Source organism: Botryllus schlosseri, chromosome 6, assembly GCF_051294905.1.
Source record: "Botryllus schlosseri isolate E-star chromosome 6, Bs_hap1, whole genome shotgun sequence".
Taxonomy (NCBI): domain Eukaryota; kingdom Metazoa; phylum Chordata; class Ascidiacea; order Stolidobranchia; family Styelidae; genus Botryllus; species Botryllus schlosseri.
The window spans coordinates 7718006-7784929 of NC_137241.1; the positions used below are offsets into that span (position 1 = coordinate 7718006).

A 66924-nucleotide genomic window follows, 5' to 3' on the forward strand; every position below is an offset into this window, starting at 1 on the left:
GACGACGTGGACGCGTGTGTGTTTCACTTGTGCGCTTTTGATTCCGAGGTAAAGAAGTCATTGAAATATTCGGGGCAATGACCGCAGTGAAACTGATACATAAACTTGGCGATTTCTAGTTTCTGGTTCATATTGCCAAATTTATTCCACTCTAAGCTTTTTCGACTGACTCTCATCAGGAGTGAATATCGGTAAATGAGGTGAACCAAATTCGAAATATAGAAATAATCTTGTCGTTTTACCGTAGTAATGACAATGTAGGCCTACACAGAGTCGCGAGCGGCAATACCAAACGTACCGTTACGATAAAAATGGACGACTTCGGCGGATAAAATAGCCGAGCAACGACACAACCATGAAATATTCCTTGTGCTTTGTGGAGATGATCTTTCTGGCAGCAGAGCACGGACTGTTGCACCCACCTCTTGTCGTTACACTAACACTGTTGCCCTACCTCGCCCAGACATTGCTTCATTGATCATTTGCTACCATCGTTTAATTTTTCTTCTATTTTTTTAATGCCGTAACATTTTTACAGCCAGACTGTTCAGAGTCAAGTGTACCTGTTTGATGCTGGTGTGATCAGACTATGACCTTCACGGTCTTATCGATCATTCCTATCTAATACCGAATACTGTGCATGCATATTTTCTGTACCGCCATCACTACCACCATTACTGCCTCAAATCAACACTGATTTGCCTGCCACTTATTGGATATGGTACTGCACACAGTCGACTTGGAAACGACCAAATCAACCACAGAAGATCGATCATTGTGCTACTGAAAATAATTTATATAAATAATGCGTACGTGGAAGTGATAAGTCGGGTGCGGTAGCGATCAAAATTCATTCCCTTCGCGACCAATAATTCAAGAATCAATGCGTAACGGATGCCGTTGCCAACTGCAGAATAACGGTTGGTGGTATTCCTTGCTTGAAACGTTAAATATTAATAAATTGAATGTTTGACACGCAAGCTGGTAAAAATGTGACATTTTGGACATTTTCGCTCGCTGCATACAAAAGGTTGTCGCGGCCCCTGGTATAGATAATAACTAACGTCCGTGGTGTCCGTTCCATAGTCACATTCTATGATAGAAGGCACGTTATTTTAGGGTTCCCATACGTCCTCTTTTAAGCGGTTCTCATCTTTTTTGCTTTTTTGAAAGTGTCCTCGGAGGACGCCCTTGTCCTCTTTTTTGAGATTTGTCCTCTTTTTTGAGATTTTGTCCTCTTTTTTGAGAATTTTGGTCATATTTATAGCAAAATTCGACAGAGATGCCGTAAATTACCACCGAAGTGACGCTCCGGCGGGTATTTCGGGAGCCGAGTGGAGAGTTGACCTTTTTTAGTCAACCGACCACAGAGTTGGAAAAATTTACCATTTTTTGAGAATTCTACTCTGGTTTTGCAAGTCTGAAAATTCTGAAAATGTGTCCTCTTTTTAAATTTCCAAAATATGGTACCCTGCGTTATTTAATCACTGCGCTTGTAATTCAATTTCGTAATAATTATAGTAGGATCATATATTTTCATCCGCTCAATACGCACACAATGTAAAATGCGATAATTTGATGTAATGAGCAGATAGCAAGATGCCGGTAGACCAGTATCTCAATCTGGTATAACCTACAGTAGGAGCGGATAACCTGTTCGGCCAAAGGGCCATACGAGATTTACAAACCGCTGCGCGGGCCACTTGAATGTTGATGACCATTTATAGTCTTCTGATAGGAGCGAACCGGACTAGGTAACGGCGACAACAATAGGCCTACTTAGAATAATACGCATAAAAATATACAGGCCCAACAATTATGACATGAAGACTCAGTGTTCATTAGGGCTGTTCAAAAATAACTTTTATCCCGGATTCCAGCCATTCACCGATTAAGTTGTCAGGTTACCCTGAAAAACGTTGCATTTGGTTTAAGTATAACAAGTATAAGACTCCGCAGATCCAATTAAAATTTTTGATTCATTCGGGAAAATTAATAAAAAATTCAAATTCTTCTGTCAACCCCATGAAATTGTTGCGCTGTCTTCAAAGACGATGCAAAACAGATTTGACTCAATTCCAACTATAGTAGAAGCGGAGTTATTTGAGTTTTTCGTTGATAATTCTCGGATTATCCATCTATCAGTATTCCATGAATGAATAAATTCGGCCAATTTTAATGTTATACTTGCATATATCTCGGGTCGCCTCTGCAGATACCGCTGGGCTCATTTGACAAGGACATGATTATTCGGCGTTTGGACTCATAAACAATGTTCCCTCTAAGCTGCGCACGTGCGCAAATGCGCAGTGCTGAAACGGTCTCTGCGCACAGAAAATCTAAGCTGCGCACAAAAAATCCGAAGTGATGTTTTATTTTAGTCGTTGCGAACTATTGTCCAATGGACCACGCAGGCGCGTAGACTCGTGAAAAATTAGATGGAACATTGCCAGGGCCAAATAGTGTGTTATCACTGAAGTCTGAAACCGGGGTACATATGTGCGGCCCGCAAAGGTAAATATTGCGCTCCGCGAAGGAATAAGAATTGACAATCACGTGCGCCTCACGGAAGAGATTTTTTTAGTATGGTCTCGTACGCGTGAGCGATATAGATATCATTTCAATAGCGCATTATTTTCTGGGAATGGCGAAATAACATGGTTTAACAAAGTTATAAATAACAATGGGCTAGCTCGAAGTTAATCTGCGATAAACTAACGAATAGTCTTCTCCGCGTGGCATGAATATTGCGTAATATTTACTCGGGACCGTAACTGCCGCACCCCAAACCCGCCAATTGGAGGGCCGAACTCGAAGGGGGCCCAAAATTAGTTCGTTAAATAACGTAAATCATGGTGGAATTTTTTTGGAATTTTTTTCGCGCTATGCGCGATTTAATATTGTAAGATATCTTGATTATTGGGTACCCTTCCCGAACAAAAATGCGCTTTACCGCGCCATGACGCTCCAAGACATATGAAGTTAAAGGCAATGTTACATGTGACTCCGAGAAGTGCGCCAGAACGATCATCAGCGAGAAAACCTTGGCCGAAAAAGACTACATGCCCTTGTGCCGACCGAAAACTTCGAAATATATATACATATATGTTTAATTGTCCATTTCCATAGGCGCCTAAATGGCTGGCGCCGAATGTTCCTGTCCTGGCGATACGAGTTCCACAACAGGACAAATGCCATATCGAGGGAACATTATTTTCCAGTAGAGAAATACCAATTGGAAATCGTGTACATCTTTTAGTTTACCACGTTTGGACGATTTCAATATCTTTTGACATAGCAGATAGGAGGTCACGAAATAGCATATAACGAAGTCATTATACCAACGGGTACGCCCGAAGATGTTTTATTATTATTTAGAGGGCCTATCTATTCTACCACACCTCTCTCGATCAGCCCTACCGGTAAATCTGATTATGTGAGCAGGCAGAGGTTAAAAATTATGCAATCCCCGATCATATTGACCTATGAAATCATGGATTATATAATTTTTTCGGGCTTCGCGCGTTCATGCAACAACAACCACTAAACGAGCACCCAATGTAGATGACAAGTATCGGGACAAATCCTACATCGCGAGGTGGGTCTGGGGGGCGAAGCCCCCCAGAAGTTACTTTATCACCCTATATGGGAGGTTGGTTGCGCACAGTTGTCCAAGGGCCTGCGCAGTGAGTTGGCGTGTTTGCGCAGAGTCGTGAAAAATTAGAGGGAACATTGCTCATAAATATCGAAGATTTCGGATATTCTACGAAATATTGTACTTTATGGTTATAAACGATGAAATACGAAAATGTGGCAGACCCGTGGCTACGCCTATATACGTCGGAACTGATATTTTAATCAAGAAAGTCCCAAATTTCACGGTTAAGCCAATCAAAATTTGATAATTTGGTTTTGCTAATTTATTTTTTGAAAATATAACGAAGTTCAGGGATTACTCCACGGGCCACTCAAAACCTTCTCGCGGCCACGGGTTGGCCGCCCCTGCACGACAGCATATAATGTGGGATGTAGCAATAGGTTCGATCTTGTCACGTCTGCCATTTTTAGACAGCTTTTCCGTAATTGTTTTCGCTCGATTCGGCCCTACCTCGCCCAGACATTGCTTCATTGATCATTTGCTACCATCGTTTAATTTTTCTTCTATTTTATTTTTTTAACTTATGTAACCTTTTTTACAGCCAGACTGCTTAGAGTCAAGTGTAGCCTACCTGATTGATGCTGGTGTGATCAGACTAGATGACCTTCACGGTCTTATCGATCATTCCTATCTAATACCGAATACTGTGCAAGCATATTTTCTGTACCACTCTCACTGCCGTGTGTTATGTATTTTGGTTGGATGAAAATAAAGACTCTCTCTCTCTCTCTCTCTCTCCGGTCCATCAATTGGTCTCTCTCTCTCTGCGCTTTTTGACGACGTAGGACCAGTATATAGCTCAGTGCGTAGGACCAGTTAATCCTCTGGGAATTAAACCCAGGCCGCTAGTGTTGTAGGTGGCGGAACTCACCACTACGATAGTGCCGTTGTTTAGATATTAGTACAGATGGGTAACCAGCGACGCCATTATGTTCCGGTAATATAGTGATTCGTCCGATCTGGTCGTGACATATCACGTGTAGCTGGCGAGTGGCGATCTCTAATTTGTGCATTGTTTGTTCAGAAGCTGCAAAACTATAGTAAAAAGGGCTGGCTCACCTTTTTGGCCAAAGGATTGCATGTAGTTTTCCAAACCATTGCGCGGGGAGTGTTTATGCTAACGGTCGACTCAGGACTTCTCACTATGCTCACATTTATGTCATGAAGAAACAATGTGCAATGTCTACTGCCACTGGTACGGTGTTCTATATCCGCGCGAGAATATTTCGAAGTTGACGAATCAATTCGGTCAACACTATCGGTACTTGCATGTATTGCGGGTCACATTCCATATTTTGATAAAAGAGACAGAGAGAGAGAGAGAGAATTTTATTCGGTTCCACGAACATTGAAAATACATAGATATACATGACAAAGCAAAGTCTGTATAATTCAATTCAGAACCAGGCTGTAGCGAAGCCTGAAAGGATGGTTGTACCATGAAACTTGAAACAAAATATAACACGTTCACAGAGCAAATAAATCAAGAGCCGTAAATCAAGTAAATAGGCTGATTTGGGGGACTGAGATTTTCATTACGTCACCCTACTCAATAATAATGGTGCATAAATATTGATTTAATCCAGCTGGTGACCCTAGTGGGGGACTAAATCGTTATGATTATCGGTGTGTCTTAAGCCCAACAGCAACCACTTCTTACAAGTGCATAGGCCTACCAACCAAAAAGTTTAGAAGTAACTGTCATTAATATCCTATGAAGTTTATTTGAATTCTTCCATGTCAGCTAAGGGGAAAAATATGTACAACTTTTATTCGCATATGTAGGTCATGAACTGATTATTTCTAATATTTTCATAGCGGTATTTGGAGAACTTCATCTTTATTTGCGGCATCTAATATTCAAAATCTTTGGTCAATTGATGGTCATTTTTCCTGTTTGCACACTCCTCGCATAGCAGCAACGTTCAAACTGCTTTTACCTGGTGAGCATAACCAAACATCAATCTCGCTATATAATTGCGACAATGTCGACATTCTTGATTCTTGAATATTTTGAATTCAAGCAGAGGGCTAAGTGTCTTTCTACGAAGTGGCAATATCTAATCTATTGATGACCAAACATTCGACATGGTAGAGGAGTTCACAATTAACCGACATTGAGAAATTTTACATTCAGTGACTTGATGCAATTGCTGTGCAACGTACCACTTGTTCACCTTGTGTCATATAAGATAAAGGAGTAGGATAGTCGTCCTTTGCAAAGAAATCGATCAGATATGTGAACTAATTGATCAATATTACTTTCATTGATTTTGGAATGTTGTTGGTTGCGATAACTTGAAAATACTGTAATCAATGATGATCACAAATCGTGGTAACCCCTTGTACGTCCGACATGTTAATTTAGGAGTCATTTATTTTTACAGCGTGCACACCCCGTAATTGAGATTACTGCCAGATATGAGCGATTCCATGTACGGAGCACAGCGGAAAAAACGCAGGCCTAGAGAGCGGCCGTTTTTTCGCGACAAAGATTTTCGAGAACCGTACGGCGCCAGAAACGAATCCTACTATCAAGACTCGAAGGAGAAATCATCCGCGTCAGTTGTGACTTCACCCGTCATGAAAGCGCCTGTGATATTGGCCAAGCCAGATTCCATACCAAAAGCGCGGGTGCAATCCCCAAGCCCGGTAGAGGAAGTCGCCCCTACCGAAAGGCCCCAATACAGTCATACTCGCCACGAAAGGCCGCAGACTTACGAAGCAAAACACTATTACCCAAAAGGAAGCGGATTCAAAAGTTATTCCGGCAAAAGCACACATAATGCCAAACCTGGCTTTGGCACGCCATCGAATCAAGACCATTCCTCGAGCAAGTCATCTAAAGACACATCGGGCGAACACAAGCCTGTAAAATTAGTGGACGCTAATCTCCGCTGGACAGATAGCGGCGTAGAGCAGCTGGACGAGAGCCAGACGCATTTTCTCGTCGTCGGAATACTGGGTGAGCAAGGTGTCGGAAAATCGGCCTTAATGTCCTATCTCGCTGGAGGCGAGTTTATAGCGAAAGACACAATATTCCCGTGTCAAAGCCGCGACAATGTGGAACGCGCTAGCAATAAAACTGTCGGAATTGACATGTATATTACGGAGGAACGAACTATATTTTTGGATTCCCAACCTATTTTGAGCCCGTCGCTGTTAGAGCAGTGTATATACAACGATCGTAAATTGTCAGGAGATTTTAACGGCCCTGCTGCAGGGATAGAAATGCAGTCATTACAAATAGTGTCGTTTCTGTTCTCGGTGTGTCACGTCGTTATTGTGATGCAGGATTGGTTCGGAGATACAAAACTGTACGACTTCATACAATGCGCCGAGATGTTACGTCTCACGTCAGACTCGTCACATTCCGATAATGATTCCGATGACTTCTACCCTCATTTGGTGTTTGCGTTTAACAAGACAGACCCGGAACTTTTTGATCCGGCTAATATCAAATCGATATCGGCGACCATTTCAAGCGTATTCGCGCATTCGAAACTTCTGTACAGGTCATCGATATCGTTGCAAAAATCTTCGTTGTTTCCGGAGTTATCCTTATCACTGCCGCCGGCTGAGGAAGTCAACCTCTTTCTGATCCCCACGATTGAAAACGCTGACGCTGACAGGTCTGATGAATTCGACTCGGGATTATCTGACGATGCATACTTCGAAACGCTTCCAAACTACGGAGAGCTCCCCGAAAACGCAGACATAATGAATGCGCTGAAAAAAATGATACTGTCGATTCGCAACGTGCCGTTGACCCGCAAGCAGTTGACGGAAAAGAGCTGGTATTATTACGCAGCCAAGATGTGGGAAGGCATCAAGAAGTCGCAGATGATGGCGGAATTCAATAGGCTCTTGGGGTGACACGACAGTGTCTTATCAGTGAAGGTGGTCAATGGCGATGACAGACCTCAGAGGAGAAGATATGGGCAATCGATGGTTTTACTTCTTGTCCAAATGTGATGCGTTTTCTTGCATGTCCACGTCTCTAGTCCTATCCTGAGGTGAATCGGTGCTACCTTTTGACGAGCAAGTTGAATGGGAATAATGCGGTGAAATGGTGGGCATCGCATTGGCTTTTTAGCCGCCACAAGACCCACGATTGCGTTGTGAATGGGTAATAGTGATGGGGAGACTAACCAATAAAGTGTGATGTTGTGCTACTTATAGTAAGCACTAGGGCTGGGCAAAATCGAGTACCTGGATGATTCGATTCTGAATCACGTAATATGCTTCGAGTCGAGTCGAGTAATCGAGTATCACTCAGTATGACGTCATAACAGAATGTAATACTTGAAGTTCAAATATTTACCATTTATGCCACCACAAAGAATATATTTTCTGTTATCCATCTCTTGAAAGATACTTTGGTATTTTTTCGACCATATCGATTTCATTGCACTTGGTGACAATGTTGTGGGATAATCATGACTTCGTAAATGTGCTACGTCCAGTAACCTTCGTAGCTTTGTATTATATGTTACGTATGCTACGATACCACCCATCAAGGTTTCTGGGCTTCTACAGTATCGAAACTATAATTCTCGTTGATAAATTAACTTTCAGTGGCGAGGAGCGTATTATTTCAGTACTCGAAAAAAATCGCCTTTTACTACTCGACTCGAATCATTAAAATTAATACTCGATTCAGATTCGAGTACTCGAATCATTGTGCCCGGCCCTAGTAAGCACTTATAGACAACAGAAAATCATTTGAAGAGCTGAAAAAATTCAGGTTTTCAAATAAATTTTGTCAAATATATCGATATGCAATATCATTTCATGTGTGTCTCGGTGTGTTATAATTAACCCAATTGAGCTGGACTCGCAGCGAATGGACTGAGGCAGATTAAAGAATTCCTTTTTGAGCCGCAGACCATTACAAGTTGGCACCTCCTTGCTAACTGCAAAATTTGTCTTGATGGTCCGAATGCCACATCACAGTTATCATGACTCGAGTCGTAATTTTGGGTGACTCAAGTCATTTTCTTCAAAATGGAATATGAGTAGTAGTTGTGTAAACACTAAACAGTCATACCGTAATGCGTTCGTATGCCCTGTCATAAGCTTGAAACTGAGTTGCCATACCATGTTATAAGGCCAGTGGTTCAGAGACGAACAACCATACGGAAAAGTTGTATCGGGTACGGTGTTAACCATTATAGCTCGATCAGTATATGGCGGATTGTAAAAATGGCACATACTTCACTTTTATTTCCGGAAATGGGTATTCTCCAGACAGAAGAAATTAATTAGAAGACGCAAAAGTAATGATACAGCGGAATGCAAATACTACTTCTAAAAAGCGGAAAATATAGTTGGATGTGTTTGTCCAGAAAGTTTCGACGATTATCTTCAGGTCTAACGGCAAAAAAAGTAGGAGACCACTTTTCCGGATTAGGACACGCCATGTGCTGCTATCAGTGTTGGGATGACTCGAGTCAGACTCGAATCACTTTTTTCGTATGACTCGAGGCACTTTGCTAAAATGACTCGACTTGACTCGGCACTTCAGAAATGTGGATTGACTAGTGACTTGAAGCAAAATTCACGAGTCAATCTCAAGTCATCAAGTATAATCAGTGTCGATAAACATCACTTGTCTTTTTTTCTTTCTCTCACAAATCAATCGACCACAAACGAAGTGATCCAAGCTTACAGCGTACGTTGTCGAAAACTAGTAGTAAAGCAGGGCCGGCCAACCCGTGGCGCGCGAGAAGGTTTTGAGTGGCCCGCGAGGTAATTTCCGAAATTAGTAATATTATCAAAAATGAGTTGCGTGAATCGTGGAAGGCCAACCAAAAATTTGATTAGTCTGGCCGCAACACTTGAGATGTGATGATCAAAATATCAGTTCCGATGCATTGGCAGATCCGTGAGCCACTCAAATTTTGGTAGGTCCTCGTACACTACAATAAAGCAGAATAATTTGCGATAGATTAATCAAAAGTAAAAATTTTCTACACGCTTCGCGCAACATGTTGTCACTTGATTTCTTGCTTTAAATATTGTTACCCCTTTGTGAAAATGAATGAACTCCTAATGTATCAGATTGAGTCTAGCTATATTCGCGATTACTAGACAAAGCGTCGTTCAGCATATGCGATCTTGCGTTTACGCTTGCAGAAAGACCGCCGACTATGAAACCTCGGCACAAAATGAGTGACGTATATTCGTCGAAGCTTTCGATATCGATATGTTCAGACGCCGAATAATCCATACCTTGCAAACTGAGCCCAGCGATATACAGCAGGCCCGCAATATAGTCAAATGAAAAGGATATTGACCTATAAACTTCGAAAAATTTTCGCGCTTCGCGCGGCTAGTGGCCCGCGCCACAGTTCGTCATGCGAATATGGCCCTTTGGCTGAAAAGGTCGGCCACCCCTGTAGTAAGGTAATAAAATAGCAAAATGTCTATTTCTGTTCTCTGTTCTTACCTTAACCAAACCTCTTGTCTTATGGAAATTGAGTTCGAATATGGTTTATATAGTCTCAACCATTGACGCAGGCTCGAATTGTATCATATCAATTTGCATCTTATCAATTCGTTTCTCTATTCTTTATTTAGGCTCGTAACTATAAACTGAGGCTATGCAATTACTTACGTAGTTTAACAGTTCCACGTATATGTGAGCGATACAGCATCTTCATGCGTGTTTATATAACTCTATATTCGTTAATCAGTTCGGAATCAATGACCACTCAATCTGCATCTGAGACAGCTGGCAAAATGCAATGACGCAATCATGCCTCATACTTGCAAAAGGCAACTTGACTTGAATTGTGACTTGACTCGACTCACCTCCAAAAATCGACTGACTTGACTTGACTCGAGTCACTTTCGAAAATCGATTGACATGACTTGACTCGAGTCAAAATGTGCAATGACTCGTGACTCGAAGGTAGTGACTTGATCCCAACACTGGCTGTTGTATCACGATACGACATGAGATACTAGATTGCGAAACGGTAGTTCGAAACGTTTTGCTTGGTTATATTTACTGTTATGAAACATGTCATATGGGCGACAATGCGGTGTGATTGGAACCACGTAACTCTTGCCTATACTTAACATGTATGAAAATTAAATTTTTGATGCGACTCCATGAAAACAGCCCCGAAATTCCAGTCTCTCTCTCTAACTATTGGAGGAATAGACTAGTTCTACTTGACAAACTTCAAATAGCGAAAAGTAAGTAAGTAAAATTACAAAATATCACGAAGTAGAAGTATCGGAAAATTAGAATTACTTGAGTATAAGTACTGCAAGTAGTGGAAAACTACTTGAGCACTTCGAAAGAGTAGAACTACTTCCTTACGGACTGCCTCTGCAAGAATGGACAGTTGGACGGGCACTACCGAGCAAATAATAAACACATTCAGCGGCATTTAAAACAATGGAGTTTAGATCACTCGTGAGACGCGGCGCACGGTCGGTGCTGTCAGGTATTGTTTTCCCCACGTCATTGTTGAGCTATTATGAATATGATAGAGGATCATAATTCATTTGCCCGAATATTAGAGGGGGACGATCGAAGCGTCGGCCTGGCGTTACTCTTCCAAGCGAACTGAATAATCTCCAAATTTATCACGATATAACAGATTCCGCTTTGGATATATGATTATATCCGGGAAATATATAGCCCTAGTCAGGAATCTAGGAGATTCAACTAAACGGTGACGTTGGAATTTGGTTTATAAGTTTCCAATCACCATTCGCATTTCGCTGAATCCCGGAGATCTTTTGCGTCAGAACTAGGCTAATACAGCGGTATCTTAGTCGCGACGCTAGCTGAGCACTCACTTTCGCCGCGCTGCCACTCATTTGCTCCTGAGCTATACGCTCACGTTTCGCCAGACAGCATTGTTGCGTTACGATGTCACTCTCCATAACAATGAAAAATTCGAGACTGATTGTGGGGGTTCCAGGGCCATGAGGGAAATTAAATTTATATTTTCCTAATCAATACAGCGGCAGCTTTCGATTGCATGATGACCGTTTCACAAATTTGATGCTCGGCAAGCTGGCCAAAAACCACCGTCAAATTGCCTTTGCCAAATGGAAAGTGTGACGTAGACCAATTTCACTGAGCCGTGAGTTTTGCTTGTGCCCGCACCCACACCATATAGCATATAGGACACTATGATTTGACATTTCACAGCTTGTAGCTTACTTTATAGGCCTACCGTTGTAGACGGCTCATTGTCTGACGTCGTGAAGGAGCGCTGTTACGAATGTTACGATCCCATGTAGATTTTGTCTTCGAAAAGACGAACTCTCATTTGTGACGTCACTGATGAATGGCATTAGACAGGATCTGAGGTTATATCCGAAAAAAGAGGTGGTACATCGAGACCCCACTTTTCAATTTGCGCGGTCGTCGGCGGATTGCACCTTATTGTCACACAGTTAATTACTACAGTCAATTATTGTTACAGTTAATTACTACTTGTTGACGTTATAGGGAAGGTTAGTTAGGGTTACCATACGTCCTCTTTTAAGAGGATTTGTCCTCTTTTTTGACTTTTTTGAAAGTGTCATCGGAGGACGCCCTTTTGTCCTCTTTTTTGAGATTTTGTCCTCTTTTTTGAAAATTTTGGTCAGATTTAGAGCAAATTGCGAGTGATATGTCGTAAATTAGCACAGAAGTGACGCTCCGGCGGGATACGGTGATTTTAGCTCTGAGCGGAAAGATGACCTTTTTTTCATCCACCCAGCAATGCGGAGAGAAAAACGGTATTTTGAGCTCTGAGCGGACAGATGAGCTTTTTTTTTGTTTAGTCAACCGATCACAAAGTGGAAAAAATTCACCGGTATTTGATAATTCTTCTCCGGTTTTGCAAGTCTCAGATTTCTGAAAAAGTGTCCTCTTTTTAGATTTCCAAAATATGGTAAGCCTAAGGTTAGTAGCGTGGAGTAGGCCTATATGGGTTACGGAGACATTATTGGAATATGGCAATCAGATTAGGTGTGAACGAGTATAGTAGAAACCCAATCTCCTGATGATTATTCAATCGACTATTCAGAGTTTGCTGCTCCTGTCGAAGGCTGAATGATGCATGCGTTGTATATATTCAATCAAATCATCGATTCTTAACGGCAATTCGTGTCGATAGCTGCCTCGATGATGATTGCGGTATGAAAATGTGGTCCTGCACCCCTTCTTTCAGCTCATTTTTCATGCTGGGATGAGCTTCTTTCGGCTTAAAATATTCCTTTCTTTCACGATCAATTTTTAACATTTTCTAGCTCATGTTAATTACAATGTCTTCTTTTCTAAATTAAATTGTATTTGCATTGGAGCCCATTAGCGTCGCATTCCCGTGTTGAAAATAATTCGCGAGCGTGATATTGGACAGCAGACATGGGGTAATCGTGATTAGTAATCGTAATCGATTACGACGATTACAGCATTTCCAAGTAATCGTAATCGCAATCGATTACATTCGAAAAAAATCCGAAGTAATCGTAATCGTAATCGACTACTTCACATATCTAATCGATTTCTTAGTGAAAGAACGATTACTTTTCATTTGTGCAATGCCCATGACATAAACCGAACAATGAACATTCATGAGCAACGAAGAGTGCGATTTAAAACATGTTTTGGATAGCAGAAATGTCGGGTTTTCAAACGCCTCTATACTCATTATTGCGTCACAAGTATAAGCATGGTTCTTGATTGCGTAACGAATTATCCGCACGTAGTAAATAGATATTCGATGTAAATAATGTAGTACTGTGATTGTAATAACACCCGCTGTGGATTATGTCACTGCACTGATTATTACACCGCACACGCCACTACCTCGCAGCAGGATAATAATCACCACTCGGCCTAGTTTCGAACAGTAACGTATATGTACAAATTGTGCATTGTACAATGTATTGATGTTTTGTTATGCTTAGGTAAACGCAATCTGACCGTAGCTGATTGGCTAGCGGTAGGCCTGTATACAATGGACAACGATTTGAAATTTTGTACCCGTCAAATTAAACACGACAATTTCTACATCGAAGCATTGAAAACCAGGCTGCTGATAAAAAAATCATAACCGAGCCGTTATTTTCCGTTACTCGTATAACGGCAGATCGAAATATCTGTATTAAGAGGATTGCAGTCAGAAGTTGATGTTTACCTTATCATATTCTCATACGGCCCTACTTAAAACGGGCAACAATTGTTCTTTCGCAATTTTATGCTCATCATTCGGATATGCCACTAGCCATCCGCTTACACACCATGCTAGCGTGGATTTCAGCTAGAATCAGTACTGAATCAGCACTTCGCCACCGCCATTCTCACAAATGGTGATCTTGGGCTCCCCATAAGGCGATCAATGAAACTTGTGGCAGGCGAAGTCCCCAGACCCCCCTTAAGAAGAAGAACTGGAAAACACGATTTGATGCGATGGATCCGCTGTGCATTTGCTGTCAAGTCGCGCCAAGCGCGAATATTTAGGCACATAATTTACGACTAAAACTTTGTTGTATGCTGTTAACTCGTGACCTCCTGTCTGCCATATAGTCAACAGATATTGGAGTCGCCCAAAAGTAGCAGACGAAAAGAAAACTAAACGAAAAACTTTTGTGAGACGCACCCAAAAATTGTCATTTATGCACGTGACTCATCATTTTCCTCAGTGAGTGCCTCCGGTGACATTTGTATTGTGGGGCTGATAGTGAGAAGACTATTCTTCGCGACCATCCAGCGCGGCTATGGACAATGGACAAATACACAATGTTTCGGCCAATGTAGCATGTCTTGGGCCCTTGGGGTGTTGCGGCACGGTATTGGCTGGCACCGAAATGCCTATTTCTGTGTGAATCATGCAATGGCATATTATGTCATACACTGGAAATGACGTCATTATGTCTCATTTAAAATAAAGACCTTCTCTCATGAGGTCTTTTCATCGCATTGTTGTCTTCCAAAGATAAATTCTCAGAAGCAAAATGAATGTAATCGTGAGTAATCGTGATTACTTTTCCAAAGTAATCGTAATCGTAATCGACTACACGCGGATTTTGCTGTAATCGTAATCGTAATCGTAATCGCGTGATTCATGAGTAATCGTAATCGCAATCGATTACATTCTTGAAGTAATCACCCCATGTCTGTTGGACAGTGTGTTATTTTGTATGCCTGCGAATTGCAATTTATTCCTGCGCATAATAATTACTCAACACTCAACAGGACTTCGATAAACGTTAATCGCGAAATGCTGGAATCCGGATGCTATAATCAGAAAACAATTGCAGCGATGCGAGGTACAAAGGTACAATGCAATGGCAGAACCGTATGGTGTTGGATGTAAGTTTCGAATTCAGTGGATGAGCGCTTTCGCGTTTATAATCATCTGTACCGGCTATTAATTATTGTTATTTTTACTGGATGCACTCCGGTATTCCCGAATTGTCGCTCGACAGTGCGTAATTCAATTCGTTTTACACACGATACGTTGTGCAGCGAACCGCGATGAAATACATCGTCAAATGTTGATGCAACACCGGATTCTCAGTGGCACAAGTTCTGATTTTCTTCGATTAGTTTAAACAGGCACCGTCTATATCAGTGGTTCTCAACCTGGGGGGCGCGGGAGGCACTCAGGGGGAACGCGAGAAATTGATAAAGTCTGTATGAATTCAGACTAAACATGTGTTTCACCACCATTCTGTGAAGACGATTGTTGAAGATGAAACTTATTTCGTTTTCAAGAAAGCTCGCTAAATTCAAACTCCAGCAGTCGCGCTCAATGGAGGATAGGCTGATTTCAACTTTATTTGAGCAAATTTATGATATTCTTCGAAGATTTAAAGCAATTTCCACGTGTAAGTCATTCATTAATTCATAGCTTTGGCAGTAGCCTAAAGCTCGGTGCGCTGGATAACTGTTGTTAATAGCTGGCGAACTGCACTGCCTAAGACAGACTTGGATGCAATACAACAGGTTGCCCAGTTTCGCCCTCAATTAGGCTACCCAAAACCAACACAATTTAATTCAATTCTAAAACTGATCAAACTTAGCATGGCAGTACAGAACGACGCCGTGCTCTCTATATAGTCACTACCAGCATTAGGATTAGTCTCAGTGCAACCTATACCTTGAAATAAATCTTGTTCAATGTTTTTTGCTATTTTCAAACAAGTTTGGGGAAATTTGTCAGAAATGTTAAAGACTCAACAACTGGAATGCGGATTTAAACTTGGCGTAAGACATACCACATGCATACTATTAGATCAGGGTTGGGCAACCTGCGGCCGTAGAAGGGAATTTGTGCGGCCGTCGACACCTAATTCAATTAGTACGTGTCGGCGGCCGTTGACATGCAAATGGGAATTACGATTTCACTCTCAAATTTTTCAAGAGATTTTAACTAAACTTGAAATTTATTTTGCGCTCCGCGCAATTCAACTTCATTTTTCGATTTTAATACAGTAGCACCCTTCTCAATCTGAGCCGGAATCGGAATCGTGTGCTCCTCGCGAAAGAAATTTGTTGATGGTACATTTGATCGATTTCAATACGTTTCCACTATTTCCACTACCGATAAAGTCGACAATCCTGATGCTGGGTCAAGAAATAACGGCATGCAACAAAGTGACTATATTATTATCAATTGGCCCACCCGAAGATGCATTATCATTTATAACTTGCCCTAAATTTTCGAATGCACTCCTCCCTCCATGAACCCAACCGGTGAATCTCACATGGGGGCAGAAAGGATAGATATTTCATAGTAGTATGTGATACTGCTACTATTAATTACGGAATTAATTTGTGAATCTGAAAAATTTTCGCGCTCTGCGCGACAATATGCAATCTCAGCGACGATTCATAATACTGCCACTCGCGATTGCGGTGCGTACAATAGGCCGTTGTGCAAAGTAAAATAGTCCGGAGTTCACCGGGAATGGATATGGACAGATTAACATAGGTATTTCGCGTTCAGTCAGTTCATTACGACTATGCCCTGGAATGCGGCCTTAGGCTACATAAGTAATCGCAGTGCGGCCGTGACTAGCAAAAAGGCTGCCTACCTCTGTATTAGATAATGTGCTCTTTAATAGACATGACGATAAGTGTTGGGGGGAGGGGTTGGGGCCGCAATTCTTTTGACAATCGCCAAGGGGGGCGCATGTCCAAAAAGGTTCAGAACCGCTGCTCTATATTCTACTAAAGCTGATCATCGTTCGACAGGCTGGTAACAAAGCGCATCAACATCGAATTTCAACTGGTTGTACATTCGCAAATATTTGGCGAATTTCTACTGATAAGGTCATACCATAGTGTCCTAGATGGTGTAGACACAACGAGATTGAACGGCTCACAGCATTTGGGTTACGTCATACTTTCCATTAGGCCAAAGGCAATTCAAACGGTCAATTTCGATCGGCTTGCCGAGTGGTAAATTTGATATAATGGGTACCAATGGAAAGCTACTGCTGTAGGGATTACGAAAATATAATTTTAATTTTCCCCCTGCCCCTGGTACCCCCTCCCAAAATCAGCCTCAGATTTTACATTGTGATGGAGTTTGGCATTTTCACGCAACAGTGCTGTCTGGGAAAACGAGACTGCAGCTCAGGAGCAAGAGAGAGACAGCCTTGTTGTGCTACAATGCCAAACTCCGACACGCCGAAGTCTATCACAATGCAAAATGCGACGCTGATTTTTAGGGGTTCCAGGGCTATGGGCAAAACAAAAATTTATATTTTCGTAATCACTATAGCAGTAGCTTTCCATTGGTACCCGTTTTATACAATTTACCAGGATTGTAATGACTCGAGTCACGATTTTCTGATGACTCGACTTGACTCCAGTCATTTTCTCAAAATACGGAAATGACTTGACTCGACTCGAGTCAAGCTGTGTAATGACTCGACTTGTACTCGAGTCATTGCGCATGACTCGACGAGACTCAGACGGCAAAGACCGACATTTCATTGAAATTTCGAAGAATAGTAAAGTAATTACCTTATTGGGATTTCGTCTATTGGTACTGATACTTCAAAATGAGACCAGAAACTGCTAAATGTGAGAAAAACTAGTGTATTATAAATGCGAAGCATTCGATATCACCAAACAGAGCTATAAAAGTGGGTTTAATTGACCTTAACTGGAAACTGACCAGTCAACATAATGACTTGGACTCGTACTCGAGTCATAATACCATGACTCGGAGTCGAACCTCTGCTCGATGACTTGGACTCGGACTTGACTCGGTGGTGAATTGAAAATGACTCGACTTGACTCGAGTCAAAACTATCAAAGTGAGATTGACTTGCGACTCGGAGCCTTGTGACTTGATTACAACCCTGCAATTTACCGTAAAATTGCCTTTGGCCAAATGAAAAGTATGACGTAAACCATATGCAGTGAGCCGTTCAATCTTACTGTGTCTACCTATAGATAACTAACCTACGGAAGTTAGTTATCTATAGTCTACCACACCATATAGTGAAGACGTACGTATCTTGGTTTTTCGGGATCCGGATCCAATCCTGTTCGATAAAATGGAATCCTGATCCAATACGGATCCTGTTTCCGTCTCAAATGTTAAAATCTGGATCCAAAAATATCCTGCACAAGGTTGAGCAATGAGCATCTATTTGCCCCTGTCATCGACATTTTCACCTCGGCAATGCATTGAAGTTTATTTCCAGGGATTATTCCAAATAGTGGTGCAATGCTGAAGCCTGCTAAGTACAAGTTCATACAGAACATCAAGCTAAACAAACACAAAGTCACTTTCATCCACTAGAAACTTAGGATCCCGTACAGATCCGGATCCGGCAGTCGGGCAAAAATGCGAATCCGGGATATGATCCTGTTTGAGAAAAATTTTCCGGATTCCTGTCAGGTTAGAATCCAAAATCCTAATCCTGTACATCTCTACCATATAGCAGAGATGAGCATGGTATAGGATTAGGATTTGGGAAAACCGGATTTGGGAAATTTTGGCGGATTAGGATTGGATAAGGATTTTAGATTTTATTATGAATGGATTAGAATTATGATTGGATTTACTGATTTCTGATCGATTAGGATTAGGATTAGGATTAGAATATACGAACTTTCTGGATTCGGTTTAGGATTAGGATTTGGAGCTTTCGATTTGGATAGGATTAGGACATAGAAATTTCAAATCCGCTCATCTCTGCCATATGGGACACTATGGTAGGGTTAACATATTTTGGAAATCTGAAAGGAGGACACTTTTTCAGATTTTCAGACTTGAAAAACCAGAGGATATTACTGAAAAAATGACTTCGTGGTCGGTTGACTAAGAAAAAGGTCAACTGCCCATAACACAGTTTTTCTTATACATTATCAGGTGGTTGACTAAAAAAAGGTCACCTTTCCGGCTCATCTCCCGAAATACCCACCGGAGCGTTACTTCAGAGCTGATTTACGTCATCTCGGTCGGATTTGGCCGTAAATTTGACCAATATTTTCAAAATCGAGGATAAAATCTCAGTAAAGAGGACAAAAGGGCGTCCTCCGAGGTCACTTTCAAAAAAGTCAAAAAAGAGGACAACTTCTCTTAAAAGAGTACGTATTGTAACCCTAACTATGGTCATACACTCAAATTGCTCTTGCTTCAGTTATACACTTGAATAATCGTATCATAAATCGGCTGTATGTCTTGATAGTTAATGAGCGCAGGCACTGCAGGGCCGGTCAGGGATATCTAAAAATTTCGCTGCTGGTTTTAAGAAGCAAATGGCTACAACCATTTGAGGTCACATCATTGGAGTGCCCCTCGCTTATAAACTGATTATTAGGTGTCATGGAATAAAAAGAAGTGTAAAAATGCTGTAATGCGGTAATGGATGGATGCATGCATGTCTGGTGTTGCTCACAGTTGTCCAAGGGTCCGCACATATTAATAATATCGTGTTTATTGAAAATTCAAGTGGTGCTTATCGCCATTTATGGCCTTGTGCGCCACGGCCTTCAGGTAATTCAAGTCAAGCGGTAATTAAATGAACCTATTACAACTATTGAACTCAGCAACGGCGGTCGACAATTTGGATAACGTATGTAGATTGCGTACGGTGTAAGAAATTACGACAAGTCATTGCAAAAAATTATTAAAAGCGATCTATGAGAAGTGGTCGGCGGTTTCGGTGACGCACAACGGAGAGTCAGAGCAACCGATTCGAAATAAATGGGATGCCATTCCACAGTGACCTGACCGTAATCGGAAAATAAGGCGTTCGATATGGCGACTGCAGTTTGTATCTGGTCCTATTGTAATTGCGCTCATGCGCTGTGAAATCCAGAATACTCGCATAGCCATATCTCTTGGATGGTTAGTGTGTGTGCGCAGACTAAAGTGAAAAAATAGAGAGAACATTGATCGTGTCACCAGGAAATATCCCTTTACCAAAGATAGGTGTATACCGATGGTTTCCAAACTTTCCAAGGAAATATACGAAATGATCCCTTTGCAATTTTTATAAATGACTGATGGTTCCTAACCAAATCGACAAAAAACAACGTTAGATTTTATGGTGTCATGTATCGTGTGTAGCTGATTTTATTTTGACCAGCTCGGCTATGTTTGGTTGTGTTTTGACAACGCAACTCTACTATGTGAATCATATTCAACCGGTTCAAATTCCTATTGAACGGAAAACCCTCGAAAACTCGGGTCTTGGCCTTTATACTGGGATCAATTTAACTTCTAACCGACGAAGTCCTTAGACTAGGTTTGCATTTAAAACAAACGGTGTTTTAAAAGACTTTGTTTAAAACATGTTTTAAACAGTGCTTTAAAAAAAGCCATTTTCAAAAAATATTGCTTTTTTATACTTGTAAAATTATGCCATGATTGTGTAAATACTTTCCGAAAAACATGTTATGTGAGCCTACGGACAATTACCACCCGATATAGCCAACGTATATTGATATGGGATGGTTGGAACCCTCAAAATAGTCGGTTCAACAGGAATAGTACAGATATTTCGTCAAAGGAGCTATATTTACCCTATATTTTCAATGCTCAATGTCAATCCAATATGACATCACAATTGAGTATTTGTGAAGCCATGGCTTTAAAGAAAATAAAAAAAAACAATAAGAAACATGTCTGAAACAATGGCCTTGTTTTGAATATGTTTGTTCTAAATTAATTTTTGTTCGAAATGCAACCCTATACTTGAGACCGCTCTCACATTTCATCGCTACCATTGATACATCCGAGTCATAAATGGTGTTTCGCGATTCACCACCAATATAGTTACCAAGCAGTGTTTTGAAAAATCACTGTGCAAATATTTTGTAGTCGTTGTATAAAAAAAAAGAAATGTACTGATAGTAGATGAGGCGAAGCGCCACTAAAATTTAAATAACTCTACACCAAAATAATCTATACTTCACACTATCCAGAAGGTGCTTTGCGGTTCTAATACAGATTTGCTTCGCGACCCTGAAACAGGGTTGCATTTAAAACAAATCGCTGTTTAAAACATTTTGTTTAAAGCATGTTTTGAGCAGTGTTTTAAACAAAGGCCTTTTTAAAAGCAAAATTGTTTCTTTTTAAGTTGTACAATTATGCCATCATTGTTAAAATACTTTTCCAAAACATGTTGTATGAGCCAACGGACGACGATTACCACCCGATATAGTCGACTTATACGATATGCGATGGTTGGAACCCTCGAGGTTCAACAGCTATAGTACGTTGATATAGATCAGTGGTTCTTAACCTTGCCCACAGCGCCCCCAGGGGGCGCTGGCGATTTTGAAGGGGGCGGAAACGCTCAGGGGGCGATATGGGGGGCGCTGTGCTCAGGGGGGCGGTATGGGGGGCGCTGGAGAAAAATGGCTTCGCAGTAGATGATGTGGTGATAGGACATATCCTTAATGAGTATTCAGAGCAAATTAACACCGAAAACTCCGTTATATATAGCCTTCAAAATACATATAGGTTTAAGTGTCCAAATGTCCATGGGCGTCTAAATGACTGGCCCCGAAGGTTCATGTCTTGGCAATCTGAACCCCAGTAGACGAATTCCATCTGGCAGGGAAAAAATATATGCCAGTGAAGAAATACCAATTTGAAATCGTGTGCGTCTTTTAGTTTAGTACGATTGGGCGACAGGGATATTCCTGTTGTGCGATATCCCTGTTGGGCGATTCTATATTTTTTGATATTGCAGACAGGAGGTCACGAAATAACATCATGCAACGAAGTCATTCCAACGGGTTCGCTCGCCAGAATATGTTTAATTATTAGTTACGGGCCCTACAGTTTCCAAGACACCTCACAATGTTCGCTTTAAGTTTTGATGAGTCTGCGCACACTCAACAACTCACTGCGCTCACCCTTGGACAACAGTGCGTAACGACTAAAAAAAGGTCATAACTTCGGATTTGTTGTGCGCAACATAGATTTTCTGTGCGCAGAGACCGTGTCAGCACTGCGCACGTGCGCAGCTTAGAGGGAACATTGCACCTCACTCAGCTCTACCGGTAAATCTGGTAACGTGAGCAGAGAGGACAAGAAATTGATAGCACTAAATATGCAATCCCCGATCTTACTGACTGATTTTACCATGAATTATCGAAAGTTTTCGCGTTTCGCACTGGCTCGCTAAACAGTGCAGCTGATTCCGTGGCAAAAGCGAACAACGTGATGGGGGCGGACGAGTTATCACCCTATGGGAGCCCAAGACCAAAGTTTTTTTCGGGGACCTGACGAAGTGACGTTTCGTTCCTGCCAACGGGTATACGCCCGAACATGTATAATTATTATTGGGGGGTCCTACCTTTTCAATTACACATCACTCAGCTTTACCGGTAAATCTGTTTACGTGAGCAGAGAGAAGATACAAATTGAACTCAATTTACATGCAATTCCCGATCATATTGACCAATTCAATCATTAATTAGTGTAATTTTTCGCGCTTCGCGCGTCTAGGCGAGAGTAGCTGCCTCAGTAAATGGACACTCAATGTAGATACCTAGTATCAGCAAATAGCGGACAGCCGAATGGGGGTCTGGGGTTAAAGTCCCACGGAAGTTTGGTTTATCACTCGATGGGGGCACAGGACCAACGTTTTTTGTTTGGGGGGGGGCTGACGAAGTGCTGTTACGGCCCTGGTAACGAATAATTGTACCTATGGACACGCCCGAATATGTTTAATTATTAATTACGTGCCCTTTATTTTCCTATACAACAGCTCACTCGATCAGCGCTACTGGTAAATCGGATTACGGGGGCTGAGAGGATAAAAAGTTTATAGCGACTTATTCACCTATTCATTCATGCATTATAGAAAGTTTTGGTACCTAGGGTGACCAGGCCACACAAACTTTGCTGACCATCGAAATCACGCTATGGGGTTCGTGGGGCGAAGTCCTCAGAAGTTTGGTTTATCACGCTATGGGTGCGCAAGGCAATCGTTTTTAGGGAGGTTGATGAAGTGCTGTTACGGCCCGCCCTCTTACTCATTGTCTTTATTACATTCCTAACAATATGAAGTTGGGGGGCGCTGGAGCAGGATAATTTTTGAAAGGGGGCGCTGGAGGAAAAAAGGTTAAGAACCACTGATATAGATCATTGGTACGCAACGAATGTTCTGATGATGATGACCGCCGACCGTAAAAATGCTGCAAGACGGTGTAGTCCTGGTTAAAGATATTTTTGGTCCATATGGGACAAGGGTTGGAAGCCTATTTCGTCAAAGGAGCTATATTTACCCTATACTTGCAATTGTGAATATCAATCCACTATGCCGTCACAATTGAATATGCGTGAGGTCATGGCTTTGTAAAAAACACGTTTTAAACATGTTTGTTTCAAATTAATTTTGTTTTAACACACAACCCTATACCCTGAAATGACCGCAGACCCCAAAATAGGAAACACTGATATACAATGGCGCGGCGAACGACGAATTCCCCCGTGAAAATTATTAGTTGGACATTTTACGAAATAAATTCACTGCGTCACCTTGCACTAGTACTTCTGTTGTCACAACATCATTTAAAGATTTCCGCCCTCCTTCGTCCTGACCACGCTAATTTACGCAGTCACCCGACTATTAGGAGGTATTCAGAATCAGAAGGATCAGAATCAGAAGGAAGAAAATTAAAAAGAGGGCGGAAGCCTAAAAAAAGAAAGATAAATATCGAATCACTGCTACATCGGGAATTAGGCTGAGGGGGATGTTCGACTGTAAGGTTTCAATATCCTCTTTGACAAGAACAGTAGCCAGTTCCCGCACACTCTTTATCATTTCATGACGAATGTGCAGTCTATACATATCGACGTTACATATAGCTCAGTGGTTCCCTTAACCTTTTTTCCTCCAGCGCCCCCCAACCTCATATTGTAAGAAATGTAATAAAGACAATGAGTAAGAGGGAGGGCCGTAACAGCACTTCGTCAACCCCCTAAAAACGGTTGCCTTGCGCACCCATAGCGTGATAAACCAAACTTCTGAGGCCTTCGCCCACAAGAGCCCCGTAGCGTGATTTCGATGGTCAGCAAAGTTTATGTGGCCTGGTCGCCCTAGGTACCAAAATTTTCTCTAATGCATGAATGAATAGGTGGTCGTTAAATATATAAGCCGCTATAAATTATTTATCCTCTCAGCCCACGAAATCAGATTTACCAGTAGCGCTGAGTGAGCTGTTGTATTGGAAAATAAAGGGCACGTAATTAATGATTAAACATATTCGGGCGTGCCCGTAGGTACAATTAATTCGTTACCAGGGACGTAACAGCACTTCGTCAGCCCCCCAAAAAACGTTGGTCTTGGACCCCCACCGGGTGATAAACCAAACTTCCGGGGGGCTTCGCCCCCAGACCCCCATTCTGCTATCCACTATTAGTCATCTACATTGGCTGTCCACTAGGGTTTTGACTAAAAAAAAAATTCACCTGTAGCAGGAATTGATGAGCAATTTGGTATAAATTAGAAAAATTATAATCATTTTGTTCAAATTGAAAAATAATGTCCCGCACAAACCAACTTCAAATTTCGACACTGGTCCAAATATAGAAAAAATTTACAATTTAAAGGTATTCTTTGCTACAAATTTAATCTTCATCTATATGTCCTTTTGTACTTCTGGTAAAGTTCATCCATCAATTTGACTTCTCATTCTGTTATTATGTTAGTGCCAGGGCGATCTACAACGGAAATATCCGACTTCTAATGGGATTTTTAAGGCACTTTATTGCTGCAGGACATTCGAGCGCAAAAATAGCAGCAAATAATCTTTGGTATACTCTAGAGCCCGATCGATATTGGATTTTTGGGTCGATACCGATAAAACCGATATCTCACTCCTTGACCAAGAACCCCAATACATTCAGCCGATATTCGAAAGAAGTTGGATATACATAAGCACATTTCCAAAGCTTCATAGCATTTATTTGAACATCTTTACAGCCATTGTTATATTTGAACATGAAATAAACTAGAAAGGCTACATCTGGCTGGACACCTGTTAAGCGTAAGCTTGTGACATATATCAATATTCCCAATGTAGCGGTCAAAGATTATAGTTTTCTGACTTCCTACCGCCATGTTGTGACGTCACGAGAAAACTTTTCAGCTTCAATGGCTGATACCGATAGTTCTGTCGAAGTGTGATATCGTCCCGATATTATCGGCGAACCGATAAACGGTCGGGCTCCAGTATATTCCATCTATAGACATCTGGTTAGAATACCAGGCTTCCTGACAAGCATTTGCGAGGAATAAGCATGATATCTCAAGAGATACTCTCCATCTGGGGACTTGGAAGTACGGAATTATACCCTTGAGCTCCCATCTCGCATTGCGTAGAGATGGAAGTTTATGCCATTTGCTTAGTGGTAATCTACTATTTTCTCTGAAAGAGCGGCATGCTCTGCACAGCACATAGATAAACTTATAATCATCCCTCCATCCTCGGTTTTCTAATATTTTCATTTGAAATCCTGGCGTGATGGATTGTACCAAGTTTTCGTAGTATTTTACCATATCATCTCCAAATCTGTAGCTGAGAGTTGGATTTGTTGAGGATGTTAGATTGAGGAACTCTGATATATGCTTTAAGAATCGATAATATTATGTTGGCAACCAATGTATTGTGGTTTATTAAAACCCTTGATCATCACTGCAATTTGCAGTTTCACAGCAACGCCATTACGCCGCTCAGTATCAACAGATGCTGAGTCACATATGATATGACATTTTCAAATTTTCATCATATTCCTCTAATCGGTTTTCTAGACCGCTGAAAATATGTTGAGTTGTTCTACTTTCACCTTTTCGAACACCCAGTTCGATTTGTGTCAGACAAGTTGAAATTATACGATCTATACGGTCTACATCTAAAATCGAAATTAATAATTATTCATTAATTAATTAATTTTGACTGTAAGCAAGAAAACGATAGAAATAATTCAATACGAGCGATCAAAATTTACCAAAATACTATTTTAAATCTTCGCAATTGGAATTGTGTCAGTTAAATTCAAATCAGTCGGTATATATATTATATAGTCTGTATCTACAAAAAAAGCCTACATACCGTGAAAACTGGAAAATTTTTGTGCGGGAGGTTTTTGTTTAATCAGTCTTAACTTTTGGTAATTTTGCAATCAGGACACAAAAGTTCATCGTTTGTGACTACAGGACACACAAAATTTTGATTTTTTTTTCCAGTCATAACCCTACTGTCCACTGTCCATTTACTGAGCCAGCTATGCTCATCTAGACGCGCGAAGCGCGAAAAGTTTCAATAATTTATGATTGAATTGGTCAATATAATCGGGAATTGCATGTATATTGATATCAATTTTATGCTCTCTCTTCTCACGTAAACATATTTACCGGTAGAGCTGAGTGATGTGTGATTGAAAAGGTAGGACTACTCAATAATAATTATACATCTTCGGGCGTATACCCGTTGGCAGGAACGAAACGGCACTTCGTCAGGCCCGCCGAAAAAAACTTGGGTCTTTAGCTGCCATAGGGTGATAAACCGCCTGCCCCCTATCACGTTGTTCGCTTTTGCCACGAAATCAGCTGTAGGCCTACTGTTTAGCGAGCCAGTGCGAAGCGCGAAAACTTTCGATAATTCATGATAAAATCGGTCAGTAAGATCGGGAATTGCATATATATTGCTATCAATTCCTTGTCCTCTCTGCTCACGTTACCAGATTTACAGGGTAGAGCTGAGTGAGGTGCAATGTTCCCTCTAAGCTCCGCACGTGTCACGGTCTCTGCGCAAAACAATTCCGAAGTTATGACCTTGTTTTAGTCGTTACGTACTGTTGTCCAAGGGTCTGCGCAGTGAGATGTTGAGTGTGCGCAGACTCATCAAAACGTAGAGCGAACATTGTAAGGTGTCTTCGAAACTGTAGGGCCCGTAACTAATAATTAAACATATTCGGGCGGGCGAACCCGTTGGTATGACTTCGTTGCATGATGTTATTTCGTGACCTCCTGTCTGCTATATCAAAAAATATAAAATCGCCCAACAGGGATATCACCCAACAGGAATATCTAGTTTTAGATATCCCTGTCGCCCAACCGTACTAAACTAAAAGACGCACACGAATTTAAATTGGTATTTCTTCACTGGCATATAATTTTTCCCCGCCAGATGGAATTCCTCTTCTGGGGTTCAGATTGCCAAGACAGGAACATTCGGTGCCAGTCATTTCGGCGCCCATGCACAATTAAGCCTATATGTCTTTTGTAGGCTATAACGAAGTTTTCGGTGTTAATTTGCTCTGAATACTCATTAAGGATATGTCCTACCACTAGGGATGGTGTGAACGTGAGGTTCACGTTCGCGTTCTGTTTGTGAACCTCACAAATTTAGAGGTTCGCGTTCACAAAGGAACCTTGGTAGGTTCTGCACTGTGAACCTTTTTCTCATATTGCAATTTTCACGTCATTATAACATCTTTGGTTGAAATTTATTGCATTTCAACTGCGGGCCACTCCATGCATGGCGTTGGCAGCACAGAAAATCAATACTTAACGAGCATGCTCCTTGACAATCTCAAGACTTTCACTTGCTTTGTTACAAAAGTTTGCTCGAAATATCCTGCTTTCCGTTTATGAATATTTAGTGACTCTCTGCTGTGAGCTTGACCCGCAATCACACAACATCAAGAGCGAAATACGCTACATGTTGGTAGTCAGCGAATGATGCTTATTCAAGCAATCAATGACATTCATATCGTTGTCTGATGTAAAAAATCTAGCAATCGTACGGGGTCAATCTCGATTTCATATGTTTGATGTGTCACAAAAAACAAATCCGTGCGAGTGGGGTGTTAGCTACTGCTGTGTAACTTATTAATGGGGTAATAGCTGCATAACTTATTAATGGGGTAGTATCGGTAGCAAGTATAAAAACCCGCACTCTGCTCAATATCAACGCAGTCTGGCCTAGACCGTTAACGCGTAAGCTTATATTCCCTTGCAAGTTCTCGTCGAAATTGTTGGCAAAGCGACGGAAGATATTGATTTTATGGGATTATTATATCATTTGATTGCCTCAGTTGATACATTTGGCGACATTTAAAAGTCAGAATGTACTTCAGCATTGTGGCATTCTGTGTGACCCGAGTCGTCGCTATTGGTATCGTGTACAGTACACTACACATTAAGATAGGCTATAACTTAACTGAAATGTAGGGTTGAAATTAGCAATATGACGTCACGTGACGTCATGAGGTTCACGTTCGCGTTCACACAGAACCTTTCACTAAGGTTCGCGTTCACACGAACCTGAACCTTTCAGAGGTTCGCACCATCCCTACCTACCACCACATCATCTACTGCGAAGCCAGCGCCCCCCCATAGCGCCCCCCTGAGCGCAGCGCCCCCCATTTTGCCCCCTGAGTGTTTCCGCCCCCTTCAAAATCGCCAGCGCCCCTTGGGGGGCGCTGGAGGCAAGGTTAAGAACCACTGATATAGCTTGTCGTTTGACCTGCGGCGAAGAGTATGTTTTCAGTGAACAATCTTACAAATATGTTTGCTACAATGGGGCCGGCGGTATGGGCGATGATGGTAAATCACCATCGTATAGCGCGTCATCACAGATAGCCTATCATCTCTTTCATAGGACCGGTCGGCTGATATTTTCTCTGCCAGTGTGGCTGAAGCAGGACTGGAGTAGTATTTTAAATATTTGTTACTATATACAGCATGGTATATATCGCTGTTTCTCTTGGTAAGAGTTGGAATGGCGTTTTCAAAGGTGTGGCCATTTTCGGATCGGAGTTACACTCCATTTCGGAAAAGTCATAGTTTATCCGGCGTCAAAAATTCTTCGTGCTGCTCCGTACTACACCATATGAAACCCTTCGAAGCGGAACAGGGCCTATACGCGGAACCTCTGAATGGTGAACCACTGCCTAGCGTCAGAGGCGCATGTTGCCGTCGTAATTGCGCCATCCTAATTTAACATTACTTCCAACGAGGTCATCGTTCTGCCAAGTTCTAAATACACAGCAAACACGGCCTCGTCAATGTTTGTTTTGCGTAATATATTAACTATGACATAACGCACTACAATGCGATTAGGTGATGACAAAGCAAGTTTTGGAGTATGTTACGTTGCGGATTCTATGACAAGTCATGCTTTTCACATTCATGAAGTGATCAGTAGCAGTTGCAGTCAAAGGTTGGGGTAGAAGATCACGGGATTAAATATTTCGGAAGCAATTTCGCTTTCTAGAGCCACGGAATGGCTACTGAAGATGTACCGGGATGGCTGATAAGTTACTGCAATTCAAGCTTTTGGGTAAATCGAATTTTTATGAATTTATGATACAAGCAATATTTATTGACCAAGGTAAAATCATGGTTTTCACTCATACTCATAGCAATTTGAAACTTACTCATCAAAACGAGGTTATTTTTAATAGGTAAGTCCTCGATAAAACCCCCGTGTGAAATAAGCATCTGGTGTTGAGTCCCCTAGGTCCGATACCTAAATTGGTCGAGGAGTGGTATAAATAATGATACAAATGGGATATCAAATTGTTTACAACGTAATCACACTGGGTTATGCCTATTGATTACAAGTTCACCCGAGGTGCATTCAGAATTATGTTCGTAAATGCTTCGATCGTCAAGAGTCATGTTATAGGGTGCGATTATCCCTAACACATACCTGTACCCGAAGTGACAGTCATATGTTGATCTTTAACTTAGAATTAAGTATCTGACAACCAAGTTAAACACATTTGGACACAAAACACATAACAGATGATTCATACTCCCGAACATAGTAACCGTAAATGCTGCCTCACTTTTTAGTAAAGGAGCCAACCCGGACAAAACGTAACGTCACTGATGCTATGCGCATCTGAACTGTGACCATGTCCCGTGATATATTACATAATGCCGGAAAATGACCGTTCAGGTCTTGCTGACGAGTTTTTGAATTCACTATATCATAGATAGTCTTTGACCAAATTATTATTATTATTATCATTCACATCAGTGGTGCTTATAGCCTGTTTTTCAAGGATTTGTGCTCCACGGCATTACAAGTTATATACAGTACAATGAATATGCATTTCTTCGTCTCTTGAATGTTTGTCCTTGCACTCTCTCAGGCACTCTCTTCAGTCAGTCTCTGTTACGCGCGCTTTATCATCGTCTCGTTTTTGCTGCCGACTTATAGCTCGGCCCACTCGGACTGGGCTTTTCAAGGCACTGCGACGGCAGTGAGGTCGGCGATGAGGAGCCCATAGAACCTCCGACACATAGTAATTAGTCCGAACCGGGATTCGAACCACTACCATTGGTGACGTGACGCTGGCGCTTAACCAACTGCGCCACTCGCTTCCCCGTCTTTGACCAAATGATCCAAAAGAAGCGATACCTTGGTTCTTGTCCATCGTTTAGGATTATTAAGTCAAATATATTATGCATCCTCACCTGTATTTTTTTTCAAATCTTCGACAAAATATATCGTTGCGCTGACGATAATGAGAAAAACTAGAGACTGACACCATGTGATGATAATAATCATATGGTATCGGGATATTTGTTCTTCGCAAATATCGTAACTAAGTGCCTGAATCTTGCGCATGATGCGGTCTGTTGATCTACGTTTATTTACATGCTGAAGCCAAATAGTATCAGCATGCATAGTAAGCAGACTAATATATCACGGTTGATGGAGTTTCCCATTCTGAATTCTATTCTCAATATCGCAGTACATTTCAATCTCAAACTGTCCTGATCGCTTCTTATCGCCACACAGTAAATAGTTCGATGTCAATTTTCATAACATGCGGGAAAAAATACTATAACCTAATAACTTTTAATGTTTATAATGCGCATTCCAGGACGATCAACTGATTTACAGTCCAAGACCGGAGTTTACTAGCTGCTTTCGCGAGACCACTCTTGTTTGGGGACCATGCTTCCTCGTGTGGATTTTCGGTCTACTTCAGCTTTTTTTCTTGATCAAGAACAAGAAACCATCACTGGAGATGTCAACTCTTCATGTCCTTAAATTAGTAAGCGACATTTTGATTCGTCTCTTATTTTAAGTCAAGATATTCAGAAAGTAATTCATACGACTAACTTGCAGTATTCAAGTACCGGGTGACATTGTACATATTGTATAACAATGCAGCATATATGGTGGCAGTACTCAGCAAATTCTAATCGAGGGGTTCTCAAACCTTTTCGATTCATCGTCCTCTTATCAAGCTCAACATATATTTATCGCCACCGTAACATTAGATATAATCCGTAACCTCATCCTTACACTTTTTCATATAGTAGGCCTAGTGAAGATTGTATCCAGTTATTCAAGCAGTTTCGCATGAATAGGCTACTACTTCTACTTCAACAGTGTTAACGCTCACGTCTGTCTCAAAATCCCCCACCCTGTGAAGCATTGCTCTCTATCGAGTCTAACCTAATGTGACGTCTTGTACTTCATGCATCGTTTCGGCCATAGCGGAGAATGTATAAATTCATTGGCAATGGAATCCCATGGTGAAAGCACACGAGGACTACGTTTGATATGGTAGTCGTCAACGCATCCATTACCCAAATTCAAGATTGTAGTCCATGATTTAGATAGGAGGATCTCTTATAAGAAACCAACAGTCTCTCCTCTGTTCTGCCATTGGCTATAAAGACAGCGGGGCTCTCTATGAGTGCGGTATTTCAAGCGGATAATATGAAGTGCACGTGTGATCTGCTTAGTATGGGTGCACTGCATATATCTTTACTGGCTGGAACCCTGGTTAAGTGCAACTATCAAGCAAGCAAAAATTATAATAGGACGAGATTTGTTGATATAGAATCAGGTGTAACGTATAAGCATGCTGTTTTCGAATTCTTCGTTACATATTGGTATCGTCATGTCCTTGATTCTATTACACTGTTGACAGTTCGAGTTTCAAACTACTGTGCATGATGCGCAATGCGCAAAGGTAGTGTTGGGTAGTACACGACTCCTGTTTCAAAGATATTGGATATGGCACCCGGAAAATAGCTACCGGTACAATGATAACCCGAAATCATGCTGCGTGGTTCTGTATACGTCTGGCTGTTGGATAATTTCGCCATTTGGCCTGAGTCAATGTAACCGTTGGTATGCTTCAGTGTCAGGTCATAATATAATGTCCATTGAGTAACGCCATCGGAAGCACGAGAGGAATTTGTGCGATGCCATTACGTATGTCGATTGAACTGCTGCGATCATTTAACATATTTTGCCAAATTCATCCATGTACTCTGACTGGCATTCCCTATTTTGCAAGGTATTGATTGCCGAACAATCATAAATGATGTTTACGTAAATGGCAAATATGCCCACAATTGTCATTTTCAAATTTTCTTCCTCGCTTAAAATGCAAATGCAGCAATTCGTAGATGTGCAATCGCTGGGGTGTCACAAAATAAATATGTACCATATACAATACATACATAATTACGTATGTATTGTAGAATGTAGACTGCTATAGCGGTCATAACTCATGAGCCTGCTCGGTGTCGCTAAGTAATCCCGATTGTTACGTCATTGTGAATACGATTGGTATACTATCAGGGATATCTAGAACTTCTAGATGTCCCTGTATACTATAAACGCGTTTTAATTCATCGTTTCATTGGTCAATTTATTGTACTGAATTGGTAGCCTACTCCTTGTGGCAGGGATGTCAAACTCAACTTGCGTTGCGGGCCGGATTCAAACCTTCAGATCGCTCGCGGGCCAGACCAGTCATATGATTCCAAATTGTTACCACTAAATCCATGTCTCTGTTTTTCTCATGAGTACTTTATTTTTAAGACTATATACATTATAGATAATAGTATATTACGTACATTATTACATCACCGATCTAAATCGTTTACCTAGCTTATTCGCAAACAACGGAAGTGGCAAAAATAAGGTGGTTGGTAGGTTGAATACAGTTATAAACCACTAAAAAAGTGACTCTAATAAATAAAAGTTGGCATGTTCATCGTTCATATGCTCACTTTTTAATCGTTAACTGCCGTTAGCCCTGCGTATACAGAAATACAAGATTAAACTGTCAACGAGTACGTTGGAATTTGGTTCATATTATTATTGAATTGCGATTCGGGTTTCTCTGGAGCCCTGGAGACATGACCTGATAAAGCAGTGCAACCACAGACATCTGACTTATATATATATATATTTTAAACTATTACATTTTCGATGCAACCTTTATATAACGGTTTCATATTGGCGTTATCCCTTTTGTGAACAGCTATTTCGTGCTCAATTTTTTCATCGTATTCGGGATACGGTGTGCACTTTTTTCCTTAACGTAATTATGGGTGTCAATGTCAGCGAGTTGTTCGTAATGATGACCAGAGTGAAACCACAACACCGCTGTCGGTTGGTTATAAGGTGGCCTATGAACAATTTGAACATGCTCGGCGTTTGCTATTTGATGGATTATTATTAAATGAAAGTATTTTTTTTTAGAAAGATGCTTCATAATACAAGCATTTTATGTCATAGATTTCACTCTATCATCGAATGCAGTCATATAATGCATGAACAGTTATCGCGACAATGGCGAACAAAACCATTCAGTTAAAATCGCCAATCAAATCATACTCAACAACAACAACAGCAACAACAACAACAAGCAATTTTTAATATATTCAGAACTACGTCGCGGGCCGCATGAAATCGCCCGGCGTCGTCACAACGGTATAACGGGCAATCTTGCTCCTATACAACATTTGAAATAACAAATATCAATATTTCTTCTTCATCATCGTCATCATCATCATTTTAATAAAATTTCTACCAATTCAATAAACCACAGGATTGCGATATAATTTTCGAAAATAGTTTCGACGATATATTACACCATCTCAACCAAAGTTCTATCATGGTTACTTTTTTATGAATGAGTGGCTTGCAAAGCACCTGTAATATCAATTTCCGTCGAATTCAGATTTCTACTATTTCGATATTCGTGACGATGATAGTGCAGATGAGCTACAACTTATCAAGACGCTCAGAGTTGGGTGATCAGTTTTTGCAAGCGGAGGTCGCAACCCCAGCAATTTTCGCGACTACCATGGTAAGGTGGTTGAAATATAGGTACTTATCGTGTGGGGCATCCTTCGTTATCGTTAGGTACTGGTAGTGATACTGCAACACACGTACCGCGTCACGGGGCGCGTGACATCCGGCTTACTGTTCTTATTCTGGTTTACCTTGATGGTCTGTCAATGTCTCACGCTGATCTCTATCGATTCAAAAGTAGCCGACGAGGTAACCTGACTACCGTTCGCAGTATGATAGTGGTTACATTCATTCCTATTGCAACTTTTCCTCAGGGAACCGGTGATCTTCTCAATTTTGTGACATTCCACGTATTTTACTTCTTCGTCGTTTTGTCTTTCTTATTGTCTTGCTTCGGCGAGCCCAAGAAGAAAGCTCATGTGAGTATAAGAATATTGGCAAAAAGTAGCTGGGTACATTGTCAGAGTAAAATATCTATCAATTTATCTTCGCGCTTTGTGCGGTTCTGATCGCAAATGAATCCATGCAAAGTCTCAAATCAACCCAAATCCCTGGAGTAAAATCTTGACAGGCGATGCTCGTTACAACAAATTTCGGATTGGTGGATAATATTCCGAGAATTACCAACGAAAAACTAAAATAACTCCGCTTCTACTAGTTGGAATTGAGTCAAATTTGTTTTGTATCGTTTTTGAAGTCAATTCAAAAAAATTCATGGGGTAGATAGAAAAATTTGAATTTTTTTCAATTTTTTTCAAATAATTTAAAATTTAAAATTGGCTCTGCGGCAGCTTATATTTGTTAGAATTGAACCAAATTTGATGTGCAGCGTTTTTCTAGGGTAACCTGACAACTTAATCAGTGAACGGCTGGAATCCAGAAAAAAAGTTATTTTTGAACAACCCTACTGCACGGAGTATTTAGTATACATATATATGTGCAATCGATGACCCATTAGCGTGATATTGCGCGCCTTTGTTAGTTTGAGTGTGTTGACAAATTTCCACTGCAGTCTCTCCAAGACCCGCGGGTACTAATGTTTCAGTAAACCTCACATTTCGCATCCCTCAAGAGGTCATTACGTCTTTTACATATCGATGCCCTTGCCTATGTACAGGAAAACGACTGTCCGGAATTTTACACGTCATTTTTGAACAGAATATTATTTTGGTGGTTTAACCCGTGAGTACATGATGTATGCCTACGGATGTACAATTCCTGATGACTAGACATCGCGTATTTACAGTATTGTATGGAGCGGTTACAGAAAACCTCTCGTACGCGAAGACCTTTGGAAATTGAATAAACGAGACGAGACCTGCGTCGCAGCACCCTTGCTCACTCGCAACTGGGAGATCGAACTGCAAAAGGCCGAGTAATCACTGACCGTGCGATGAACCGCGTTGCAATCGTTACAACGTCATTTCTCTTTTCTAGGATGTCATCGCAATCTTCGAATGCTCATGATGCTGTCGTTTTTGCGAACGTTGGTGTCGATGATGTCATCATTGAAGTGAGTTGAATCAACTGGGCCCTTAGCGATTGGAATTTTAGTCGAATACAGTAGCACTGATGTAATCAATAAGTGACAAGTTTCCGCGTCACAAGTCAATTTGTCTTTTATAGTTTTGACTCGAGTCATTTTCCATTTTAACATGAATGGACTGAATTAATAATCCCCTCTACTCCGTCATTCGATTTGTAACGTCCATGAGCTTGGATACAGAGGCGTTTCTGAAATCATGCATCTACGAGAGGATGGCAAATGAAAAACACCCGTTACTGCAGTAGCCACTATAGAAAGGAATACACTCTGTGGCGTACATATGCTAGTCCATCACGAGAGAATTGACGTGAAATATCGATTTGAACGATGGGTATTACTTCCTCGGCAGCTAAATTACGCCGGTACTTTTGAGTTGTACTTTTAAGAATGATAACTAACTCGATTTCGATGGTGCCGTAAAACTGACGCAGTGCATAGCCATAATATAAACTCTCATTCAATGCGCACTTGCGCAGTCATAAGATTTCAATGCTATTTCCACTCGATCTTTACAACTGTAATGCGTATAATACCATCTAAGTAAGCCCAGTAATAAACGCAGTATGTCTTGTTGAACCGGTCAATATTGAAACAATATCAATGCACCGCGACATCGCAAACCGAATATGTACGTACAATGTAGATTGTAGATCGATGATTTGCGAGAATGCTGTTCACTATTCACTTTTGCATCCGAACCACGACTGCTTGACGTTAGCGTTCATTTAGCGAACCTTCGCAGTTCGCAACGATACAATTATAACATACATCAAAAGGTGACGTTCCCACGACGAAACGATTACGCTTTACGTAATATATTCTAGTGCCAAACGCAGAAAGTAAAAACCTGTTATTTTGTGCCTTCCATATAAAGTAAATATATACCGTGAAGGCCCGAAGTGGCGTGAGTCGCCATTAGCTGATATTTGACCATGAGGCTACACATTGAAGACTGTACTTCCGAATTGTTTCACGATTCAGTCTGTTCACATGTCTACATGATCTCTTACAGTCGAAAAAGAGCAGCTACTCCCTCGATAAAAAGAAGACCCCCTCCTTGGTATTGGCAATGGTGAAAACATACGGATTCACAATGTTAGCCGCTGCTTTCTACAAGCTTGGACAAGACACAATCCAGTTTATTTCGCCAATATTGCTGTCGTAAGGATCTACTCTAATCTATAGTCTACCTATAGCTCACCTGTAGTCCATCTTTAACGCAAACATTCCCTTTATTCAAGGGCCATGATTACGTACACTGAAGATCTAAGTATCTCGGAATGGGTCGGTTACGTGTACGCGATATCCATGTACCTGGTGGCGGTCATCCAAGCGATTTTTCTCAATCAGTACTTCCATAGGTGCATGTTAGTTGGAATGAATATGAGGACTGGAATTATTTCATTGGTGTACAACAAGGTATATACCTATTATAAACCACGTATATTTACATTTTTGGTTGCAATATAGATTTTGTCGATACACTTAATAAACTGATCTGTGATATTTTATAGGCGTTGCGAATTTCCAATGAAGCACGCAAGGAATCCACTGTCGGCGAGATAGTAAATTTAATGTCCACAGATGCACAGCGCTTCATGGATTTGATGTCCTACATTCAAATATTATGGTCGGGACCTTACACAATGGCTGTGGCCTTATGGCTTCTTTGGAGGGTATGCAATACCATATATCGGTGAAAACCTCAGTTTTAAGACCTTGCCCACTGTTTTCAAGGAACTGGGACCGTCAGTAATGGCAGGCTTTGCTTTCATGCTTTTGCTAATTCCCATCAATGGATTCATCACCGCAAGGCTAAGAACGCTGTCCGTCAAAAACATGAAGTTGAAGGATCGACGAATCAAGTCAATGAATGAGATATTAAACGGAATCAAGGTATTAGAGACTATTGATTATATAATACAGAAACAATAAATTCATTAGAATTCCAAAACACATTTCCTTTAACCGAGGCTTTATAATGTGGAGCAGGGGTCGCCAACTCGAAACGGGTCACGGGTAGGGATGGTGTGAACCTCTGAAAGGTTCAGGTTCGTGTGAACGTGAACCTTTTTGAAAGGTTCTGTGTGAACACGAACGTGAACCTCATGACGTCACGTGACGTCATATTGGTAATTTCAACCCCATATTTCAATTAGGTGATTGCGTATATTAATCTACTATACACGATACCGAGCGACGACTCGGGGCCACATAATAGCTCAGTACTTGAGTACATATTGACGTTTGAAACGTCGCTAAATGTGTTCGGACAATGTGTTCGGCGTCTGAGTATTGCCACATGGATATTGAGCAGAGTGTAAAATGGGTTTTTATACTTGCTACCGATTAACAAGTTATACAGCAGTATAGCCAACACCCCAGTCGCACGGATTTGGTTTTTATGATACAGTATACATATGTAGTCAAGATTGACCCCGTACGCCTGCTAGATTTTTACATCAGAAGACGATATCAATCTCATTGATTGGTTGAATAAGGATCATTTGCTGACAAAATACAGTGTATTTCGCTCTTGATGTCATGTGATTGCGGGTCAAGCTCACAGCACAGAGACACTAAATATGCACAAACGGAATGCTGGATATTTCGAGCAAACTTTTGTAACAATACAAGTAAATTTTTGAGATTGTCAGGGGCATGCTCGTTTAGTGTTGAATGTTTATGCTACCAGCTCCATGCATAGAGTGGCCCGCAGTTGAAAGTCAATAAATTTGAACCAAAGATGTTATAATGAAGTGAAAATTGCAATATATGAAAAAGGTTCACAGTGCAGAACCTACCAAGGTTCTGTTGTGAACGCGAACCTGAAATTTTCCGAGGTTCACACACAGAACGCGAACGTGAACCTCACGTTCACACCATCCCTAGTCACGGGTCACTTTTCAATTTTCGTAGCGGCCGACGGCCGCATGAATTCAACGCCGATGTAAAATAGGCCACACAGCTTATTAACAACCACGTTTAAAAACGTCACGTCAGTACAACGCTGTGCTACCTAACATGGGCGATGGGCATAGTTACCACAAAAGAAGTAATATTTTCTCAAAGGAATACAAATGCAACAAAAAATCATGATCATCAATTTGATTTTATTCTGAACTCCGTGTTGTTCACGATACCTGGCAACGCTTTTCAGCGGCCAAGGAATCGATATTGGGGCTAGCGAGAGACGTTACTAACTGAAAGACCATCTCCACGTAAAGCTTGATTTTGTGGGGAAGCTCTAAGCTGTTATCGAAGCGTCTCGGTACAGTACGCCAGTGTTTGGGCCATTGCACGTTAAAGCAATATGCCCATTGCCCATTGCCCATGCCCATTCATATCAGCTGATTCTCCCTCGATGGAATGCTGTTGCAATCGCCAAGGCGTTTTAGTTAGAGATGAGTAGGGATGTTGGGCACAGGAGAATAGCTTACTTTTTTTTAAAAAAATGTTCAAATTATAATTAATTTATGCATTGCAAAATGCTACTCTTAGCATTCTTCGAAATCTCAAATGAAGTCGCGGGCCGCAGAATATGACCTCGAGGGCCGCGTGTTGGTGACCCCTGATGTAGAGGGACTAAAGCTCAGTGATTCTCGAGTATTGAAATGACACGATCCTTGTCTGTTAAGAGTTAATCAATAATATAAAGCCTCAGCTAGAGGAAATGTGTTTTGCAACTATAATAAATTTAGTTAGATGATTTATTTTGATGAGATAAGTATTATGAATTATAATCACGACTATCGGTAACCGAGAGTACCGTAATTTTAACACTTGTTTTTTTTTCTGTCAGGTGTTGAAGTTATACGCATGGGAAGAATCTTCTGAACAGCAAATAACAGAAATCAGAAATGAAGAAATAAAGCTGTCGAGAAAAACCGCTTACATTCGCGCGCTCATGATGTTCCTGTGGACAGTAGCGCCTTTCATGGTTAGAAAAAAGTTTGTTTCAATGCACCAAGATTTTTATAATGTACGGTACAGTAAAAGCCAATAAAAACGGCTTGGGTGGACAAAAGTCACTGGAAGAAGACAATAACCTTCACCGCTGAATTCGCCCCATTTTCATGTTGTGGAGTTAAAATACGAATGACGTCACAATAGTCAAAGTCAAGTTGGGAGTCCAAGTTTATGAAAGTAGAAATTAAAGTTTCTGGATAGGTCTTGCGTCACCTTTTCGCGTGAAATTGTCGCGACAAGAAACATCTATTGCAGTGGTTCTCCACCCGGTGCCGCGAAGCATTTTCAGGCGGTCCACGAAACCTCTAAATTTGCAAAATGGTCGATAATCTAATATGGATTTTTTAATTAGATAAATCACGAAGCAGTTTCGCTTCATCATTGCTAAAACTTCAGGACTCATATAAACGAAATGGCCGTCTGAGATGAAATATTCTACTATGAAAACTCATTTTAATCACCAAATTGTCAATTTAGTCTACGATACGAACATATTGCTGTTTAGAGCTATTTTGTTGGGGTTTTGGAATAATTTTTTTTTGCAAAAATCCATCTTCTCTTGTGATATACATAATCGATATATTTCCGAATAACTTCAAGTTGAGCTGCTGGATAGAAATTACTAGGCTGGGTGATATATTGGTGCCATATATGTTGCGACACCCAACGTTGTCGTCTGAAGCGTTACGCGTTATTACTTTCGACACCACCTATCTTGTGAAAATTATTCGATTTTGGCACTTGTTTACGTCAAATCGACGGCTTCGATTTTCAGCACACATCCGTGTATTTCAAGAGATGCAGCTAAAGATTTCCCTTTGAAATAGTAAAAGTCTTCTTAAATTCTACATAAATAGTAAAATGTTGTTGTCAGGAGAGGTCATTTTGTTGCCTACAGTTAATATTTGCACAAGACAGATGATGACGTAGCACGATAATAGAGCTATTGAACTAAAACTTGGGGGTCCGTGACGGTCCAAAGGGGGTCCGCGAAGACAAAAAGTTTGAGAACCACTGCTCTATTCTATCAATGTAACAAAATATATTTTCGAGACGTGCACACATTCGTTGTGTAGTGTCGTCGTGTTTCTGTGTTAGACCCGAAGATGCATCCTTTAATTCCAGAAGTAACCAACCTCGGGTTGATTACTATATGTATACGACACCTCGACTACATATTAAAATACTTTAAGAACTTTAATTATCTACTTTTACTTGATGTAGTTTTGGTGTATCTTAGATGTACATTCTTCTAATTGAAATTAAGTGGGGATATACGGAATTACTTCAATCTGTACTTGAGTAGCAATGCTGCCGATTTTGACCACTTCCGTCAATAGACCATGTTACTATAGACCTACATCATGCTGGTACTTGTCAAATATGAAGTTACCCACAGAAGCTACTCAAGTTCGGAATTCCCTCATTATTGCAATCCCTTCGCATTTCAGGTCGCATTCATCTCGTTCTGTGTTTACGTGCTCAGTAGTCCCACCAATGTGCTGACATCCGACAAGGCGTTCGTTTCTATATCTTTGTTTAACATTTTGAGATTCCCTCTCATCATGTTGCCGGCTATGATTTCGGGAATCGTACAGGTGAGTGGCCATCGCACATCGCAGGCCTGTAATTCTCAGTATTAAAAACCAAAACAGAGTTAGATGTTCCTAATTTGTTCACCCTGAACTTAATCACCAGGTGCAAGTATCTGTGAAGAGGATAACGAAGTTTCTGACAAGCAGGGAGCTCGATGAATCCGCGGTGGACCGCTCCGTAAACGAGAAAGGTAAATGCTGGAAAATGAACCGCCCGCATATAAAATGTAGAATATGGGGCATTCAACTCGTTTCAGATTCGGAAGTTGCTATTAACGTCAGCGATGGAACTTTCGCGTGGGATTTACAATCGGAAAACTGCTTGAAAGAGTGAGACATAGGATATATATACATATATTATAGTCTCCTAGACGGTATTTGGAAGAATTAGCAGTTACTCCTCCCCAGCAATTTGTACTTTATCTCAAGGAATGACCATTTGTGGAATGTATCTCATTTTCAGCAGTTTGGTACCTACAACACTAGACCCTATTATGAAAGATTGGATCTTTCCACTTGCAAGGCCAGTGCAATGGTAGCATCATAATCAACGCGCTGGTCTCTGCAAATTGATACAATCGTATTCTTGAACTTGAGGTAAATGGGCCATTCTTTGCCAATGCAACGCTACTTTTATTTAAATAAGTATGTATTAGAATTGATGTATTGCATTATCATGATATAAATGTTACGTCTCATCGTATGCTTTAATTTGATTGACAACACATCAAAATTCTAACAACCGGTTGTTACTCGATGAAGTCGATCACCTAATGACCCGAATAAAAAAAATTGTGTTGGCTAGCGGGCGCGTACTTTTAATATTAGAATGTACGATTTTCAGTATAAATATGACTGTGAAGCGGGGCTCTTTGGTGGCTATCGTGGGGCATGTCGGCTGCGGGAAATCGTCGCTGGTATCTTCCTTACTAGGGGAAATGGAAAAGAAAGAAGGCTACGTCAGGTTGTCGGTACGTAATATTTGGTTACATGGAGTGTGATAGAAATCATCATATGTTGTTGTATTTAAAGGGATCTGTGGCGTACGTACCTCAAACGGCGTGGATTCAGAACTGTACCCTGCAAGACAACATTCTTTTTGGCAAAGAATACGCCGGCGGTAAAGATAAGGAATCGAAGGCAAGCAAATTCTCTCCGGTGGATGAGAAGATCAGGGTTATCGACGAACGGCGATACAACGCAATTATAGAAGCGACTGCCCTCGGACCAGATCTGAAAGTGTTACCAGGCGGAGACCAAACTGAAATCGGCGAGAAGGTCTGTACGGTTAATTTTCATGGAAACATTATGTTTATCTTGCAGAGGTTTAGTCTAAGTGGTCAGCGTTGTTACACAAGTTGAAGTAGAAGTAATCACGCGAAGTTGGAGTTCTACTGAATTATAAATAAAAGTGGACATTTACGGGACATGTCGAAACTATTTGAAATATTAATCTGTAGGTACAAAACTTCAATATCGCAACAAACAATATGTTCATATTGCCAATTTTATTCCACTCGCAGCTTTTCGACTCTCATCAGGAGACAACGTCAGTAAATGCGATTAACCAAATATAAAATACAGAAATAGTTTTGTGGTTGTAACATAATCATGACAAGTATATACAGACTCGCACAATTACAGTATTACAGAGACAAATCCAACTATTAAAATATCGGATTGGCAGCACAACACTAATCAAATATTCCCAGACTGTGGAGATGTTCTTTCCGACGGCAAAACTAATTCAATTGGAAGTAGCAAATGAAAGTCCCGAAAGTTACACAAGTTGTTTTAAAATGTAGAATTGGTTCAGTCGCTGCATACTCAATCTGCCCGTCACTTTCGAAGTTGCCAGAAGCATATTCGCTGCAACACCAATAGGTTGCAGGTTGGAGTCCGACCGAGGTCGACTTTAGAATTCCTATACCCAAGTGTAGGAGGTTTATCTAGGCTCCTCCTCGCCACCTCATCCGCGTAAGCGGTGTCTTATGAAAAACCTAGCAGTGGGCTGTGCTATAAGTCGGCAGATACGGGATAAAAATGAAGAAAATTGGCCTGGTGTAAATGACCATAGTAGACGACAAACACCATGAATACCAGAAAAAATAAGAAGTGTATTCGCGACAAAAGCAAAATGATAGTTGACACCACATATAGATGCAGTGGCGGCTCGTCCTATAAGGCAACTGGGGCATTTCCCCACCTAAAATTCTGTTCAATAACAATTATTTACCATTTATAGAAGCACAACAATCAATATATATACCGAAATCACAGCGAAACCCGCATTATTCTTGTGCTTTCGCTTGTAAATGCCCATACCTAGCGAAGTCTCTGCGAAAATCGAATTCTCTTCTGTGTTTTCGCTTTGTGAATGCCTAGGCGGGGCTTGCCCCGGTAGCGCTCATAACAAGCTTTCACTGTCTGTTCTCTCAAAGCCGCGCACAATAAAGAAACGGTGATTTACTCTCTCCTATTCATAAAATTACCGATCAAGTGGGGCAACCGTGCCTGGTTGCCCTTAAGGTGTGATATAACAATCGTATGTATATCTGAACTCGGTTACCGTGATATGCGTTTAGTCGACCTTTGCTGGTATAGGTCGATTTTGACGATGTTTCGCACCATGATAATTCTCGAAACTTGGTATGTTATGTCGTGAAGGTCGTATTTAACACTGCTCCAAGTTTCAGAGTTGCTACTAAAGTATAGGGTAGTAATTTCGTTTCCAAAGTTGACTGTGTGCTGATCCGTCATGTATCCCAAACAGATTTTACTCAAAAGCGGGTATTGGTCTCCCTTGATTTTGACGATGTTCCATACCGAGATCGGTCATGCCATTTGGCATAGTTAGTCTTAGTGTTAGTATCGATCGCCGTACCAAGTTTTATCACTGAACTATGTGGGTGGTAATTTCGTTTCCTAAGTCGAGTGAGAGCTGACTCGCCATTTATCACTAACAGATTTTACGCAATACCGGTATTGGTCTCTATCGATATTAACGATGCTCCATACCTATATCGGTCTTGAGCTTTTGGACGGTATATCTTGATTTCAGTATCGAACGCTGTGCCAAGTCCCGAGGTTGACACTCAATGATTAGGGCAGTAATTTCAATATCGAGGTCGAGTATGGTAGGCCTAACGCTGACTACCGCATTGCGGATTTCACGCAAAAGCCGGTGTTGGTCTGTGCTAATTTTAACTGTGTTTCATATTGAGATAGATGATGAGATGATGATCTCTTGAAACAGTTTACTAAGATTCTCGGTTTACATTCAAATATTTACTTTATTTTATATTCTCCAATGTCAATTTCACCGTGAAATTGTGGCCTTCAGGCCATTTGCTGACAACCCCATGTCAAGCGCGTTAGCTAGTTCGTTTTCGATGACGGCTAACAGCTGATCAATTGATCAGCCTATTCCTCAATATATTTTACGCAAAATTCAGTGTTTTTAGGCAAGACTCGGCCCTTATCAGCCTGGAAATTGTCCATTGATCTAATCGTACACGGGAGAAATGCGCATTGCGCACCCTTACCTTTTCCCAACGTATAGCGATAAAAAATGAAAGGCTGACGTTAAGCGAGGACGCCTTGTTATATACTTTTACACTGCTCGTGATCTGAAGCATGTGATCTACTGCAAACGATGTCTCGATATTACCCGATGGTCGACATTGCTCGGCTCGAGTTGACTTGTTTATATTCCAATACATCTTTTTCCGAAGTAGTAACCACTAGTGAACTTTTAAAATTGCTATAGTTGAAAAATCGCTTTCCATCAACTTTGCTGCAGTAATTAGGCTCGATGCGTTAGATGTGCTCCCGATTCTCAACGCTCTCATTCTGGGTATTCCAGATTTCAATGAACTCGTCATTGAACATTTTGCAACCATGAAATCACGCCGTGCGCAATAGGCCTACTGATACAAACGTTAAAATATGCAGGTATGAACTACTGCACTAGATATTTTCTTTCGAATAATTTGAAATACGTAAGTCTTGTTTACCATGCCTATAATGTCTATACCGCGTACAAACTGTGTGTGACCAGCACGCAGTCACATTTTCACGTCGGAAATACACTATTGTGACGTCATCAAGACAATTAAAATCGCGTACACCCCTTGCCTCACCACCCGATACTACCACGAGCCGCCACTGTATAGAATTTATAAATGCTATTTAGTTCGCTGTGATACAGGATACAGGCAATATTGCACCCGGTTGTTACGGTGATAATTTCGTTACAAACTTTCGTCGAAACTACTGTCTACTTTATAAAATACAAACTGTAAGAAGCAAGTATAGTTTTGCCCAAAACCTGGTCAGCATAGAATGGAAGTAGTCGAAAAACATGGCCACTTGGGTACGTTATACAAGCCAGTGTTGGAATGACTCGAGTCAACTTTTTCGTATGACTTGACTCGACTCGAGTCCCTTTGCAAAAATGACTTGACTTGAATCGACGTTTTAGAAATGCAGATTGACTCGTGACTCGGAGCAAATTTTACGAGTAAATTTCAAGTCATCAAGTGATCAGCGTCAACTAAATCGCTGTATCTCGCATAAGTCCGTATTGTTATTGTTATTATTGTGACCGGTAAGTGCAGCCGATCACTCGATGATTGTGCGTTTTATCGAACCTCGATTGTTATATCACAAATAAATGGACCGCAAACTCAGAGATCGGAGATTACAGTGTACGTTGTCGTAAACTAGCATAGTAAACTATATTATACTATGATATCAATATGTCTCTCTTCTATCAACGGCTCATAACCGGCCCTCTTGTATGATTCAAGTTGAATAGAACGAATATCATTTATACTTATATATTAGACTAGCTGGAGCAGGCTGAAATTGTATATCATAGATGTGTAGATGGGTAGTGTATTGTATCAAATTCCTGAGGTGTCTTTTGGCTGATAATTACAGACTGGGGCTATACCGCTACTTGCATAGTTTAGCAATTCTATGTATACGTGAGCGATACAGCGTCTTGTTGGGTGTACCGTATATTCAACTCTATATTCGACTCGATTCGGAATAAATGGGTACTTAATTTCTATTCCAAACAGCTAGCAAGACCTCTATTATATTTTCCATGGGACCTGCATACAGGGGTTTCGCATTGGCGTTTTCGCTTCTGTGAATAACTAGTTTTTGGTCAAAGAAATGAATTCGCACATTCTTGCCTTCTCAGAATTGGGTGTCAATGTCGGTGACCTGTTCCTAATGGTGACCAGAAACCACAACACCGCAGTCGGCCTGTAAAAATACTCGACATGTGCTGTCTTGAAGGACTAATTAATGGGAGTATTTCCTACTAAATATATCAATATTTATTAGAAATGAGCTGGATTACTGGATAATACACGCATTTTTCCAACTACCCAGAATTGCTTCGCGGGCCGTATGTTTGACACTCCTGATCTAGTCTATGGTATTGTGACCTTCAACTCCTATCTCTTCCTACGCAGGGTATAAATCTGAGTGGAGGGCAGAAGCAGCGCATATCGCTCGCACGGGCTGTGTGTGACGATGCGGACATTTACTTGCTGGACGATCCTTTGTCAGCAGTGGACAGTCACATCGGAAAACACATCTTCGACAAAGTCATCAGCAAGAACGGGCTGTTGAAAAACAAGGTATCGCATTCGTCAAGGTTTATTCTCAGTGATTCTTCCAAGAATTACCGTATTGGCATGACATGCTTTGTGTATCTTTCTGAGCGTTTCTTACGCTATTCTCTACATATATGCTTATGTACTATCTTATCTTGTGGCGAAGTTTGGTTTGAAATGCATCGTGATGTACGTCGTCAAGATTCGTGTCAACAAGTTATTCGGCTTACTTTGCAGAGACGATGTATATGCTTGCAAATGAAATGAGTATCGTTTTATTTCGCCACGACAAAGGCTACATTCATCAATTGCTTCGAAATATGTGAGGTCGCCTGTTAAGAAATAGGCTGTACTTGGAGGTATACAACAGTACAGTAAAATTTGGCCATAGGTCAAATAATATTCATTCTTTTATTCGCACCATTGAGACAGGAGAGAAGTTTGTTGTTGTTTAGTTGACAATAAACTCGCAGCTCGCAGAGTTCGTACCATCGCCAATGACGGTGTTCCGTATAACAAAAAGAAAACATAGGAGCTTATACATCCACTTAAAATTTTCTAATGCTGTGATGGAATTTGTGAAATCTATGCTGACTGAAAATTCGTTCCATCCATATAGCGCTTAAATGTGTTAGAGGTGTTCAGTAACGAGTACCTAAGATACGTACTTTAAAATCGCTACTTCTACTTGGGTATCTACTCTGACTGGATTCACTAACCTACCTCTATCTGTTACCCAATCAAGTCCTAATTACAGTCTAGTATACCCTAGCGTAGACGACTGCGATCAGACGCTATGTTGTCATATGCCTATTTACAATTTTGAAGTGGATGTAAAATTGTTGGTTTTGTAGCACGATTCTACCCAGTGAAACTGCAAATAACGACTGCTAATTCATTTCAACGATTCCTTTACCACAGACAAGAGTCCTGGTGACGCACGGATTACAATACCTCCCCGAAGTAGACGAGATATTTGTCGTAGACGAGGGCAAGATCTCGGAAAGAGGAACGTATCAGGAACTTTTGAAAGGTGGAGAACGCTTCGCCAAATTCCTGGAGGAGTACGCCAACGCCGTGGACGAAGAAGACAGCGATTCCGACGAAGGTTCGTATGCATTCTGAGAAGTCACGCAGCTGGGATCGCCGCACTTGCTCGTCGCCGAATTTGTAATTTCATGTGACAAGCATATAGGTTTTGAAATTGTTCATCTTCACTAACCTATAGCATAGGGAGCAAGTATTATACAAAATAATATTGTCCGTCGCCAACAAGGCCGGAAACACGACATACGCCATTACAACCTCACTATAGTAATGATAATAATATTAAACATTGTACCGATAGTCATTGGCGCTATAGTGGTCGTAAGCAAAAACCTCATGAGACATATCCATAAAATCCCGGAAACGTTTGATTGGACGTAATCCAAAAGATCACGATATTGGGCACTGTGCACATTCTTCGGAAGGCCTTGACTGCACCACTGGACTAAAATTTCACCTATGCGCGTGAATCACAGCATAATTTCTGTAATTTGGATTCTACATTTTCAATCAAATCTACCTCTGCTCTGCAACCCTTGCCAATTCTTCATCTACCGCAGTGCTTTTCAACCTGTGTGACGGCTCGCGCTTGTGCGAATGAAAAAAATTGCAGTGCGAATGACAAACGTGGTGCGAATGAAAATCCGGATAGAGTGCGAATGAAAATCGTGAATAATTGTTAATTTTTCTTACGTGGAATAATTCAAATAAACCTAGTAGGAAATTCAACGGCAGTGTTACTTTTGTAGTTGCGACGCAATTATAAAAACTTATTTAGCTTATGACGCACAACTAATTGTAGCTCTCACTAGCCGTAGTGAATTAATATTTTTGCACTATTATTGTTACGTGACATAAAGCCTGGTTTGGAAGCTGGTGTAGTGGCAGACATAGGTCTACAACAGTATATCAGCCCGTCTGAGCCTGCGACAGGCTGTAAAAATGACGTCAAATTGACTTTCTGCTTCCTTTCGCAAAACAATCGTCATTTTTCCGTAATAACTGTTCGATTAGCGCGAGGCCCGAGGATAGTGGTAAATACCATCATTACAGACTCACATTTGCATGTTACTGTAACACAAATGTTAACCCCTTCAGGTGTTAATAATGTATGGACCGCAAAGGGTATAATTTTTGTTCGACACTGTGCCAGAGCTATTGCGTAGGAATAACAATTTGACTGTATTACTCATATTGTAAAATTTACTCCAATCTCGCCATTTTCTTTTGGGCGCAGGTTGCTCCCAGGATTAGCCTATGTGTGTATTTACCAGTTTTACTGGGAATAAAGAATATAATAATAATAACTTGCTCAGTTGAAGAGGACTCTGAACCGGAAGACGTTCAATCCAAGAAACGGGTGCGTCTCGATTCTTCCAAAGCTGAAAATGGACTTCGGCAATCTTTCAAGCGCAAGTGCGTCCGGACAGACGAAGTATGGTTGAATTTCGGCGTTAAACACTGTGTTTTCGGTACAGAAGCACAAAGAAACGCGGTTCGTCCAGGAAAAAGAAGGCGCCAGCTAAAAAGGACGACGAGAAATCGAAACTGACGGCTGAAGAATCTGTTGAGGAGGGAAACGTAAGCAAACACAATGAAGAATAACTTCTAAATTTTAGTTCGGTCCGCTTGTGCCAGCTTCTATAAGTGCAATGTACATGTATAGGCCTATACGTCGCCCCTGTTATTAATTCAAAAGAATCCAAGGCTTTTGAATAACGTCACTGACCCATAATGTGACGGAAACAATTTATTTTGATTTAATATTACCATAGTTCATGTCTTGTGTTTTTCGTTCGATTGCACTTTACTTCCCCATGCGCAAATATTTCTATAGGCCGACCTTTATGCTCCGATTCCTGTTTACTTGTATGTTGAAGCGGTGGTAATTAGGCTATATTTCACAATGTGGGCCTATGGGTGAGCGCGTAACCCCTCGCCTTCGACACGACCGCTAGCGATATATTTTTGGGGACACTTTGATAAAAATAGCCATTCCCAGGGTTAATGTGGGATGTTTCTGCCGGACTGACATGTGCCGTGCGGGAATACGTGTCCTGGGCCATTGAAGACTATACGTGCATTACGCAGTGTTTGCCGGATAACTGTCACAAATAACATGCTAAACTATACTGACTATCATTTGCAGGTCAAATTCAAGGTGTATATGGACTACATGAAATATATTGGCACGGGTTACTCGATCGCCATTGTATGCGCTTGCGCACTCTATCAGGTAAGATATCATTTTCAACATCTGTAATGTCGTCAGATTTGACAAAATTAATCCTTGACCATCTACGATCAGATTTTATAACGTGGTATGGAAATGCAGAAACACAGCTGTGAGATAATGGAGCACCGACCTTTTCTATAGAGTCGTGGTTCTATACCTTCGTTTCACCCCAGTGCCCTTTCAGGCAATGCGCCTTCCCTCGTATTACAAGGCCCGTAGTTAATAAGAGGGTGAGCGATTCGTATCGGATGCTATTGTACATTAACGCTTTGCTTGATTAGTAATGCAAATGAATAAGCGGTAGATCGTATAATTCCAAATGTTTTTCTGAGCTCTTCTCACTATGAATAAATTGCTATTTACACGAGACTGTATGCGACCTAAAATGGCGCAGATGAACCACGCAAACGCTACATAAATTATATTGACTGGGATTTTCCCGGGACGATATTATAGTGACTCCATATATATTTCGCGCGAAGCATGACGAAGATTCTGGATTCTCTTCAAAACAGACCCCGAGTATCTCCATCTAGGGCCTTTCTCTTATTTGAGGTTCATATTACTTCTACTTGACAAATAGCGAAAATGACAAAATATGACGAAGTAGAAGTACTGGAAAATTAGATTTACTTGAGTATAAGTACTGCAAGTGGAGTAAAACTACTTGCGGGTTCGAAAAAGTTGAAGCACTTCGGTACCGACCACCTCTGACTGTAATATGACAATTACCCATGTGACACTCACCGTAACGATCATCCACGTTCGCAAGTGCTTCATGCTATTGTGTCTCGTGGTCATATATCTACGGACCTTCATACATAAATAAGCATATGAGCCGTGTGCTCGCGTTATCCCCATTCTATAAATGTGAATCCGCAATATTGTAGCTTGCATACGTCGGCGCATCGTCGTGGCTGTCGTATTGGACTGCATCGATCGACGAGGCAGTCTCAAACGGAGGTAACACCAGTGATGCCGCTACCGTCTCCGTTGGCGTAGGATTGGGAGTCTATGGCGCGTTTGGTATTGGACAAGGTTGGTATGGCATTCGATAATCTTGAAAGAAGCCGTATGAGGTATTCATTGCTCACTGTGCATGGGAAACTACTTGAACAGACTGGAGTGTCATAAGCTTCTGGGTTGCCACAACCGCTAGGGTTTTGCAAGCGTCTTTTTATTCTTTAGGTTTGCTGCACAGTGCTGAGGTCGCCCCAGCGGATCAGTGGTCGACATTACAATATGGCTGAGGTCCTAAACAGTTCTTGTATCAAATTATCGTAAATCTAATTAAATATTACTACTATCAATGTGTCAATTCCCAAAGAACTCCCGCAATCTTATTGCAGACTTACGGGGCGTCTGCGAACAGGGGGTAGCCATGTAAAATGGGAAATGGACAAATATTTGCTGGTTTTGAAATTTAATATTGGGCGTCTACGTAAATTTAGGGCACCCTCGCCACACGGTTAATACTGGCCATGTAGTTATCGTTCATTTTGGGCATAGGTCTTAGTGCCGTCGACCGCTATGGGAGCGAACTTCGCGGAATCGCATGTTGGTCGAAACTTTATATGTACTGGTGTGTCTTGGTGCGGATACGACTGGAACCGAGACGCCATTGCCTAATAGTCCCGCATCCGCGCTGCCCTTCCATTTACCGAATCATCAGAACGACTCGATATTGTAAATTATGCGCATTTTTCGCTTTTATTTTTTGGAGGGTCTACCCAAAATATTATCAATTAATCTAGTGGCAATAAATGTCGCGAAACCCGGAAGAAAAATTTCAAGTTGTAAAAATCATAAATCTTCCCCAAAACACTCTACTTTATGTTAATATAACGAAAATCTACGATTTAGGGCACGATCCTTTTCCCCCTGGGCTAATGCCAATGTCTGCCAAACCCTACAGTGTGAACCACTGGGGACAACAAGTCTACATCAATGTTAACACCAACATTTCAGCTATATTCGTGTATGGAAATGGACTGATCCAAGCTAGAGGAACGATACAAGCGGCTCGTAATTTACATAACAGCATGCTCGCAAACATATTCCGAGTACCGGTACAATTTTTCGATACGACACCACTCGGGAGAATAGTCAACAGATTTTCGAAGGTCCGTACACAATATGCTGACTCGATATTTTCATCATATAAATTCATAAACGCCATTACTATATGCGCAGGACACCTACATCATCGACGAGATGCTGCCTCAATCAATAAGAATGTGGTTATCTTGTTTCTTCAGTGTCTTGTCAACAATGATCGTTATCATATATTCAACACCGTTGTTCGCGGCGGTCATAATACCGATAGGTATTTTATATTATTTCGCACAAGTGAGCCAGCTGATGATTTTCCAACACCGTCCCCCGTAATATCCGTGTCTTAATCTGCAGAAATTTTACGTGGCGACGTCAAGACAGTTGAAGCGATTGGAATCGGTGACGCGGTCTCCCATTTATTCTCATTTCGGAGAAACGGTTTCGGGCGTGTCCGTGATACGAGCTTTCGGGCGCAGCAAAAGCTTTATTCTGCAATCCGAGGCGACCGTCGATCGTAATCAAGAGTGTTATTACCCGAACATCATATCTAATAGGTACGACGTCAAAACCATTCACATTAGCGCACACAGTGGGGGCTATTGGGGTGGGCGAGGTGGGCGGTCGCCCGGGGCCCCCCTAGTCGAAGCCCCTCTATTTGGTTAATCATCAAATCTCTGCAATTGTTAGAAAAATCCCATATCCCGATAATCATTCAGTCTCTGCATGCGGCATGATGAACACGCATAGAAGTTTCAGTAGTCATTTCGACTTCATACACCTTCTGCATACTAGTGAACAATGCTCCTTGTCCGATAAGGTAATTCTATGTCGGACAATAATGTTTATAAGGAATCAAGCAACGTTTATCAACAGAGAAACTATAGATTCCGTGTTTTCTTACCGAGGGGTCAAATGGGCTGCTGACGCAAATGTATTCCGCAGATGGCTCTCCGTGCGATTGGAGTTCGTCGGTAACGCGATCGTATTTTTCGCCGCGCTCTTTGCCGTTTTGAGTCGAGGCGAAATTGGAGGTGCGCTGGCAGGACTGTCGCTGTCGTATGCGTTAACCGTGAGTACATGCTGATACGCTTTATCTGCGGTCTCATCGATGTTACATCGGCACGCATTTAAAATAGATAACTTCGACTCTGAACTGGTGGGTGCGGCAAATGAGTGAGTTGGAAACAAACGTGGTCGCCGTGGAGAGAGTAAGGGAATATGCAAACACCGAAAACGAGGTATGAGTTAATTCTTACAATACCACCACAACGCGCACTGTGACAACTATCGCACTCTTAGAATGGGTCTGCGTTAAACCTACCATAAGTGCAAAGTTGAACAAATATAGAAGATTCTCAGATTCTTCAAATTAGATTAGAACTAGAATTACTGATTTCGCGAAAACTTGGAAATTGAAGCAACTACTGTTCGCATCGAATCAAAGTTCATTTTTATCAGTATGACAATAGCAAATGTCTGTACAGCAAGCACTGGTGTAACTGGTCAGGCCAAGGAAAGTTTCTCCTTATTTTGATTTAATATAACTTAGGCTAATATTTGAATTAGAGTATCCTCACAATCATATTCTGATGATTACGTAATGTATCCTCCGGCGGCACATTCCCCATTTAAAACTCGCGACACGCAATCTCCCGCAAAGGTGCGATGCATCATTCTTACAGCCTTGTTGCTGATGACGTGAAGCAGGGTTTATACCAACGTACAGGTATAGGGATAAATCACCCCATTCATAAGTTAGGCTATGGAGCATGTTTCTCCCCAACGCATTCACCACGCAAACGATACGCGGGTAGAGTCTTTGTTGTGCGATGACCGTTGCTCACATATTGCAACGAGGTGTGATAGTGCAATTATCGTCCATCGATTGCGATGGCAATACGATTCGGCACCTTTGCAAATCTCGCAGTTCTCGTAGTAGAGGTGTTATCGGATTAATTGCTTGATTGATTTAGTCGTCGAATGTTTCATGCAATTTGTATCATCAAATCCAAATGTAACAGGCTTCAACACAATGCCAACAGAGTAGAGCTCTTGGCCCTCGAATAGTTGACTCAAGCTAGTTGCCTCGTAGCGTCGAGCTCGCCAAATATTTGCCCAAACCACCGTGTAGGTTTTCCGCCTACAAAAAGTAGGCGAGAGGTCACTGCAACAAATATAGTTGCTTGTTTGTGGTTTTCATGGTGTTTGTCGACTACTATGGTCATTTAAACCAGGCCAATTTTCTTCATTTTACCGTAGCTGCAGACTTGTCGTTTGTGGCATTCATGGCGTTTCTCGATACTACACTGGTCATTTAGGCCTATTTAGCCTACACAAGGCCGATATTCTGAAGTTTTGATTCCGTTACGGCACACTTGGCTTTTGTAAGCGGTCGGCAGCTATGCGGGATAAAAATGAAGAATTCGGTCTGGTGTAAATGACCATAGTAGTCCACAAACACCATGAAGAAGCACATCATGCACTCATGGTATTATGCAGGGATTGTGTGTATGCATATCGCGAGTCGCGAGTGTATATGCCGCACGAATATCAAGGACAAAATTATATAATGTCATATTCCTATATTCACGGATTCCGTCAAAATCTCACTTGCAGGCTGACTGGGAAATTCCCAACAACAAGCCAAAGAAAAGTTGGCCGGAAATGGGCGTAGTAACATTCGACAACTATTCCACAAGATACCGCGCCGATCTAGACCTCGTCTTGAAAAATATCAACTGCACCATCAACGCAGGAGAGAAAGTAAGTCGACATTCAGTCCATGTAGTTTTGTACTATTTATATTGTATAAACACCTGTTTTATGCGTCAAGGTCGGTATCGTTGGTCGAACTGGAGCTGGAAAATCGTCCTTAACTCTGGCCTTGTTCCGTCTCATTGAGCCGGCGGGAGGTCAGATTAAAATTGATGGCATGGACGTGTCAGCGATTGGTCTACATGACCTTAGGAAGAAACTAACCATCATTCCGCAGGTATGAAATACTGATAAGTGCATATAGGTATTAGCCCGCATCAATACGGCTCGTTAGATTACCACTACGTGCTCGACTCCAACATATATACCTCATGGTGACCTCTTCGTACGTTTAGTAAATGTGCAATATAATCATACATATTTTTTCCTTATGAATTTATGCATGTCTCATCCAGTGCGCGATGATGTTTTTCTGTTTGAATACCATTCTTTGGTCTGTAGGCAACGTTGTGTGTTTGATTGATGCACAAACAATTTATACCAAGTCTCTTCGAAGCCTTCTAATCCTTTCAATGTATCGTAATCGTGATGTGGTTATGCTTTTAACTGATCATAAAAAATGAATACACAGTGTCACTACCTTATATTATACTGCACCATCCGTAACATTACGTGGCTAAATTGAAAATGCTTAAATTTCGTGTCTAGGACCCGGTCTTGTTCTCCGGTACAATGCGCATGAACATCGATCCCTTCGACGCGTACCCGGATGATGCGATCTGGAACAGCTTGGAGAACGCTCATTTGAAAGACTATGTCTCCAGCTTGCCAGACAAGCTGCTACATATATGTACGGAGGGCGGAGAAAACCTGAGGTGGGTGAATATTGTTTTGATTCACGCAAGAGGCAACTTCTTGCGCTAATATAGCTATACTCAACTTCCGTTTAACGGATTTTTAAGCAGAACTACTTACTGTTTCAACTTTGATTTTGTCAAGTAAAAAGTAGATTTGGGATAGATGAAGTGATAATCCTCCTCAAGTATAGTAAAATCGTCAACACAATCAAATTTAAGTCAATCGTCAATATTGCAAAAGAATATTAGGATTTGAAATTTTCAAATCCAAATCCTACATTCGATTGGGGATTGTATTCAAGGTCGATATAGATTAGTGGTCGGGAACCTTTTTCGCCTGAAGAGCCATGTTGGCCTTATATTTTCCATTTTAACTCCCAAAGGGCCAAACATGTTAATGAATTGTTACGTCAAAATCGACAATTCGTGACGTCAAGCGCAATTCATCGTAAATAGTAGGGATGGTGTGAACCTCTGAAAGGTTCAGGTTCGTGTGAACGCGAACCTTTTTTTGAAACGTTCTGTGTGAACGCGAACGTTAACCTCATGACGTCACGTGATTTCATATTGCTAATTCCAACCCTACATTTCAGTGAAATGATAGCCTATGTTAATGCACAATACTGAAGTACATATTGACGTTTTAAACGTCGCCAAATGCATCAACTGGGACAATCAAATGATGCAAATCCCATAAAATCATTATCCTCCATCGCTTTGTTAACAATTTCGACGAGGACTTACAAAGGAATATAAGCTTACGCTTTAACCGTTTAGGCCAGACCGGACAATGTATTCGGCGTCTGAGTATTGCTACGTTGATATTGATCCGAGTGTAAAACAGGTTTCTATACTTAATACCGATATTAATCCATTAACAAGTTACATGCAGTAGCCAACACCCCAATCGCACGCATTTGTTTTTTATGATACAATAACCATATGAAGTCAAGATTGAAATCGTACGCCTGCTAGATTGTCTACAGTAGATAACGATATCAATTCAATTGATTTATTGAATAGGCTTCGTTCGCTGAATACATATAGTGTATTTCGCTTTGTGTGACAGCTGGTCCATCTCAAAGCAGAGAGTCACTAATTATTCGCCAACGGAAAGCTGGATGTTTCGATGTTTGGTGTTATTTTGTTTTATGCTGCCGGCGCCATGCATGGCGTGGCCCGCAGTTGAAATAAAATGCAATAAATTTCATACAAAGATGTTATTATGAATTGACAATTGTAATATAGGAAAAAAGATTTGCAGTGCAGAACCTACCAAGGTTCGTTTGTGAACGTGAACCTCTAAATTTCTGAGGTTCACACACAGAACGCGAACGAGAACTTCACGTTCACACGATCCCTAGTAAATAGATCAGAATTTATAATAACTGATATTAATCTAATATAATTATAGCACTGATTCTAAAATCTATGTATTACTCTACTTCTCATTTCTCCAAGTATTCGTTGTTTGTAATTTGGATTTGTAATTGGAGTGTCACTTCCATGTCGGGTTCGTCGAATTCGCGAGGGAAATTGGTCGCTAGCGCTACAGCAACTTAAATTTGAGGATTTTGTAAAAGGGTCCGAGCCTTTAACCCTGGATACGCCACTGTCTTGACGTCTGAAATACATGTTTATGCTGCCACGAGTTTATTTCTTCTGGCCGTTATAAAATTTACTAACAAGTTACAGCAATATCGGTAAGATTAAGTACAAAATTAAAGATATGTCAAAGAGCCATATCTTACACCGAAAAGAGCCATACATGGCTCGCGAGTCATAGGTTCCCGACCACTGATATAGATAGAGGTTTAGAAATCGGCATTAATATCGCAGTGATAATTAACAATGCCAAAGTACATTCTGCTTTTCAGTGATATTGTCAACTGGTAGGAAAGACATAAATATATAGATACTCCGTCAAGAGTACCCAATACCACCTAGATCTGGATTTATTCTTCGTGGTAGCGGACCTTGACTGAATTTCGGCTGAGGACTTTGCATAGCCCAATTTGGAATCGAGGATATAGCGTTTCGGATATCTAGTAACGCTGTCGGTGATATCAAACCACCCTGTGATTTTGACAACATTCATCATTTCTATACATATACTATACACACACCTGACTGATTCTTTGTTATCATATGCTAATGATGTGAGAATAATTTCCGCGTTTCAGCGTCGGCCAGCGTCAACTGGTTTGCCTGGCGAGAGCTTTACTTAGAAAATCAAAGGTCCTGGTGCTAGATGAGGCGACGGCGGCCGTCGACTTGCAGACGGACGATCTGATCCAGCAAACGATCAGGCACGAGTTCAAGGAATGCACGGTCATCACGATCGCGCACAGACTCAACACAATTATGGATTATGACAAGTAAGTGCCGATCCGCGGTATTTCGGCTGGTGGAAAGTCGCTAGTAGCAGAATATGTCTAGCTCAAGTTACTAATTTGGCAATAATAACAGATGCAATAATCTAGATCGGCTATATCGGTGGTTCTCAATCTGTTCAATTTGGGAAGCGGTAAAATTTCTAAGCAAATTCTTCGGATCGGAAAAATTTCAAAAATCGAAATCTACCTATATAAATTGTTTGTTGTTGTTGTCTTGCTACCGTGACTTGGATAATCCTACAGTATACCACGAACTAAATATCACGCCAGGAAGCGTTATAGATTATGTTATAAATTTCTAAATCAGTTCAACATGTGGCCTTTTGTTTGTTTAGTTTACGGACAAGCGTTCAGAATCCTAAATTATGCTATTGAAAATAGAATCAAAATATATTTGGCTAGCCGTCCGGTGGTTGAGAATCAAGGTCGTTGCCAGAAAAAATGGGGGGGGGGAGAATAAGATTCCCCTTTATTATATGGAACATATAGTAATAAAGAGATTGTCTTGGACCCTTATTGGATGATTAACACAACTTCTGAGATCATTATACATATATTTATTTCACCTCAGACAGGACGTTTTATTATAATACTAATATTATGGAATAACGACGTGCAATAATTCAGCGCCAAGCGAGATTTTTTAAGTAAATGAATGAAATTGGTCAATAATATAGTTACTTGCATATTTATATGCGTTATCATTATCATTTTATCGTTAGACCTGATAAAAGTAACGTTATCGAAGATTTAGAGGGCAAGTAATCATACATCTTGCGCTGTATATTCCCGCCCCACGGTAAGACTATTCCCGAGTTTCTCGAGGGTTAGCGTCAGGCAGGCGAATTGTCACTAATTACTTTGTTGAAACATACTGATCGCTTACATGCTCAAATACAAATGAAAAGAGAAACTTCGTTACGCGCACGATTCTCAATTGCATCTATTACCGGGGACTAAAATTTCCCTCTGCTGGTCGCATTTGCGGGACTCAGATTGCAAGGACAGGGACATCCGGCGTGATCTTTGACGAAGGCTTTATTGCCGGCGATTGTTATCGAATCGCGCCCGTGGTGGCTGAAACGTTATCTGCATTGGTGTGACTTTTTGGAGCTGAACAGCCGATGCTAATTGTCCTGTAACTACAGGCATCACACAAAAACTGATTCAATTCTGTACATATTGCGTGTTTTAGGCCTGTTTTTCATGTGTATTTATCGGTAGGTGGGTATTCGACAATAAAAAATGTAACGAAACAATATATCGCACGTTGCGCGATCAAAAATTTTTAAGTTGAATAATCCACCTTATGTTAGTTTACGAAAATTTTCAAATATATATATATTTGTTTGGGGGGGAGGAGGGGAGCACCTTTGGCACCCATCTGGCTACGACTATGTCGATAACCACTGATATATATATATTATTTGAAATTCTTGCTCGTTTTCAGAAGACCAGTTGGTAGTTTTCAATCCAAATCAGCTGCGAGACTTCGATTTACGTCACGATGATGGACCAGCACAATAGGCCATAACGTAACCTATACATTAACAACTCTAATCTGCATGTGAATTATGAATAGCCACAGCGTCAAAAAGCCGGCCTGGGTCTTTAAATCTGATTCAAATTGAAATATATGTCCCGTTTTTATAACCTGCAAACTGCGGGGAATGGTGGATGCTATATCTACCACGCAAATAGCCTAGTATTGTATCGTGCAAGTTAACATATTTAACTCTGTCGTCATCAATGGTTTGCTGTGTTTCAGAATCATGGTGTTGGATAAAGGAGAAATCGTCGAGCTGGATGCTCCAAACAGTCTGCTAGAAAAAAGAGGAATCTTCTACGGAATGGTGAAAGATGCGGGCTTGGTTTAAACTCCGCAGCGTGCGAACTGAATGTGCAAGCCTTAGTGAATAAAATTTGCGACGTTACGACTTTTTTATATAATTATCTTTGTAATGCTTTAAATTAATACAAGGTCATGTTGTATATTTATTGAGCTTTGAAAGCTACAATAGGCCATCAGCAATCGGTTCTTCACACGATGGTATTAATCAACGTATACAGGCAGGAAATTTCTCCAGTCGACTCTGTGGGCTCCGCATCATCGCATATGGGAGGTGGGCCTACACTAGGCTGGAGTGAAAAATTAAAATTTTGGAATTTCGAAACAGGGTCTTGATATGTGGTGCCAAATAGCAAATAAATAAACTCCATCATAATTTTGCGTGTCCGTACACCCTCTAGTGGTCGTGAATTTTCACCGAACGAGCCAAAAATAGCTAATTTCGCTATATCTTGGAACCGCTTACACTAGAAAGCTAGTATTGGGCTTAAAAGAAGCAGAATCAACATGTTTCTATCTCACTTCCATAGCGCTTACTCTTAGAAATCAACAGAAAAAGTTACAAGCAAATTACTAATTTTATAGGTAAAATTAAGCGCTGAAGCAATGGGTAGGATGTCAAAAGTGTGTAATCAATCAATCAGGTTTATTAATATTTTAATCGTTTCAAATACATCACAAAACTGCGATACAATGAAAAGATAGGAAGGTGTCGAAACAACTTGCAGTAGCATTTAAAATCAGACACCCACCTTGGCCTAGGTGAAGTAAATAAAAGGCATGCATCACACTGAATGCAAAGTAATGCAGAGAATGTAAGACGCAAGCGACAAAATGAGGTGGTATGTGGCGGAGAGCGAGTGTAGTGATTGATCTTACGACTGAGCCACATATCCCATCAATTGCAGCTACTTTCCAAAACTGCTTAAACAAATGAAGCCCCCTCCAAGTATAAATAGGGCTCGGGCATCGAATAGCAGTGTTGGGATCAAGCCACTACCTTCGATTCACGAGTCATTTCGAGTCATTGCGCATTTTGAGTCGAGTCAAGTCAAGTCATTCGATTTTGGAGGTGACTCGAGTCAAGTCAAGTCAAGTCACGAGTCAGGTCACAATTCAAGTCAAGTTGCCTTTCCGAAGTATGAGGCATATGCCTACGTCATTGCATTTTGCTAGCTGCCGGAAAAACAGATTGAGTGGTCATTGATTTTGAAACCTATGAACGAATATAGAGTTAAATATAAACGCAAGAAGGCGCCGTATCGCTCGCATATACGTAGAAATGCTAAATTGCGTCAGTAATCGCATAGCCTCGGATTATAGTTACCAGCTAAAATAGAGAATAGAGAAACGAATTGATAAGATGCAATGCATTACCTAGCCATACATACCATCTAGCCTGCGCCAATGGCTAAGGACTATATAAACTATATTCGAATTCAATTTCAATAAAACAAGAGGTTTGGTTAAGGTAAAAACAGAAATAGACATTCTGCTAATAAATTACTTTACTACAGCTTACTGTTCACGACAGCGTAGACTGTAAGCTTCGATCATCTCGTTTGCGCTCAATTTATTTGTGAGAGGACAACGGAGGCTCAGTAGAATGCACGACCATTGAATGATGGGTCACTATCACGGGTTACACCAGCGTTTCGCGAACAATCCGACCATATGCAAGAAGCAGTGATTTTTATCGGCATCGATTGCTTGGTGACTCGAAATTGACTCGTGATTTTTTCTCCGAATCACGAGTCAATCCACATTTCTGATACGAAGTTAAGTCAAGTCAAGTCACTTTAGAAAAGTGACTCGAGTCAAGTCAAGTCAAGTCATAGGAAAAAGGTGACTCGAGTCTGACTTGACTCGAGTCATCCCAACATTGGCATGAACCTATATGAACGATTTGCACCCAAAATAGTCGACATATCCGATGTGGGGTGGGCGGAACCCTCGAAATCGTCGTCGGTTCAACAGTTTTCGCACGTAGATATAGATAGATCAATCATTGGTACGGAATGGGCGTTCTGATGATGATGACCGCCGACCGTAAAAATGCTGCATAGCGATGTAGTCTTGGTCAAAGATATTTTTGGTCTGTTTATGACAGTGATCGGAAGCCCTTTTCGTCGTATGAGCCATATATATCCTAATTTTCAATTGTCAATGCCAAACAATCCACTGCGAAGTCACAATTAAATATTCGTGACGTCATAGCTAAAGTTAAAAAAAATGAAAAACATGTTTCAAACAAGGGCCTCGCTTTAAACAGGTTTGGTTTAAATGCAACCCTAGACCAATGATTCGAGCACTAGAACACAAATCGAGCATTTCGAGTAGCCTACAGAAATTTTACGTTCTCACACACCCCATTCCGCTAAGAGTTATATTGATGAATTATCAACGAGGACTTTCGTTTTGATACTTTTTGCCGCTGTTTAAGTCTCGATTCATCGTATATACCAGACCCCTGGGCAAAGATCGGCCCACGGGCCAAATGCGGCCCGCGGAGCTATTCTCAGCGGCCCGCGAAAAGTTGCTCGGAATTCAAAACATAAAACCTACTTTTGACTGTTGCTGCGAGGACTAAAACCATTGGCTCTATAAACTGAACTGTTAATTGGTTTTATACTTTTCATTATTATGTCGCGATTACGCAGACTACGTAGGCTACCTCACGGGCACAATCCAGCTTCAAAATAAAGTCAATGTAGCGAAGTGTGCGGTAACAATTAAATTAATAAGAAGTCACTCTTTCCGTATAGTCAGGGCCGTAACTGACGCACCCCCAACCCGCCAATTGGGGGGGGGAGGGGCGAGCTCGAACGAACACGGAGGAAGGGGGCGATATGGGAATAATACCGAAGGGGGCGATAGGGGGCCGATGACGCGTTAAAACGGCTATATTGGAGTCACGTCGGTGATATGACCTTTTTTCAGCCAACTCACGAAACTTGAGCTGTGAAATTGTAATTTCGAGGTCGAGCCGGGAAGTTGACCTATTTTCTGACCTATTTTTTTGTTGTTGTCATATCATCTTGCCGGTGATGACAGTTCGTAGTCTATGCCCATTTGGGGGGCGATGATCGGTGTGGAGCTTGAAAAGGGGAAGATGAGTCGAAAAAGGTTGGGAACCACTGGTCTAGGCGATATAAGCTGCCTCTCAACTGATCGAGCTGAAAGCTGAAAATGCATACAGCCTGATTGGGGTCTGGGAGTCAACGCCCCCAAGTAGTTGGACTTATCACCGTATGGGGACCCGATACCAACGTTTTTTGGGGGTCGACGAAGTGTTGTTTTGGTCCTGCGTATAGTTTCGCTCCTACCATCTTTGTTGTCATTGTCACATAACGCATTGCATGATATGTGCTTCAAATTGTTACGTGAAACGTATCCAAATTCCAAATTCGTGAAACAAATCAATCAGTGCTCGTGACTACTATGAGTCATCATCATCCATGATGGCTGAACGGGCATGTCAAAAAAGAAAAGCCGAAATATGAAATTCAACGCAGGTTTGGATCACCTAATATTTGTTACGTCATAAAGGAAAACTCGAGCAAGTCGCCATGTCTAAGGAGTCTTATAACAAAAACGCGAAGTCAGACACTTGGTCGAGGGAAGGCGAATTTCAGTCGACGAGCATGTCCACATTCAAGTCGAAATACAAACAATTACTACTAAATAAATACAGTCCATCCTCAAAATTACCGGACCACGACTGACCTATCGATCTCGCTTCCCATGACATGCCGCCCTATTTCTTGTCGCATTCTTTTTCTATACTATCTTCTTTACTTTCATTCAGTGTGCATGCCTCCTCTTTACATCGCCTAGGCCAAGGTGGGTGTCAGATTCCATAGACTACTCCTTGTCGCTTCGACATCTTCCTGTCTTTTCATTGTATCGCATTTTTTGTGGTGTATTGAACTGATAAAATTGCTAATAAACCAATGATGAATTCAGAAAAACTCCAGGCTTCGCTCAACAACAAGTCTATTTCACCAATCTGCACACTGCTCAGACGGCAGTGACCAACACAATAAGCATTTTGGTATCCCAAATGCATTTCAATGTCTTGATAGTGTGGAGCCCTAGCTCCCTCTCTCTCTCCTATCTGTTATGATATAATGCTATATCACGTGACTTATCGCTGGCATATCACATAGTGCATATCGTATAATTGACTCAGATACGTGACTCATGTACGCTGTACAACCAGGGCCGAAACAGCACTTCGTCATTCCCCCGCAAAAAAAAAAACTTTTGTTATGGGCCCCCATAGGGTTATAGATCGAAGTTCTGGGGGCTTCGCCCCCCAGACCCCCCTCTGGCGATACCCTGTTTACCGCTATTTATCATATTGGTTGGGAGTTTGTTTAGCGTATCAGCTTTTGTCACCTAAGCGCGCGAAATTTCTAGAATTCATGATTGAATCGGTCAGTGTGATCGGGAATTGCATATTATCGTTATCAATTTTTATCTTCTCTCTTTTCATGTAATCAGATTTGCCGGTAGAGCTGAGTGAGGTGTGTTTGAAAAGTAGGACCACTCAATAATAATTAAACATCTAGGGGCGTATACCCGTTGGTGCAGGAACGAAACAGCACCTCGTGAAGCCCCCAAAAACGTGGGTCTTGGGCTCGCATAGGGTGATGAAACTACCCCTCTATCACGTTGTTCGCGTTTGTCACGAAATCATCTTACTGTATTGTGAGCCAGCGAGATGCGCGAAAATTTTCGATAACTCATGATGAAATCGGTCAATCAGATCGGCGATTGCATATATATTATGCTATCAATTTATTGTCCTCTCTTCTCACGTAATTAGATTACCGGTAGAGCTGAGTGAAGTGTCTTGAAAATGGGAGGGCCAGTAAATAAAACATCTTTGGGCGGGCGGACCCGTTGGTATGACTTCGTTACATGATGTTATTTCGTGACTTCCAGTCTGCTATATCAAAAAATATAGAATCGCCCAATCGTAGGCTTCTAAACTAAGAGACGCACACGATTTCAAATTAGTATTTCTTCACTGGAATAAATTTTTTCCCAGCGGCATGGTATTTGTCTTGTGAGGTTCAGATTGCAAAGACAGGAACTACATTCAGCGCCAGTCATTTAGGCGCCTATGGACAATTAAACCTATATGTATTTTGTATATAGCCTATAACGAAGTCTTCAATCAGCAGAGGGGCATAGACCTTTTCGGCCAAGGTTTTCTCGCTGCCGATCGTTCTGGCACACTTCTTGGAGTCGCATGTTATATGGCCTAAACCTTGATTGTATGTCTTGGTGGGTCGTGGCGCGGTAATGGCCCAATACCCAATAATAAAGATAAATGTCTACTTGATTTATGCTAATTTACGAAATAATTTTCGGCCCCCTTCGAGCTCGCCCCCTCCCAATTGGGGGGTTTGGGGTGCGGCAGTTACGGTACTGTGTACAACTGCTGCTTGAATTACTAACCATCCGTACAACATATCTGGAAAGAGAATATTGTCGTTAATTGAACTACCAGTCAAGATCTCACTCAGGATCCTTCGCATCAGTTATACTGCCAGTTAAGTACTTCGTAAGCTCTGCTATCCGTAACATACAGACTTGCTGTAAATACCATCGGACAGACAGCTCCTCCCATTGCAATAGAAAGACGTCTATAGGAAGTTTAGAGTTCAAAATTGAATAGTATATTCATATTGAAATGAACCCGAATATTTTCGGCTGATACTCGTCAGCAACTAATTGATAAATTTAAAAGAACATCGTATATCAACAATCGTATCACAAAATAAGACGTCACCAGCATGAAATGTGGAATATGAGAGCGTTCAAGAAGTTCTGTACCTCCAAGAAGCTGTTCAGAGTTTAAAATGCATCATATTTAACATTATTTGAAACTATGGCGGAAAATATGTGTTATTTTTGGTTAATTAACTGTCACTTTCTCATTATCTAATATATAGGCTACACAGTACACATCCACTGAGCAGCATTTTTTTAAAATGTCATTCACTGGTTTCTATTTAGAAATAAAATTAATTCGCTGGAGAATATAGCTAGAACTTGTGACTCGCCTGCAACGTATTTTCTGCTTCTCATTTGGTCCACGGGGAAAAATAATTGCCCACTCCCGGTAAATCCCGTATACCACTGCTCAGAAAAAAATATGATCAATAACAAGTTTATTTATCAGAAATATGCTGTAGCAGAAAGTATAATCACACGTAGTAATAAGATTTGAAACAAGATAGTTCAATTCGTAATGTAACAGTGACGCCTCCAAGAAACTGCAAGCAAACGTTCATTATACATCGTACACAAGAAATCGTTACAGCGCGCGTCATTGAGGTTATGGAACATCGACATTGTCTCCAACAACACAAGTCAGGATACAAACTTAGTTATCGCACCGCTAGCGTTGTGCACGACGACATCGTAATCGGTAAGAACGTGGACGGATTCGAGAATACGAAATAACGAATGATAGAACTTTACATTTACAAACTCAAGTCACCAACGAAATAACAGAGACACAGCCTCGACCACATCTGGAAAAGCCACAGCTCAGCGCACTAGCCCAAATTTTTAGTTCTGCCAAATTAGATTAGAATTTATTACCTAGAGTTATTAATAAAATAGTATTTACGGTGACCAATTAATTAAATATTTATTATAGTTTATCGTAAATACTATTTTACTCAAATCCAAATTTTTCGACGGCAATAACTCCGCTTCCACTGGTTGGAATTAAGCCAAATTTGGTGAACATCGTTTCTATAGACAACCTAACACTTTCACGGGGTGAACAGAAAATTTTCAAATTTTTGGTT

At 41.1% G+C, this 66924-nt stretch overlaps 2 protein-coding genes across 2 annotated transcripts; both read left to right on the forward strand.

The window, feature by feature from the left end:
* The first annotated feature begins 6008 nt into the window (after positions 1-6008).
* On the forward strand, positions 6009-7842 carry LOC145440897 (nonsense-mediated mRNA decay factor SMG9-like). The gene has a single exon (XM_080318668.1). The coding sequence runs from the start codon at positions 6080-6082 to the stop codon at positions 7532-7534; it is 1455 nt and encodes a 484-aa protein (XP_080174794.1). The 5' UTR covers positions 6009-6079; the 3' UTR covers positions 7535-7842.
* A 21374-nt stretch (positions 7843-29216) lies between these two features.
* LOC145440776 (multidrug resistance-associated protein 1-like) lies at positions 29217-60240 on the forward strand. The gene is made up of 34 exons (XM_080318522.1): positions 29217-29450; positions 31009-31182; positions 34120-34248; positions 34305-34442; positions 34508-34612; positions 35311-35375; positions 35440-35568; positions 35631-35706; positions 36752-36900; positions 36981-37158; positions 37254-37415; positions 37477-37635; positions 39542-39679; positions 41160-41306; positions 41407-41494; positions 41561-41633; positions 42148-42274; positions 42336-42581; positions 46793-46960; positions 47858-48044; positions 49300-49399; positions 49462-49564; positions 50133-50219; positions 51110-51257; positions 52188-52342; positions 52413-52568; positions 52629-52828; positions 53217-53343; positions 53411-53512; positions 54891-55037; positions 55108-55266; positions 55698-55864; positions 58030-58224; positions 60011-60240. The coding sequence occupies exons 1-34, from the start codon at positions 29394-29396 to the stop codon at positions 60117-60119; spliced, it is 4650 nt and encodes a 1549-aa protein (XP_080174648.1). The 5' UTR covers positions 29217-29393; the 3' UTR covers positions 60120-60240.
* Positions 60241-66924: the final 6684 nt, after the last annotated feature.

What these genes read in the sequence shown, in the direction of transcription:
- LOC145440776 (XM_080318522.1), top strand. Translation starts at nt 29,394, where the DNA reads ATGGCTACTGAAGATGTACCGGGATGGCTGATAAGTTACTGCAATTCA. An exon ending in TTTCATTGGTGTACAACAAG is followed by an intron (nt 37,159 to 37,253) that starts GTATATACCTAT and finishes GATATTTTATAG; the next exon opens with GCGTTGCGAATTTCCAATGA. An exon ending in AGATATTAAACGGAATCAAG is followed by an intron (nt 37,636 to 39,541) that starts GTATTAGAGACT and finishes TTTTTCTGTCAG; the next exon opens with GTGTTGAAGTTATACGCATG.
- LOC145440897 (XM_080318668.1), top strand. Translation starts at nt 6,080, where the DNA reads ATGAGCGATTCCATGTACGGAGCACAGCGGAAAAAACGCAGGCCTAGA.